This window comes from Ochotona curzoniae, unplaced genomic scaffold (genome assembly GCF_017591425.1).
Source record: "Ochotona curzoniae isolate NIBS_2020 unplaced genomic scaffold, NIBS_Ocur_1.0 contig_1, whole genome shotgun sequence".
NCBI classification, from domain to species: Eukaryota; Metazoa; Chordata; class Mammalia; order Lagomorpha; family Ochotonidae; genus Ochotona; species Ochotona curzoniae.
The window spans coordinates 42,365,968-42,435,144 of record NW_024464918.1 but is presented as its reverse complement, the minus strand read 5'-3'; the positions used below and the strand labels follow the sequence as shown (position 1 = coordinate 42,435,144).

At 53.5% G+C, this 69,177-nt stretch overlaps 2 protein-coding genes across 3 annotated transcripts; one reads left to right on the top strand and one right to left on the bottom strand.

The window, feature by feature from the left end:
- The first annotated feature begins 14,111 nt into the window (after positions 1–14,111).
- Positions 14,112–44,390, top strand: TCOF1 (treacle ribosome biogenesis factor 1). The gene is made up of 28 exons (XM_040972595.1): positions 14,112–14,239; positions 16,112–16,167; positions 19,053–19,192; positions 20,918–20,991; positions 21,627–21,816; positions 22,348–22,421; positions 22,734–22,952; positions 24,166–24,345; positions 24,506–24,727; positions 24,819–25,064; positions 25,232–25,438; positions 25,574–25,819; positions 25,907–26,098; positions 28,159–28,296; positions 28,416–28,571; positions 28,739–28,948; positions 29,092–29,232; positions 31,313–31,438; positions 35,507–35,690; positions 36,822–36,937; positions 37,885–37,998; positions 38,240–38,477; positions 38,928–39,007; positions 39,872–40,052; positions 41,556–42,083; positions 43,579–43,676; positions 44,066–44,139; positions 44,301–44,390. The coding sequence occupies exons 1-27, from the start codon at positions 14,132–14,134 to the stop codon at positions 44,096–44,098; spliced, it is 4,497 nt and encodes a 1,498-aa protein (XP_040828529.1). The 5' UTR covers positions 14,112–14,131; the 3' UTR covers positions 44,099–44,139; positions 44,301–44,390.
- Positions 44,391–45,717: 1,327 nt separating this feature from the next.
- Positions 45,718–53,668, bottom strand: CD74 (CD74 molecule). 2 transcript variants are annotated; one of them, XM_040972608.1, is made up of 9 exons: positions 53,504–53,668; positions 49,655–49,827; positions 49,453–49,532; positions 48,945–49,007; positions 48,247–48,342; positions 47,853–47,940; positions 46,825–47,016; positions 46,394–46,459; positions 45,718–46,176 (listed from the first exon to the last, which is right to left on the bottom strand). In XM_040972608.1, the coding sequence occupies exons 1-9, from the start codon at positions 53,578–53,580 to the stop codon at positions 46,169–46,171; spliced, it is 843 nt and encodes a 280-aa protein (XP_040828542.1). In that variant the 5' UTR covers positions 53,581–53,668; the 3' UTR covers positions 45,718–46,168. The 2 variants fall into 2 exon arrangements, with proteins under 2 accessions (XP_040828542.1, XP_040828550.1); XM_040972616.1 differs by lacking the exon at positions 46,825–47,016 and having other exon boundaries at positions 53,504–53,665.
- Between the last annotated feature and the right edge of the window lie 15,509 nt (positions 53,669–69,177).

Genomic DNA, 69,177 nt, shown 5'->3' with positions numbered 1-69,177 from the left:
ATGCCCTGTCACTCCAGCTCTTCATGCGACCCTTCAGCCTGTGCTTGAAAGAGACCAACCTAGGAAGCCCGATCTCCCTGTCCCCACTTCAGTGTGCCTCCATGCTCCCCCCAGTTCTATTTGGGAGGGTAGGATAGAGCCTTTTGATTTTCCTTTTATTCCTCCACCGGCTTCCAGGACACGTCTCGACCCTGAGCTGGACCAAAGAAAACGTGTGTAAATGCTTCCTCCTTTCCAGGTCCCACAATCTGATTGAACATCAAGTCTTACTCACTCAGCTGGGTTAAAAACAGGAGTTCCCAGTGTTGTGGCACAGCAAGGTGAGTCTCCACCTGCACTTCCAACATCCTTCATCAGAGCTCTGGTTCGAGTCCCGGATACTCCCTATCTGATTCAGCTCTCTACTCATGCCCCTGGGAAGGCAACAGAAGATGGCCTACGTGCTAGGGTTCCTACCATCCATGTAAGAGGCTTGGATGGAGCTCCAGCCTCCTAGGCTTGTCCTGGCCCAGTCCTGGCCATTACAGCCATTTGGGGAGTGAACCAGTGGATGGAAGATCTCTTTTTCTGTTTCTCCCTCCTCTCTGTTCTGTCTCTTTCAAATAAACAAATGAATCATTTAAAAACAAACACAGGAGCTTTGAAAACATGTTACCTGAATTTCATTCATAGCTCTGCTACTTACCAATTGAGACAGCTTGAGTAAATCACTAAAACTTACAAAGTCTCAGTTTCCTCACCTGTAAAATGGAGCCATAGTCCCTGCCTAAGAAGTCAGGGACTAAGAGGTCAACTGACAATGCTTGCAAAAATGCCTAGGCCAGCGTCTGACATGTTCAGCAAATGTGAACTGTGGCTATGATTCAACTCCATGTTTAATCTGACCCCAGCATGCCCTGTGTGCCCCCTCCTCCGCGTGACCACCAGCAACACAACTCCGCAAGACACATGTGCAGGTTCTCCTTCCTGCTGCTGATGAAGGTAAGGCCAGGAGTATAGAGGGAAGAGCTGAACACCCAAGCTTTGAACACTGTGATTGCCCTAGGCTACCGGGGCCTGAGGTTGGGTTCTCACTGTCCCCCAGGGCATGTGTGGGTCAAGTGTGTGGAGAGTTTGCTCCTTCTCTGCCTTTGCTGGAGCCTGGGACAAGCAGGAGATACACTGCAGGCCTCTGCTACCATTAGGCCAGCTGGCTTCATCTGCCCTCTGGACTCCAAAACCTTCTGAAGTTGGCTGCAAAGAATCCCCCACCTGCTGCGGGACTTAACGTTGACTTCCAGGAGTCCACTTGACCACTTAGCTGAACAGATTAAAGCTCTTCCTGGTGAGGCTTAGAAAGCCAAGTGCCTTGCTTAAGGCCACTCCTCTGTGTGAGGGTGTGACCAGGCTGAGGTCAGAACTAGGTCCCTGGCTCTCACCACTGACTCAGCTGCTGTCCAAGGCATTGGTTAAAATGGAGTATGAAGAAACCAGGCCTCCTCCCAGGCTTATCTAATTCAATATTATTGAGCATTTTCTAAATGCTAGCCATCGCATTAAGGATAAAATGTCAGGCCTTTGCCTCGGGTTTGTGTGGATGGATTTGTAAATGCAGTATCATTGAAATATAGCCAATACAAAAAGGTGCATAATTAATACATAGAAACCAGGTCCTTTGGAAGGAAGGAAGGAAGGAAGAAAGCAAGCTGAAGAGAGATTTTGCATTCACTGGCTCACTCCTCAGAGAGGCTGCATTGAGCAAGGCTAGCCCGGGCTGAAACAAGAAGCCTAGAATTCCATGGGAATGGCCGGGGCCCAAGGATTTGGGCCATCCTCCGTTGTTTTTCCAGGTGCATTAGCAGGGACCTGGACCAGAAGAGGGACAATCAAGACTAGGGATTCAGACTGGCACTCATTTGGGATGCTGGAGTCACAGGTTGAACAACTTAACCTGTCACAGTGACAGCCCCAAGACCCAGATCTAGACCCATAAATATATGAGAAGACCCCCAATCTTATTAAGACCAGTATGAGTGACAGGTCTTTGGTATAGCGGTTACGTCCCCACTGGCGTTCCTGGGTTCAAGTCCTGGCTTTGCTTCTCATTTCAGCTTCTTCCTAATACACACTCTGGGAGGCAGCAGGTGTGGCTCAGGTTCTTGGGTCTTTGACACCCATGTGGCTCCTGGCTTCAGCTTGGCCCAGTCCCCACTGAGACGAGCATCTGGAAAGTGAACCAGCAGTTGGAAAAATTGAAGATTTCACTCTCTCTCACTCGCCCTCTCTGTCTTTAAAATAAATATAAATAATGACAATACACATTTTTAGATTACATAAAAGATAAACATCGATGACAAGTGCTGAGCTGAGCGTGGGAGAGACGGCAGTGCCCGATGTAGCACCTACTCTTGGGAGTTCACAGCCTCCCTAGTTGCCTTATTTCCCAAAAGCGTACTCCGAAGCCTGAGGTTGACATGAAGCCACCCACACACCGGCTGCCTAGCCCTGAAGCCCCCGGGTGCTGGGTGCTTGCTGGGTGCCCCTGCTTCACCTCATGTGGACTCTAGAAGGCTCTGCTGGTACTCCCTGGAAAGCTGCACAGCTGTGGGAAATGCAAGGCGTGTGTTCACCTGTTTGCTTTCCTGAATTCCAGCTCCTTCCCAAATAAAAATAGGCTATGTTTTCCCAAACACTACCTGGCCCTACCTGAGCTCTTATTATTATCTTTTCTTGAATTAGAATCTCAGCAGCGCTGCTCGTGGCCTACATGCTGGGGGGCAGTGGTGGGCAGGCAGTCTGCCACTGTCAGGCTAGCTCCGCCAGGGACAACCAGCAGATCTCTGCAAGCCGCCTTTGCTTCCTTAAGACAACACAAGGGGTGAACATGGGTATAATAAGCACTGAGCTATCACATCCACTGTCTCCTTTGGGGTTCCTATGTCCTACAAGGACGGACAGCATATCCCTGTGCCGGTGATAGGGAGATTAAAGTTAAAGACAGAGGAGTTCAGGAGGCTCCTGACCCTCGCCTGGGTTTTTTGTCCTCACCAGGGTTTCTCAAACACCAGTTCCCACTGACCCTAAGAATACCATACCCATTGACTGCAGGCCAAACTGGAGAAACTTGCTTCATTTGTTCAGGAGAAAGCTTTTGGTTGATTCTGGGTGGGGGAGAACTGCTGATCAATCCAGTGCCGATGTCATCATCATAACCACAGACGCCGGCCAGGCGCCGGAGTCACATGTTAGATGATCCTCCACCACGGTGCTTAATTGCTCGGGATGATCACTGAAGTGAACATGAAAGTCCCAAAGAACTGGCAGGGGGGCCTACTCTGCCCAGCCTGAGATCCCATCACACTGCCTCCACACGGCCTGGAGCCCCTCCCGGCCCTAACAGTCTCTGAGTTTCCTTGGTAACCGTAGGCTGGTGGAAATGACAATTAAGCGGTTCAACTGCCTGATTCCCTTAGATACCCTGCTCCCTCGTTATAGCTTGGTTTCAGGGTCAGGAAGACCTAGGTTTACCATCGACACACACCTGCTAGGGAAGAGGGGACCTCAAGGGTCAGGGAGAAGGCCCGGGAGACCATGGCTCAGTCACCTGTCACTCCTGCAACCAGGTCCTCTCTTCTCCACTCACTCATCCATTCCTGTTACATGCTGGGTCCTGAATTTGGGGGAGGGAAAATGGGGTGGAAAAATGAAGCAAGCTTTACTGTAATGTGAATGGCACACTCCTACCCCTGTCTGTTTCAGGGAATAGGGCCTCCTCTAGGGGAGGGGCCTGGGGTGCCAGGGGCCAGGGGCAAGGAGCTTGGCTTTGCTCAGCTCCTTTTTGGACCTTCAGGTTTTTTGCAGTGTGCCTGTGCATCACCTACCCAAAAGCTGGGTTTCAGCTTTGGGCAGCATCCTCACCTCCATGCTTGGCCCCCAACAGGGGTGTTGGGAAAGGCATGATCTGGGATCAACAAGTGGGGTGAGGAAGGAGACATTTCTCAGCTCCATTGACCATGGTCTCTACACACCTTCCTCCACTCCCAACCTGTTCTTGCCCCAGCACTGCATGCAGTGGCCAGGAAGTACAAGGGACCGCCCTTGCATGGCCTCAAGAGACCATGCCTCCAGAGGATCTGAGCAGGGACTTCATGGTGGCTACATGGCAGGCCAAGCAAGAACTTTCCCTCTGGGTGACTTTTGAGTGGCAGCTTCCCCAGGGACTCTGCTCAGTGACATCCCCTCCCTTCCCTGGGGGCATCAGCATTGCCTGCTGACCCTGGCTCCTCCTTTCAGCCTCACAGCATCCCAGAGAACTTGGAGCTGTTGCTACCCTGACTTCATAAAGAAGCCAACACCCAGAGCCAAAATAAGTCACAAGTTACAAACTGGCCCCAATTTGCTGAGAATCCCTGCACCCTAAACTGTAGAAGAAGACAGGGGTATTTTATGTTGTATTTAAACCTAAAAGCCTATTAAATCACTTTTATATATTAAAAGATAACATGTGTATGGAGCAGTATGGAGCAGGCATGTGGCACAGTCGGTGAAGCTACCACTCGGGAGACCCACATCCAAATCAGAGTGCCTGGGATGGAGCCCTACATCTGCTTCTGATCCCACTTTCTGCTAACACCCATCCTGGGAGGCAGCAGAAGATGCCCAAGCCAACTGTCATCTGCGTGGGAGACTCGAATGGCGATCCAGGCTACTGGCCCCCGATATTGTGTCTATTTGGAAAACAAACCAGTGGGTCTGTTTCTCTCTCTCTGCTTTTTCGGATTAAAGTAAATAGATCATTTAAAAAAAAAAAAACTGTTTAAATAAGGTGAGAAGACCTGCCAGGCCTGGCAGAAGACAGTAGCCGAGATTATAGGACTGCGGTCAATGATGAAAACAGAGGCAATCCCACAGAGACACGGACGTGGGGCACAGGTACGAAAGGCCACTCCTGGGAGAGGAAATCAGAGCCACTTCCCCCGCTAAGAGCAGCAAGTGTCCCCACGTCTGAGGATCGTTGCCGTGTGTGGATGAGGAGAGAGGCAGGAACATCCTGCAGATGAGCCCAGCGGCGGCAGGGGAACCGCCAAGATGCTCGCAATGCCAGCAATTCCTCCCCCAGCACATGACAGACATGCACAAGGATGCCCGGGCAGTATGGAGTTCATGGTGGAAAGTGGGTAATCACTCCAATGCCCATCCACCAGAGAATGGATTAATAAATTGCAGAGCACGCCTAAAATGAAGCAGATTGAAAAGTGGAAGCCCTGGACATGAACGTGAATAAATTTCAGACACAACATGAACAAAAAGCAAGCAAGCAGCAGGAAGTCAATGTACAGTATTATGTCATTTACAACAAGTTGGAAAGCCTACCAGGCAATACTGTGTTTTATGAACATATATAGTTGGAGCATAAAAACATGTTCGGGAGTAATGCATGCCAACCTCGGGGATCGGGCTGGGAGCCTCATATTTCTGAACAGGAGAGCAGGGAAGGGACTCAGAATCTCTGATTCGTTGGTTATGCCTTTTCTCACATCCTAGATCACGGGAACCTGTCTCTTTCTGTCCCTGTATTTTTCATAGGTCAAATAGTGTACCATTTATCAACGGATAATTGATAAATTAACCAACTGGATAATTGCTGGAAGGTCAATTACCTCCCAGGTCACTGATCTGTGTTAGAAAGCTCCAGCTGGAAATTGTGCAAACTGTGGCATTCCCCTTAGCGTGACCCTATTGCTGTTCCTTAAGGACCCTCGCGTGAACCCACGCCATGGATGACTCAGATGCAAATGGACTCATGTCCTCAGCTGTCCTGCACCCACAGAGGCCACATCTCCCACCTCCCCTATCCTGTCCCATCAACAAACAGCAGCAACTACAGCATGTTCACTTCTGAAGAAGCTCCCCCTCCACCCTCCAAGGAACAGAGGCTCCAAGACATGCCAGCACACTTCCCTGTGGGGTCCTCTCTGCTCACTGTGGCTCACTCAATGCTGTGTGCTCGAGAGGAAGAACTGAGCTGGGCATCAGGGCAGCGTCTACTGACCCACCCACGACTGTCAGTGAGCAACACAATCTCACTGAGCCCCCAGGTCTAGAAGTACCAGAATTACTGGAGAAGACTGGTGGGGTGGCACACCGGTTTAAGCTGTGGCCTAGGACGCCAGCAGCCCTCGTTTGAGTACTGGGGTTTGAGAACTGGTTTGAGTCCCAGCTGCTTCACTCCCAATCTACTTCCTGCTAATGTACCTGGGAAAGCAGCGAGCATGGCCCACATGCTCAGGTCCCTAAAGCAGCGTGAGAGACTCGAAAGAAGCTCCTGGCTCCTGTCTTTGGGCTGGCCCAGCTCTGACCATTGCAGCAACCATTTGGGGGAGTACACCAGCAAATGATGACCTATTTCTCCCTGTCTCTAACTCTGACTTTCAAATAAAATGAATCTTTTTATAAATTAATTACTGAAAAAAAAACTTTTAAAAATGTAAGTGTGGAGCCCGGCGGCGTGGCCTAGCAGCTAAGGTCCTCACCTTAAACACACCAGCATCCCATATGGGTGCTGATTCTAATCCCAGCAGCTTCACTTCCCATCCAGTTCCCTGCTTGTGGCCTGGGAAAGCAGTCGAGGACAGCCCAATGCTTTGGGATCCTGCACCCGTGTGGGAGACCTGGAGGAAGTTCCTGGCTCCTGGCTCCGGATCGGCACAGCACTGGCTGTTGCACTCACTTGGGGAGTGAATTATCGGACGGAAGATCTTCTTTTCTATTTCTCCTCCTCTCTGTATATCTGACTTTGTAATAAAAATAAACAAACCTTTAAAAAATTGTAAGTGTGGGAGTAGGTATGTTACAGCAGGTTAAGCTGCTGCTTGAGACACCCGCATCCCGTATCATACGATTTCAAGACCCAGTTCCTCCCCTTCCCATCCAGCTGCCTGCTAATGCACCTGAGAGTGTAGCAAGTGCTTGGGTTCCAGCCACCCATGTGGGAGACTGGATGGAGTTCCAAAATCCTGGCATTTGCCTGGTTCGGCCAAAGAAATAAACAAGTTTTGCTTTGAATAAAGGCCAAAATCAAAGTTGTTGATGTGGGGCCTTAGAAGTGTGTTGCTCTGAACAGTCAGTTGAGGCCAGCACTCAATAAGCTTGGGAATGGCTGGGCGGTCATCTCAGACTGGACACAGATGCGCATGACAGAAACCTGTCCACAATGACCATCTTTTCTGTGCCCAGTGCCTTCCTGCCTCCTTGGCAATCGTTGCCCTGAATAGTTGATGTCAAGCAGGGTGTTGGGTGAGAATGAGGGAGCAGCAGAGCTCCCTCTCAGCCTCCTACTCCCTGGTAACTGTGGGGAAGCTAAGAAAGGCAGTGGGAGGGGCAGCCAGCTCTGGGATCCTCTGCAGGGGGAGGAAGGGTTGGGTTGGAGAGCCGTCTGCAGGCTTCCTGCCCCTCCAGCCCTGGGCCCAGCACCCCAGCCACAGGAGGCGGCTCCCTCTCCCTGCCTCCAGTCCTTTCCTAGGAGTCACAGCCGATCACAGCGTTGCAGAGCATCAGAGGCAGAGCACAGCTGCATTTTTCCCAGTGGCAGCCATTCACTGCTGACTTATTACCTGTACTATTACTTAATTGGCACTTTCCTTACTATTGATTCACTTTTTTTTTTACATGAATGCCAGTTTGAGCCTCATCCGCAATGATATCTGCAAAATAACAGGTTTGATGTAAGAGACTTTTTTGTCTAATACATACTAAAGCAAATACATAACTGTTTTCCATTTTAAAGTGTCCATCTGCTTTTCTCTTGAAGCCACTTAGTGCATCTCCATGCATTCAGAAATGCTGAACTGATCCAACCCTGCCTGTTTCAGAGACGCGCACCAAGGCCAGGGAGGGGCAGGACTTGCCAACAATCACTCCCTCTGCGGCTCCACTTATTTACGCAGGGGGCCACGGCCCTCACCAGGTCCCCGCAGCCCGGCGACCTTGACCTTCCAGGAGACCTTCCTTTGGTGGTGCACTGCCCCCTCCTGGCTGGGCCCTCTGTCATGCATTTTGTCCTTCTGAAAGGACAAGACAAAAGATGGGACCTTGTTGCACAACAGAAATGACTGCCCGAGGTGAAGAGCCTAGGCAGCCAGGGGAGGAAGTACGGAAGAGGGGCACTTGCACTTGTCTTTGGAAAGGAACAGGAACTTCAAAGCGGACAGAGGCACTTGTGTCTGAATGGTGGCAAGGGAGTGAAATGTTGCCAGGACAATGCATGCTCACGTGGGCAAAGTCAGGGACTTTTAAGTTCCCATTGGCACTCAATAGCCAGGGATTTTTTTCTCAAACTATTCAATCAGTGGATAGCATTCTGGTCAACTTAGGTGATGCACATTACAAATCATCCAATCAACTTAAGTGACACAAAAAGTATCCAGTCAACTTAAGTTTAAACCACAGTTTAAGCCAATCAGCTAGCAAGCGTGTTTGCAGAGGCAGACAGCTGCGTTAGCTATGCTTGAAACTTAGTCAAAGAATCAAAATGGAGTCACATCCGCCCCCTGCTATGGGGTGCTATCACCCGGCTACACACTGTCACAGGACAGCCTCTTAGAGGGTCTGCCTCTGCCTTGAAGCCTCTGGCGATCTCTCACGGGCCCTGTTCCCTTGGCAGGAGGAGAGAAGAACCAGACTAGATGCTCTCCAAGAGCCCTTCCAGCTCCGAGAAACAAAATCACCATACTAAGAAATTATGTTGATGAGTCTGGGAATTGCTGCACCTCTTTCAGCAGTTAATCTGGCTTTCGCAATGAATATAAAACGCATGCATTCCCTCTGGTCCACCTGGCTTGTTGTTTCACTTATTCATCCAAGAAGCAGAGACATGGAGACAGATACACAGAGAGAGCAGGCTCCCAGCTGCTGGCTCACTCCCCAGAGGCCTTGCCCGCAAGGGCTGAAGCTGGGAGCTGATAACTCATTTCAGGTTTCTCATGTGGATGGCAGGAGTCCAATTACCCGAGCCATCATCTCTGCCTCCCAGGATGCCCGTTAGCAGGAAGCTGGAGACAGGAGACAGAGGTGGATACTGAGCCCAGGTACTCTGTTCTCCACTGTCAAACACAAGCCTCTTTTTTCATGTTCATTCTCATCTACTTAAAAAGTAAAGCAGTAGGGAGAGATAGACAAACACATCTTCTATTTGTTGGTTTACTCCCCAAAAGGTCATAAAAGCCAGAATTCTGTCAAGCCAAAGTCAAGATCCTGGAACTCTGTCCAGGTCTCTCATGTGAGCAGCAGAGGCCTGAGGACTAGGGACCACCTTCTGCTACTTTCCCAAGTGTGTTAGCAGAAGCAGAGCAGCTGGGACTTGAACCAGCACTATCACGTGGGATGCGGGCATCCCAAGCAGTAGCTTAACCTTCTGCGGCACCATGCTGACCCTAACACCGGTATCTTAACCACTAGGCCAAATGCCCATCCATTTTCTCTGGCCCCACTTTTAATTCCATCCACTGAAATGAAAAGTTGAATCGGCTAGGATGTATTTACGAGGGTACAGCCAAAAACCTCTTGCATCACACCATCTCCCATTCCTGACACAGGCTCTGACCCCAGGGAGCTGCAGCTCACTGAATCACAGCATGGGGTGGGGTAGTTTGCAGGGTCTACTACAGACTGTGGGATGCCCCCCATGGAGTAGAGAAATGCTGTGGCGGGGGCAGGGGTCCAAGCAGGTCCCGGAGGCGGGTTGCAGACGGGAGGAGCCGGACCCAAGGGTAAGGGGACAGGTGACAGTATCTCTCAGCCCCGATGGACTGAGGTCAGCCTTGACATCTCTCTGAACTCCACGTTACTGCAGCAACACCAGGCCAACCTTTCAAACATCCCTGTGACACCGGAGGAAAAAAAAAATAATTTTCCTCTGAGAGAGAGGAGGAAGCTGTGAGAAATCTAATGTTCAAAGTGACTTAGTCCAGATGAAAAAAACAAGTTTAGTTACCCTGGCCAAAGGAGACCTGCTCTGGACCTGGTCTTCCCAGCTGGGCAACCTCTCTTGAGGGTACCAGTATTGTAAAGGCCTGTTGTCCAGGAACTTCATTGAACATAAGGTAATGCTGGGGTTCCAGAGAGGGTGAGAGGCCAGCCCAAATAGCTAGTGCCCTGCCTCCTGGCCCGGATCCTGTCCTGTGTGCCACATTGCCTCCCATCTCTTCAGGGCCCACCCACAGAGTCCTTTGCCTTTCTATAGCGTATCTGCCCCTCGCTCACTTCCCAAGTGCCCTCCCTGGGCATCCTGGGTGACTAAGGCATGCCATTTACCCAAGAGGCATTTGCAGTAGAGTGGTCCAGAAGCTTCTGCCTTCTAAGGCTAACAAAGACATCTTTTTCCAAACCGGTTGAGAAATTCTCTGCGGCTGATTTTTTTTTAATGCATTGTTTTGTTTGCTGCTGCCTTAATTGTTGCCATGTTATATTTTATCGGTTTAATGTTTTAATTTCAAGCTTGGTCCCCAAGGCAATGCAGCGAAGGGTATGATTTGGAAAATCAGGGAGATAAAGAAATTGTCCAGCCTCTCCGGAGCCGAGGACAAAGCGTCAAGCGCCAGCAATGAATTTTATTAGGAACAAAACAAAAACAGACAACCTGTTGCCAGATGGGAACTAATAGCAGGCCATCCTGGCTGGGTTCGGTGCTGGTTTTTTTAATTTAATACCAGTTCTCCATTTCTGCCCAGGTCAGCTGAGGATGCACAGCCCAGTTCTGTCTACACTGCCTGCTACAAGTTTTCTCCTTTCTGGCCAACAGGCCTCACTCCCAGGAAGACCTCTACCCTCTAAAACTTATTGATGAATTCACCAGCAGTGAGTAAGCATCTGCTGTGTGCAAACATGGTGTTGGAAGTGGAGGGGGGAAGAGTCATGCCATCAGTAAGACAGCATGCGAGTGCTTTCAGGGAGTTCCCATCCTACTGAATCATTGCATTCTCAACTGGGGACCACAGGTGCTCCCTGGGGGAGTTGTTGCAAAGTCTCAGGTCCTGCAGGGACATGCATGCTCGTGGCATGAGTTCTTCACCCATTCGAGCTCCTCAGCATCACCACCCATTTAAGCTGGCAGCCCCCTCTGATCTCAGGCATCTAGCTCCCAACTGCCTGGGTGCCCCCTTCTTTCTCCCTAGAAGCCAGCCACACCTATCTTGGCAATCCGCCCCTCCCCCCCCCCGCCCCGAGAAGCCCAGACCCAACAGAAATGCCATCCCTTTGCCTCCACATCAGACTTCCACCCACCCAGCTGATAGAGCCCCAGGCAGAAGCCCCAGCACAGCTGTCTGCAGCCCAGTGGGCAGGGCCTGAGGAGCGAGCAGACAGGCCCTGACACACAGCCCTCAGCAACCACTGACCTCCACTGGCCAGCCAGACTATGAGGACCTGAGGGATGCTGTGGGCTTGCTAGCTGAATCTCCACTCTGAATGCTCATGCCCGCCCCCTCCTGCAAATGCCTCTCCACCTTTTCCTCGCTCTCAGCAGACCTTGCCTCCCACTTGGCAGAAGAAAATAGCAGCTCAGGATGAAGTCTCCCGGAACACCCACTGCAAGCCTACACTTACCTTGGTACCACCCTCCCTTGGCTCCTGCTTTGGGGTTCTAGAGAAGTCAGCCCCTCACCCCCATCCTCACGCAGGCCCAACCCCTCCACCCACCCCCATGCCCGATCCCAGCCCTTCACACCTGCTGTTCCCCACTGCCTTGAGGAATCTACCCAGCTGGGATCTGCCTGCAGTTTGTAAACATACTCAGGTCCCTTGCACCTTGAAACACAGCTCTCCAGTCCTACGGTGTCTTAGTCTCTTTCTCCTCCACACAGAAAGTTCTCTGAAACTCCACTGCCTCCCTTGCCCTACCCGTGGCCCTCAGTGCCAATCTGATGGTCTTCAGCGCTCCATACCCATGGCACTACCTGAGGCCCTGCCCCTCATAACCTCACCTCCACCGCTGGCTGCCTTCCAGGAGCCCCCCTCTCTTGGGTGTCTCCCAAACTCTCTGTTCACTCTTCCCAGCCTGTGTAGGCAGATCCTGCTTTGCTCAGCGCCAGCACGTGAACCCCACACCTCAGGCCTCGGCCACCTCTGCTCTCCCTTGCCCTGGCAAGCCTGCTCTCACCCACAGCCTAGACCGTCACCCAGCTTCTGTCACGCGTCCACCTTTCTCTCCAGCCCAGACATTGACACTAACCCCCCAGCCAGCTACCCAAAAGCCCAGTCAACTCCTGTACTTGGTGTCTCAAAGGCATGCTGGGCTCAGTGCATCCATGATACATAGAACTTGGGCTTCTAACATCCTCTGCACATCCTCCCTCCCTCCCTCCCCTGGCGCCCATACCCCGGGTCCTCCTTCAGTTTCTGTCTCAGAAAGACACTGTCCACCTGTTGGTACAGAAACCTCAGAGTCCTCCCTGACATGCCAGCTCCAGCTGTTGTAACTACTTGAAAAATGAACCAGTGGATGGGAGAGCTCTCTTCCAACCTTTCCTTCTCTCTGTGTAAAGCCTGCCTTTCAAATAAAAATGAATAACTCTTAAAAGAAAAAAGCTCTTCCTAGCGCTCACTTCTTATGACAATCCCATTGGACAGAAATCATGCGTTTTACATGTTTTTCAAAAAAAAACGAAGGTACAGAGAAGTCACCGTATGCATCCGAGGTCATGTAGGTAATAAGCAGTAAAGCCGGAATTCGGACCCAGGCATGGGAGTCCAGCGTGGCTCTCAAACACCACACGAGTCCATAAGAAAACAATGTCCTCCTTCTGGAACATGCACCCTACTTGTAACAGGATAGCACATGACTGCTGTTTTAGCCTGTCATCTCCATCAGACTGTCAGCTCTACAGGAGTGGCGCTGGTTTCATCTGCGATAGTAGGTGCTCAATAAGCATTTGCTAACTGATTGCAAAGGGGTTGCTGTCTCTCTTCCTCACCAGTGACACAGCATTAACTACCCGGTCATGTGTTTCTTGCTGGGGGAAGGGTGCCCAGCTCTAGATTGAGTCTGTGACCCGAACTAGCATAGAAGATGTAATGTGTCCACACACAGCCTGCGTTTTCTAGAGCAAGGGCTGGGTGGCCCACGGCTGGCTGTGAAACAAAGAATGGCTGGTTCAGCCTCTCCTTCCGACAGACTCCCACCGCCTCCCTCCGCCTTCCTGCTCTCCACAAATCCACCCTCCTTGCTTCTCTCTCGAGATCTTTTGCAAACACAAGCTCAGGTCACACGCCTGTGTAAAACCAGTCTATTACCCTTGGAACAAAGCTCAAACTGTGAGCAGAATGGGGGGGCTGCAGGCTGTCTCCTCTGTCCTCCCACGCCCTCTTTGGTCCCTTCTTTCCTGCCAACCCCTGCCCAAGCCTTGGGCCCAGCAGCCTGACAGGCTCAGTTATGCTTAGGGTCTCCGGCCTGTGCCAGGGTGGCTTCTCACGCCGTGCCCTCTGCGTTCCGTGCCAGCCCTCAGCTCAGCTCAGATGCGGGGCACACGGAGTCTTCAGCTGCAGTTGCTTGGTTACCACCTGCCTCTCTTGACCCTGAGCGCTTCGAGGGCAGCTGCCATGTCTTAGTCATCTCTTCCTCTAGCTCCAAGATACAGAGCTCAAGTCAGAATCTGTACAACCAGAGCATGAATAACTACAATAGAAACAACACGAACCTAAATCATGGATTCCAAAATGCGTGGGTAACTACAAGTTCAGCTCTAGGGAGAGGTACAGATTAGGAGTGAAGAGCTAAGGGAAGGCAGTCGCACCAGCAAAGAATAGATGAGCACAACAAATCACTTCACCAAGAGTGAGCAGAAAGGATTGACATGTGGGTGGGGCTCTCCCACCCCGAGGCCGGTCTGAGGGCGGGGCTACGTCTGATCACGCCCCCACGTAAATGGGCGGCCGGTTCCCTCTGAGTCTCGGCTCCTTTCCCTCCCCGGGGCGGGGAGTTGGGACGAGGGGGGAAGTGGGGCCTCCCGCAGCCGGGGACTACATTTCCCGACGCGCCGCGCGGCCGGGGCGGACAGGGAGCCGGAAGTGGGGTGCGCGAGGTCTAAGGGCACGCGGGAAGTGGCGGGCGGGGACTGAGGGGGGCGTGCAGGTGAGCGGTCCGCCGCGGGTGGCCGGCATGGCGGAGGCCCGGAAGCGGCGGGAGCTGCTCCCGCTGATCTACCAGCATCTGCTGCAGGCGGGATACGTGCGTGCGGCGCGCGAAGTGAAGGAGCAGAGTGGCCAGGTAGGCGTTCAGGGGTCGTGGGTGAGGGCCGCGTGCAGGATCTCAAGAGCGATGGCCACGTCCTGCCCCTGGAGATGTGGATGCCGCCTGGAAGCGGTTCCCCCGGTGCTCCGGAGTGCGAGCCAGGGGTCCCGGAGAGACACCCGTGCCTCTACCTCCCCCGTGGGACTTTCAGCCCCATTGGACCTCTGTTGCCCCATCCGTCCAGTGGGCGGGCCGGAGCGCGGGACCTGACGCACAGGGCTTTGTAATTCCCGCGCCCCTTACACCTCCACCCTCTTCCGGGGAGCGGCGCTTTTAAGTTTCCCCAAGTGTGTGACCACGTGGCTCCACACGATCCCCTCTGGGGGAGGTGGCTGCTGTGGGGTCGAGGGTGGATCGGGATGATCCCCTTGGGATGGGGCGGGGGTGGAGGAAGACAGGAGCAGGGAGTGCCTGGGTGGTTCCTCCAGAGCTCAGACCTTCACCCTCGTGCCGAGTCGCAGTGCCTCAAGGTACCCCGCCGTGACACCGTCTTTTCTTACTTCCTTTCTGTTACTCAGGATAGTAGAGAGGCACCCCTCAACACCTCTAGCCCTGATGGAACTCTCCATCTGGCTGGGAAAGTGTGTGCCTGTAACACTGCTGTGAGGGCCCAGTGTGCAAGGCCAGGGCACAGCGGATGGCCTTTGCCAGGGGCACTGGGCTCTGCCACCCTGGGAAAGTGGCAGTTGATAGGAGATCTGGAGAAGAGAAGGGGCTTCTGTGTCCCACAGAGGTGCAACTGCCCTGGGATGCTTTTGTTAGCAGCCCCAACCTCCAGAAAGTCCACCATGGCAGAGGTGTGAGGGACTAAGACCTGCTGGGGTGGTCCAGCGGGCGGTGGGTCTGCACTGAGCAGATATGCAGACCCCAGTCCCCTGCCCTTGTAGCAGTAGCTGATGGATGACCATAATTAATAGTGTGGTGTGTTTATGGCTAGTAGATGCTGGCCATAAAACTAAGCAGGCTCGGGAGGTTGGAGTGTTCAGTTCTAAGTAGGGTGGCCAGAGAACATGATATTTGGGCCAAGTCCTACAGGAAATGTTGGGATGAGCTCCTGGTTAGTAGGCAAGAGAGCGTTCCGGACAGCGAGAGTCACAGAACAAGGTGGCGCAACATTGAAGGGACAGTGAGGTGGCTGGGGTGGAGCACAGGCATACTGACACAAGGTGTTTCTGGCTCAGGGGCCGGGCCCTGGGGTCTCCTTCAGACCTGCAAGGTGGCTCTGTTGTCATGCCCACGTGCTAGAGCAGTGTGAAGTTTGAAGAGGTCAAGCCAGCTGCTCTCCCAAGGCACACTACGCTGTCTGACTCCACAGGTGCTGTCGTGGCCACTTGGCCCAGTCCCCGGCCTCCTCTGCTCACACCCCATCACTCCTGCTCGCACTTGACACCCTGGCATCTCGACATCTGCCCCGTGGCTCTGTGTCCCATCGCCTTCCCCCTGCCACAGCCAAAAGGCTGGCATCATCGGTGTTTGGGGATCAGAGGGTTACCCTCAGGACACTTGGGTGCCTCGAATGTGTGAGCTCTAGTTACCGCTTGGAGTACAGCAACTGGTCAGACCTTTGAGAGTCTTGACCGAGGTCCTGGGTGCCCATGAGGTCAGACTGTGTTAGAGCTAGCTTAGAACATCCCAGCCTCTCAGGTGCTGCAGGCCAATGTGTTGGCAAGGATTTCCCCTGGAATGGTTTGTTCCTCCTGGCTCTGGGTTATTTGGGTGGCACTGGCAAGGCTACACAGCGTGACTTCCCAGAGCCAAAAGCCCTTTTCCAGACCACCTGGGCAGAGGGAGCTGCCTGGGAGGTACACCGGTTAGGAGCTAATGGTGGCTGTCTTGCCTTCTCCACAGAAAAGCTTCCTGGCTCAACCTGTCACCCTTCTGGACATCTACACTCACTGGCAACAGTAAGTCAGCAGCCCCTGAAGGCCCTGGGGAGGGGTACCGCAAGCAAGCAGCTTGGGCTACACAAGGGCGGTGATCTAAGCTAGACCTCTGCTCTTAGCCCCCTGTGGATATCATCACGTAATCAGAGGAGACGCTGGGAGCTGTGGCCCCTAAAGAAGCAAAGAATCTTACCTACCTGCTGCTCACTCCATCACTGTTCACTGGGTCCTTGCCAAGTGTTCAGCCCTGTTTGAATCGGGTAGCTGCCATCATAAATGAGACGGACATGGCTCCTCCTTTCCTGCAGCTGATAATGAGTCAAGGAGATAGCCATGATGAGTCATAGAAGGAAGCAAACAAATACAAGATCACAGTAGTAGGGGGGTTATCAAGGAGACGTACCTGGTGCCTCAGCATCCTCAGTCTGGTCATTTGGGGGTGTAGAGGAGGCCTCTTGAAGTGACTTCAACTTGAGAGTGCAAGAAGCCGGGCCGTGAGCTAGGTCCCCAGAGGCACACCGACTGGGCCTGGCAGTGGGAGCTGCTGGTGCTGAGGCCTGTGGCAGGAACGGTAAGGCAGGGCCCACCTCATGTACATTCTGCTGATCCATGGTATCAAATCGTGTCCACCCAAGAGCTATGGGAGCCATGGATATATGAAGCAGGGGGTTGAGGAGATCACTTTGATCCGTGGCAAGAGCTACTTGGGACAGGGATAAGAGAAGAGGTAGACAGTGGGTTCCTGTACTGTGGATGAAGGCAAGGTCTGTGGACGGCTTGGGGAAGCAGCCTCTAGTCGATGTCCACCTGGACAGAAGGCGGGTGCGTAGTCTGGACCCTGGGAGGGAAGGAGTTCAAGGGCAGTGTCGAATGTGGAATGCCTGCGAAGCCTGTGAGACCGAAATGCAGGAAACGATCCCAGGGTGTATGAGCAGAGGAATGCTTTGAGAAGGAAAGGGCTGTCAGTGTTCCCTCCAGGCACTGGCCTGGCCGTGCGCAGCCAGGAAAGCCAAGGCCCTGCAGGGCTGTCTAGTTGGCCAGGCTAAAAAAAAGAGGCAGCTGCACGGCAAGATGAGGGACTGCTATCTGCACTTGGTGGCTTTATTTGTTCTAGCATTGGGTCCTCTGCAGTTTTCTTTTTTGTTAGTTGAGGGGCAGAAAGAGAGAAAGACAAAATACGGCTGCTGTCCAACTAGTTAACTTCCCAAATGTCTGGAGTGGCTGGCAGTGGGCTGGGTGGAAGCCAGGAGCAGCCAGGAGCTGGGTGACAGGGACCCAGCTACTTGAGTCATCACCGTTACCTCCCAGGCCTGTGTCCCTGAGAAGCGAGATGCAGCTCAGAACCAGGCACCCGATGTGGGGTGCAGGCATCCCAACCCATGTCTTGGTTGCTAAGCCAAACGCCCACCCTTGTCTGCACATCTTTGAGGAAAAGGGCGGGGGGTGATGCGTTCTCTGATGCTCTGCAAAATAGGAATGGGCTTCATCTTCTGAATACACACACACACTTGATCATGGGAGCAATCCACAAGTAAGATGGGCTGCTTGTGGGGTGAGGGAGAGAGGGAAGGAACGCCCGGTCATCCCTGCTGGTAGGAGGAGTGGAGTGAACGGAAAAGGGGTCCCCGCCTCCACTGCAGAGCTCAGCACTCGGCCCTGCTCTGGTGCTAAGGTGAGCCCACAGCACCGGGCACCCTACACCTCTGCAGGTAGGACACCCTCCAGGGAGCTGTGTCATGAATGCAAGGTTACTGAGTGGGCCAAGGACCTGACATCCACTGAGCTCAATGCCAGCCACCAGCTCTGTGACCTTGAGTGAGTGCCTTGGCCTCATGGAGTCTGTCTTTATCTGGAAAACAAAAATAATAGTAATTATCTCTTTGCACGGGGAGGAGTGAGCATGGGAGTCTGCTGGAGGAGCCAAAGGGGGCTGGCTGGAGGCTGCTCTTCTGTGTCTCTGTATTTGTTGAGCACATATTATGTAGCAGGCACTATTCTGGGAACAAACCAGAGGGAAGAAAAAATCCCTGCTTTTGTAGATCTTATAGCCTGCTGGGAGGAAGAATAAAGAGTAAGTTGATACATGTTACATATGAAACCTGCTTTTAGCAGGAAATTCCTGACAATCTGAACAAGGGACCCCAGTAGCTCACTCTGGACTGGCATAGCTGTGCCAGCTGGAGAGTGGGAAGAGGGGGACATGGGCAGTGATTCCTTGAGGGAGGGTGGGAGGATGGGATCGAAGAGGCAGAACTTGAAGGTCCAGGGGACTTGGCCATTGTGTACCTGTTTGGCTCCCCAGCCACATTGGCCCTGGGCACATCACTTGGAATTAATTCCTTTGAGACGTTTGCCAGGGGCTGAGCATACAACAGTGAGCTGCCAGCCCTCCTCTCACCCTGCTGGGGCCTTTCTGTGTGGTGGAGGAGGCGGGCAGGAAGTAAGTAAAGTACCAGGAGATCTACAAAGGTGCTGGGAAGGAAATGAAAGCAGTACCAAGAGTTCCCCAGGGGAGGTGGTGATTACCCAGGGCGGGGGGCCTCTCTGCAGAGGCCAAGGTAGTGCTGAGGCGTAAGGCGAGGAACACCCAGGCTGGGGCACAGCACAGGCAGTTCTGGAGTTCTGGAGGAGGGTGCCTGGTGATCTTGAGAGGAACCTGCGGGGTCCATGAGCCACTGGTACCATCTGACATCTTCCCCCGCCAACAGTGTGATTATTTTAAAGACCAGTCAGCCATTGTAAAAATGTTCACTGAAATGAGTGGAAATACAAATCAGTGTGGTTTGGCCCTTTGCGCATATGTTCCTGTGGGAGCTGGCAGGACGTGGGGAGGGCCTGATCTTAGATCCCGCGGAGTTGCCCTGTTGTGCAATGGCTATCGCCCACTCCCCTCCTTTATCCTGCAGAACCTCAGAGCTTGGGCGGAAGAAGAAGGCAGAAGAAGATGCAGCACTGCAAGCCAAGAAGATGCGTGTGTCAGACCCTGTCAGCAGCTCTGAGAGCTCAGAGGAGGATGAGGAAGTGGAAGCCCTGGCCGCTAAAGCCAGTAAGAGCCTTGTGTGCTGGTGGCTGCTGGGATCCCTGGGCCTATAGTCAGGCCCCCGTCGTTGGTGCTGGTGGGGCCTGAGCCATCTGGGACAGCCTGGAGGAAATTGGGTTGTGCCAGGGAAGCCTTCCTCTTTGGAGAGCCTGGGAGGACCAGCATCTTCTGGGAAGGTTGAGTCTGTCACAGTGTTCACTTGAACCCCTCCTCTATGCCAGACATTGTGTCCCCACCCCTGTTCTGTCTCCCAGGGCTCACCAGCGAAACCAGATGCCCTTTTACTGTCATCTTGGGTGCATCTGTGGTCACCTTCTCCACGGTGCCCAGGAATTCTGGTGATGCTGATGGGTAGAAGAAGACTACATTTCCAGAAGTCATGGCCAAGAGCCCAGAGGGCAGCCGCTGGCTACCTCTTCAGTGCGGCCTGCGTGCTGCATCACGAGTGGCGATCTTCCATGACTGGTCTCTGCGCCAGCAGGGATGACCCAGTGAAGGCCTTGTGGCCTCTCCTCCAACCGTGTTCTGAGGCCCTGTGTTTTATGCATCCATGTCTCCAGTACATCATGATACTTTGTTTTTAGTTTACATGAAGGTGATTTCCTGATTTTTAAATGTATTTTCTGATTATAAAAGAAATGCAGGATTCATTACAGAGTATTCATCATTGGAAGTCACTTTGAAAAAAGGGGGAGAAGTTGCCCCATATTCTTGCCACCTATAATTTCACACATCTTTCTTCCATTTATTTTTCTGAGCCTACTTATAAAAATGTTTCAGGTCATAGTGGATCATATCTTTTATATTGTGCTAAATCTTCTTAAATTATAAATGCTGAATAGATTGACTTTGAACTACGCAAAAGCATATTGAAGGGAACTGACCGTTCTTGTTCTTTCCTTCCGTTCTTTAACTCACCTTCCCAAGGGGCCCCTTTCAAACTTCCTTTGCATCTACAGATGATGCATGCTTACATACAGATCCGTGTGCTGTTGAAAACAAAACGGTAAAATTTCATTTGGCTAGCAAGTCGCATTAATCAATTTTATAAGCTGTGAAAATGGAACCATAATTACACTTTTTGAAGAGTCTTCATTGGAAGACATCCTGAAGTGTTTGCGGACAGCATGCTAAGAAGTCTGGCATTTTCTTCAAAATAATCCCCGGTGGGGAGCTGCAGATGAAGTGAGATTGGCCAGGAGTTGGTAATGACTGGAGCGGGGTGGCCCAGTCCACATGATGTCTCCCTGTGAAGATGTGTGAAGTGCCCCATAATTACAGAAAGGGAGATGGCGCTAAGTGCAGGTACAGGTCAGATTGGACCATTCGTCTCCATCTCAAGTACCTTCTAACAAGACTGCAGTCTTCCCCTAAGATGTAAAAGCACCAACATCACACCTCCAGCTGGGCTCAGGTTGCCTGGCGCTCCTCGGAGCTGTCTGCTCTGTGGTAATGGGGGGAGCCAGTCCTGTGTGTCTCATACCCCCGGGGGAGCTGGGCGTCCATCAGAACATGGACACACAGCCTCTGTGGTGCCGTTCCCTTCTCTCGTGCTCCTGGTAGACCTTAGTAGGCACCCAAAGCTCTTCCCGTGGATCTGGGCTCAGCACCAGGTCCTGATGCCATCTCCAGGCAGCCAGTAGCAGGTGAACGGTTAGGTGAGAGGAAAGCTGTTTGCCACCCTCAGGCAAGAAAGCTCACCTGATTCATCCCACTGGTTGTGTCTCGCAGCCCCAAGGCCGACGGCTGTCAACTCCTCAGTCACAGGGGTGGATTTGCCAGCAAGCGTGAAAGAAAAGGCCAAGGTGAGTGGCGCCCCCTCCCCAGCCATTGCCTGTGGGAGTTGCAGTATGCGATAAGGGAATAGTCCCCAATGTGTGAAGGATAAGGTTGTGCGTAATTGCCACCTGGATTCGTGCTATAACCTAGCTATGGCATAGGTTCTTCTTCAGGAGAGGTGGAAGTAATGTCTGCTGCTGTGGACAATAGGCATGGTGGGCACAGGCTTGGGCGGTTTCCCTAGTGCATCCACCTGCCCAGTGCACTCAGAATTGCGCTGATCTCTGTTGTTCCTGCCACTGCCAGGCAGTAGAGACGCTGGAGTAAACCAAGTACCTGAGATTCTGAAATTCTTAATTGCATGTTCTAATCCAGAAGCTAGAAGCAGAGCTTCAGGCTGTGTCCCTGCAAGGGCCTACAGCATTTACTGTGTGTAAAAGGAATTACAAAAAGTGGAAAGCCACACCAGACTGTCACCTACCCCTACTTATTTTGTCCCAAAAACTGTAATTCAGTCTTATTAGGGGAGGGCCTGTATGAGTACCCCCAACCCCAAAAGATGAGCCTTGGGGGGTGACCCCCCAGTTGTCACAATGGGATGTTGCACTCTGTATCCTGTGTTTGCTGTTCTAACCCAGTGTTCCCCCTGACTTCCCTGCAGGTGCAGGCACAGACCAGGGCCGGCAAGGTAGTGAATTCTGTGCCACATTCCTCATCCAAGAAGGCCCTAACCCACCTGCTGACTGGGAAGTCAGCCCAGAAGTCAGCAGAACCCTCAACGAACATTGTCTTGGCCTCAGAAACTGAAGAGGAAGGTGGTGGCCCAGCCCCTGCACCTGCTGCCATGCCTGGTGAGCAGCCCCACCCCTCGGCTGACGAGGCAGGTGCTGACTCTGCTTTGTCAAGTTCTGGGTCATTCTGGAGCCCAGAGGTCTGACCATAGACAGTAACGGGCCTGCATCTAGGTAAGGGAGGGCAGCTCCAGCGAGTCAGTGTGGCCTGCATAGTGAGTTGGCATTTCTGGGGAGTTACAGGGCTCCCTGGCAGCTCAGATGTTTCTGAAGGGCCTGGGTTTGCCTCCTTTTCCATGTGAAACAGGCACGTGCCATGACTGCTTCAGTGCCTGTGACGGTAACTCGGAGAGTTTATAAACGCGGGTGTGAGTGCACAGTTGGGACCTACTCCAGGCTCCCCATCACCCCCCAGCTGCAGGTGTGTGGGAATATAGGAGTGAAGACCATGTACCTTCAGATGGGGGCTTTGAGGGCAGGCAGATTTGTAACTTGGTGCAGAGGAGGTGCCATTGCTCAACACTCAGCGTGGGAGAAGGTGTGGGTGGGTCTGGAAAGGGTCCCTTAGTCCCCACTGTGTCCATCTCTCAGGCTTGGTGTCAGCGGGCCAGGCCGACAGCTCCAGCGAGGACACCTCCAGCTCCAGTGATGAGACTGATATGGAGGTAAAGGGACCTGGCCTCAGGAGAGCTGCCCCTCCAGGCCTCCCACCCTCCCAGGAGCCTGGCCAGACTTCAGAGGCCAGGGCACTTAGATCTCTTGGCCTTGGCCCAGCTGCCTTGGGGCTGGCCAGTTGCCATGGAGGGGGCGGGTGGGAATCGGGGTAGAGGAGCCCAGTGGCCTTCCCTGGGCTGGGGAGAGGGCATTCCTAAAGGGAAAAGATGCTGGTGAGAATGAGCTTGCTCTGGGTGTTCTGGGCCACTTGTGAGTGCCAGCTAAGGGGAAGCAGACCACCTACTTAGAGCCTCTCGTTCCAGGTGAAACCCACCCAAGTCAAAGCCCCACTGCCAGCCCCTGCCCAGGAGTCCACAGTGAAGAAGACGACTCCAGCTCCCGGGAAGGTGGGGGCCAGGCCAACCCAGGCCCGAAGAGGTGCCCTGACCCCTGCAGCGGGGACCCAGAAAACACAAAAAGACTCAGAGAACACTGAGGAATCTGATAGTGAGGAGGAGCCCCCGACAGGGAGGCCCGGCCAGGTGAGAAGTCCCACAGGTGCCCAACACCCCAGCTGCCCGGGGCCCACCATAGCTGAAGGAGTAGCTGTGTGGTTAGCACCTCTGCTGGGGAAGAGCCCCCTTAGAGGAGGGAGAGAAGAGCCATATGCAGGTGGCAGAGCAGGGACTCTGGCCTCTGGAAAATACTCTGTGGTCCACGCACAGGCCTGGATGGGCTGTCCACTCCATCATCCCTGCCACCCTCATCCTTGCTGGTTCTGTGACCTCTGGCTTCTTAGGCCAGCACTGAGCAGGCACCTACCACTCACACCATGCCCCTAAAGGGAGTCCAACTACCTTCCCTTGCTAGGGATCTCAGCCCCTGAGGCTGTGGGGGCCTCCCAAGGGCAAGCCTGAGGGGCTGCAGAACTGTTGGAGTCAGAGTGTGGTGCAAGAAGGGTGGAGCAGTAGATAAATAAGATTGCCTTTGCTAGATGCCAGTGAAAGTTAGAGAAGGCAGGGTATGGGGGCAGTGAAGAATGGCGATTTGAAATATAGCGGTCAGGGCTGTCTTGGGAGAAGAGGACGCGTCCAGGAGTCTGCTCTGCTGCTCCCACAAGCTACCAGGTGTTGTATGGGTATCCATTTTTCTTTGTTTTTGTTTGTTTATTTTTATTTTTTGTGTGGGCATCCATTTTTTAGTATGGGGACTTTTCTAGAACCTTCTGAATACATGTTCATGCAGACATTTGAAAAGGAACAAGTCACACAGAGCTTGTCTGGAGTGACCTGCACCTCCTTCAGGGAAAGGTTCTTCAAAGATCAGAGCCGCTGATGTTGCAGGGTGACTGGCCCCAGGCCAAGTGGTTGTGGGGGCCTCACTGAGCACCCCCCAGACACTTTTCTTCTTGCCAAAGTCAGGCTTTCCCAGACTCACCAGGCCCCCAGCTATGACTTCCTCGTATGCTGGGCAGCCAAGCAGGCAGTCCGGGGCAGGGTGGGAAGAGTTGCCTGTTGCTGGGGTGTCTCCTGGAGACCCAGGAGTAGCTGGAAGGAGCAGAGCTGGCAATGCCCTAAAAATGCATGAAGTGAAGCTGGACGAAGCTTTGGGGACCCCAGCCAGGTGTGGGCCTGGGTCTGAGGTTGGGGTGCTTGAAGAAGGCCAGGATTGGATGATCGCCGTGAGGCTTCCAGGCCATATCCTGAAAGCATAGCAGAGGGTTGTTAGAGGCTGAGATCAGACTGTTCTTCCTAGGTCATGGACTCTGGGAAAGTTCTCCAGGCCGGATCGGCCTCAGCCTCTGCCAAGGGGACACTCGGGAAAGTGGCTACCCCAGCAGCCCCTGGGAAGTCAAGGAAGCCAGAGGAGGACTCCGACAGCAGCGAGACATCATCTGACAGCGAGGAGACCCCAGCTGCCGGGACCCCACTCCAGGTGAGGCTTGTTGGGGGACCCCTTGCAGCCTGGCACCGCCCCTGCTGGCCTTCAGGGGGCTGCTCTGCACGCTGTGCCAGACCTCAGGTGCCTCCTCTGTCCTGCCACTGTTGCTAGACCCTGTATCTGCACATGCCCATTCACCCTCCCCTCATTCTAGGTGAAGCCCTTGGGGAAGACTCCCCAGGCCAGAGCTGCCTTAGCCCCTGCCAAGGGATCCCCCAAGAAAGGGACCCCTCCGGTGGCCCCTGGCAAGATAAGCCCTGCAGCCGCCCAGGCCCAAGTGGGGAAGCGGAAGGAGGTCTCAGAGAGCAGCAGCGAGGAGTCAGATAGTGAGGAGGAGACGCCTGCAGCCGTGACCCTGACCGTGAACCCAGCTCAGGTGAGCTGTCAGACCCCCCAGAAGAGCTCCTATGGGCTTGTCCCTCCCCTCTCTGGACTCCCACCTTCATTTTGTCTTTTGGCCCTCCCAGCCGAAGCCTTTAGGGAAGAACTCTCAAGTCAGACCTGCACCTGCTGTGGGCGTGGGGCCCTCGGGGAAAGGCACTGGGCTGGTGCCCCCTGGGAAGGCAAGGCCTGTAGCCCCGTTGACCCAGGTGGCTAAGCCAAAGGAGGACTCAGACAGCAGCAGCAGTAGCAGCAGCAGCAGCAGCAGCAGCAGCAGCGAGGAAGAGTCTGACAGTGATGGGGAGGTGGCTCCAGCTGTGTCCGCGGCCCAGGTAAGGGCCCGTTCCCCAAAACCCTGCTGTCTGTCAGTGCTAGGAGCCCGCTGGGTCCTTCTGTTCACCGTTCAGGTCATCGTGTTTGAGTATGTTTTCATGTGTGTGTCTGTCCCCATAGACCCTTCTCCTGATCCCCTTCTCCTGATCCATGTGTCTCCCACCAGGTAAAGCCCCCAGGCAAAGGCCTTCAAGTCCCATCCTCGGCTCCCACCCAGGGGCCCTTAGGGAAAGTGGCAGCCCTGGTGCCCTCCCAGAAGCCTGGGCCTGGAACTCCTCAGGTCAAGGCTGCAAGGGCCGAGGAAGACTCAGAAAGCAGCGAGGAGTCGTCTGATAGCGAGGAGGAGGCACCCACAGCCCCACCTCCTACTCAGGTGAGGCTCAGCAGACCTAGGACTGCCCCCGTCAGCCAGCCCCATGGTGAGCTGGCCACTTCTCGGGAGGAACCTGGGCTCCGGCTGGTGCGGGCAACAGTGGGGCTCCAGCTTCTGCCCTCCATGTCCCCGTAGGCAAAACCAGCTCAGAAAACTCATCCCAAGACCTCCCCAGAGAAAGGTACCCCCGCTCCTGTGACCCCTACGTCTACCAAGGCTGCCGCCCTACAAGTGAGCACCCCATTCCCCTGGAAGGATATGACAGCGACTTCTGCCTGCTCTTCATCCCCTGCGGTGGCCCAGGGCGCCCAGCGGCCCATGGAGATCTCTTCTAGCAGTGAGGAGTCAGAGAGTGAAGAGGAGACAGCTCCTGCTGCAACAGTGAGGCCTGCGTGGGCTTGGCCGGCCCTGGGGCGGCTCTGAGCTCCTCTGGGCACCTGAGATGCACGCATCCACTTGTCCTTCCAGGCAAAGTCTGTGGGCAAATGCCCCCAGGCAAGAGCTAACCCGGCGACCACCACGGGACCTTCGGGACAAGGAACCACGCCCCTGCTCCCCGGAAAGACAGGGCCTGCCAGTGCCCAGCTCAAGGCCAAGACGCACAAAGAGAGCAGTGAAGAGGGATCGGACAGTGAGGGGGCCGCCTCCACTCCCGCGCAGGTGAGGCCTAGGCCTGGGCTGAGGATGGGCCCTGTCTGGGGCTGCCGTTGTCCCTGGACATGCCCACTTCTCCTGTTAGCTCTTCTGCCCGTCAGAGCTCTCCTGTCTCCCTTCATGGACTTTTAAACCCTCCTTGAGATTTCCTGTGTCTCCTACACAGTCCAAGTGCCCTCTCTGCGGGTGCTGTCAGTCTGGGCTGCTCTAGTCATGGCCCTCGGGGAGGTTCCATCCACGTGGAGCCATGGATGTGCACACAGGTTATTCCTGCGAGGGGTCGGGGGTGCTCCTCCACTAGTGGACCTGTTGGGTGGTAGCACCCAAGAGAGTGGTGTTCTAGGCAAAGAAAGCCTGTGCAAAGGCCCGGTGCTGGGAGAGTGTGTGTTTGGTCTGGGTGACTTAACAGTAGCAGGTTCAGGTGAGATCGTGCTGCAGCATGGCAGAAGCAAATGTCAGGGAGATAAACTGGCTGAGTTCAAACCCCAGCTCCACCTCCTAGCAGGTGATGTAGCCCTCTGGAGGCGCTGGTTCCTCTCTAAAGATCAGTCCTCCAGGGTGTGAGTGGGTTCTCACCTGCCGACAAGCTCCGCCCTCATCACCCAATCAGGCCTTTTTGACGGAGAGCAGGATCGGGACTCAGTTCTCACACTGTGGAAGAGCCAGGGCAAATGGAAGACGGCTTGTTCTCCCTGCTTACCACCCCACCGTTTATTGTTTAATTGTTGTTTTTTTATTATTTCCAGTGATAACTCCAAAATTAAAGTCATTTCTTTCTTCCTTCCCCCTGGGGTGGGAGCACACTTTTCAGTGGGTTTTTCCATCCTCCACACCCCCAACATAATGTAGGACATTCTCTGAGGTCTTGCTCAGTGAAGTCCCTGCCATGTGGGGCTCCCCTGACAGCCTGCAGACTGCAAGAGTGAGTCCCACACCCTGCACCCCGCCCAATCTCGCTGCACAGAGCTCTTAAATATTTGTCTTTCCATCTGAGCCTCCCACCTGCACTATGAGATGGGTGTTTTATTTTTATGCTTTGAACCAAGGTTATTTAGAAGCAGGTTGTTTCATTTCTAGATACCTGGGATTACCCAACTTGCTTTCTGTTGTTGACTTCTGGTTTAATTGTGTTGTGGCTGGGAAACCTGTTTTGTGTGATTTTGGTCTTTGTGTGAGCAGAGATGTGGCGGGCTGTATGAGTCTTTCTTCTGTCTTGCCCTCACGTCCTTGTGAAACACATCACTCCCCTCCAGGGGCCTTGCATGTGGGGCTGCCTGCTTGGCATGTCTGCACTTTGGAGAGCCTTCTCTGCGCTCCCGCTTGCTCTTCCTTTTCCTCGGTCTTTGGTGGGCACAGGGTGCCAGGAGGAGGGCTGTGTCTGAATGAGGCAGGGCCTTGGGGAGCTGGCCTGTTCCCCACTCTCCTGTCAGGACCTTGTGCTGGGCCATTTCCTCCTTGGTGGCTCTCGGCCCACTAGTTCTGTGTTTGCTGGAGAGCCTGGCCGGCTTTGCGGGGGCTCTATCAGTTAATGTAGGGAAAGCCCAAGAAAAGGTCAGAGGAGTACTGCTTTCCTGTCAGGTTCTGTCGGCTCAGCCTCATGGACTAGGTTGACTGCTTGAATTCCAGCTGTTAGCCTTGCATTCCAGCCAACCAGGGCAGAAGAACCAGGCTTCCTTGCTTCCATGCTGTCCAGAGGACAATCCTTCCCCCTCTCCAGCCCCTCACCTCCTGAGCTGAAAGGAAAACACTGCAGTCTAGGTGCTCCTGTGCATGGCCCACACTGCAAAGGGTGCTTACAGGCACAAGCTTATTTGCCTGTGTACTGTGTACCAGGCACAGAGGGCCCTGTTCAATCCCCCTGATAGCCCCAGAGATGGGGCTTATTGTCCTTGTCCCGCTGAGGTGGAGGCCCTGTGAGGTCACTCGACTCAAGTTCCTGGAACTGTTAGCTGGAGGAGCCAGGATCGAAGCTTAGGCCTCTGACTCCAGCGTTGGCAGTCTTGGCCCACCGTTCTCACCCCAACTCCTTTCTCGCCACCACTTGAGGTTCTCTTGTCTTCCTCCAGGTGAAGGCCTCTGCAAAAACCCCTCAGGCCAGAGCCAGCACAGCTTCTGCAAGAGCATCTGCAGCCCAAGGCGTCATGTCAACCCCTAGAAAAGTCATCACCTCCGCTGCCCAAGCCAAGCAGGGATCCCCAGCCAAGGCAAGTGGGGCCAGGGGCTAGCCAGAAGCAGGGCCCTGCTGTGCATGGCCAGGAGCTTAGCCTAAAGGGAGCTGTGGCAGCCACTTCCTACTCCAATGTCATGTTTCCTTGCAATTCAGGGGAAGCTTCCCATGAAGACTGCCCAGAACAGTGCTGTGGGTAAGGTGGCAACCACAGTGGCCCAGGCCAACAAGGTGCCCATGGGGAGGCCACAGGAGGATTCGGAGAGCAGTGAGGAATCCTCAGACAGTGAGGAGGAGGAGGCTCCAGCTCAGGTGAGGCCCAGCACCAAGGCAGGGAGGAGCCTGGTGCTCCCCTCTCTGTAGGGGGACCCTGTGGGTCCAGCTGCGTCTCGCACCCAACTGCACTGTCCCCTTGATCTCCTGTCGCCACACACATGCACACCCCCTGGACTCCTCTCATTAGCTTTCTCACCTTCCAGGTGAAACCTTTGGGAAAGACGCCCAAACTCAAAGCTCCCTTGGCCCCTGCCAAGGAGTCCCCCAGGAAAGGGACCCCTCTGGCACCCTGTGGCAAGGCAGGCCCTGTGCCTGCTCAGACCCAGCTGGGGAAGAAGGAGGAGGATTCGGAGAGCAGCAGCGAAGACTCAGACAGCGATGGGGAGACACCCATGGCCGTGTCCGCAGCCCAGGTAAGACCTGATGAGCCTCCAAGACCTCACCCGCCACTGCTGTCAGGATGTGGTTTAAGGGCCCCCATGGGGAAGGCAGAGGTGAAGGCTGCAAATCTAGTACCCCTCCTCTCCATGGACTCCTGTACTCCATGTCTCCCCAGGCAAAATCTGCTACACAACACCCCCAACTCAAGGCCTCACCAGTGAAAGGGGTCTTGGGCACCCCGGTGTCTGCCAAGGCCCCCACAGCTCAAGCAGACACACCAGCCCCGTGGAAGGCAAAGCAAACAAGTCCTACTGAGGTACATGAAGTCAGGGGCTTGGGTCATGGTGCAGGGGTCATGAGGGGTCCGAGATGTGATACAGGGGGTTCCAGGCCATGGCGCGGGGGTCACCAGGGGGTCCAGGCCGTGGCGCGGGGGTCACCAGGGGGTCCAGGCCGTGGTGCGGGGGTTGTGAGGCCCCAGGAAGAAGGTAACGTGGCTCTGCTTGGGAGAGCTTAGCGTGAAGCTTAGGCCCTGGGCAGTGGGAAGGGAAGGCGTGAGGTGGCATCTGTTGCCTGCACAGCTCTGCTGTGTCTGCATATTGGGGGCCAAAGTACTGCAGAAGCTCAGGGCAGCCAACTCCTGTGCTTCCAGGGCTTGGGCTTGCATCAAACTGAGGAACTTGGGCATGGTGAGTCACAGGTGGCAGCTGACAGTGAGTGAGGTGTCAGCAGGGACAGTAGGGAGTGGTGGCAGCAAGAAACCTCATCTAAAGGGACATTCTCTGTCCACTTAAGTCAGTGGTGGCCTAGTGGCATGAACAGGAATGGCCCAGGCCAAGCTCTGTCTCTTTTTATCTATTATCTATATAGATATAGATATGTAGTTATATCTATATATTTTTTTAAATTGGAAAGTCAAATTTACAGAGAAAGATCTTCCATCTTCCAAGTGGATGCAATGGCCAGACCTGGGCAAATCTGAAGCCAGGAGCCTCTTCCAGATCTGCCATGCGGCTGTCCTCCACTGCTTTTCCAGGCCACAAGCAGGAAACTGGATGGGAAGTAGAGCATTTAGGACACAAACTGGGCCCCAAGTTCCATCTCTTACTCTCAGGCATCTTCATGAGTAAAATGAGCAGTTGGAACCTGTGCCCTTGATATCCACACCTGTCCCATGGGGAGGAAGAACTTGAGCTTCCCTCAAGGAGCTTACAGTCTTCAGGGTGGGTCTGTGTTACCACAGGATTCTGTACTGTGTAGCAGAGCTGGGAGAACAGATCCCTGGAGCTCAGACAAGGTGGAGCTCAGTGGCATGCTGATCATCCCCAGGCACAGGTGGGGGCTGTGCACCCAGGTCAGAGCAGGTGGCCAGCAGTGCCAGCAGCCCTTTAGATGCCTGTTCCTAGTGATACTGAGAGGGGCTGGTGGCTGGACTATTTGGAGTTTTGTTTTAAGTTATCAGTGTGTTTCTTTGTCAGGATGAACTAAGCTCTAGGAGAAAGTCCAGTTGTGAAGAATTAAGGCAGTAGGGACTTGACTGTCAGCATGCGGGAGGTTCCAGGATCTGGCTGCCATCACTGGCTCGTTCTTCAGCTTGGCGGCACAGGTGCACAGGTGCTCCTGCCTCAGTGCTTCTCTGGCCTTATGTATACTACAGGCTACCAAGTCAGCCCGGAGGCTCTCCCTCCACATCCTGTCCAGGGCTCAAACTGGCTGAACCACCCTCTCACAGTCCATGATGAGCAGCCTGCAAGTGCCCTTGTCTGGCTGGTGGGAGGAGCTGTCGGAATTTGAGGCAGGGAGCCAGAGGCCAGGGCTGGCAGGAGGTGGCCTTCTTGCATGGCAGCAGTCTCAGTGGGAGAGTCAAAAGTGATGCGTGCAAGTCCTGATTTCACTTCTCTTAGCAAAGTGCAAGCTCCAACAGCTTCCACTCACCACTCACTTACCAGGTGGTAAGATGCTAGGCTGCTTCCTGTCCTCCACTGAGCTGAAGTGACCGTAGTTCCCACAGGGACGGCCCATTGAACTGTAGCCAGCAGAGTGCTTCTTAGCAGGAAGCGAGAAGGATGTTACAGTCAAGACAGGAGGTGTGTGGGGACCTCCGCTCACACCGGCAGCTTCGTCCCGGACTCCTTTCATGAGCCCCTGGGCTGGCAGCTCACAGCTCTGTGTTCAGCCGTTTCTGTGTTCTGTCTCCCTGTGATGTTCAGTGGGCAGCCGTGGAAGGAGGTTAAGCCAGGCAGAAGCGTGCATTTCCAGTTTGTAGGGCACTCCAAGCCAGGAAGGGGCCACCATGCCCTCCCCAGAGAGGCAGGTGCATGTGGGCATGGCTTGCTAACCACCTTTCCTGCTTAGCTAATGTCTCTCCCCCACACACACATTTTGTGCTTACTCAGGTCTTAACGTCTCGCAAGGACAGTAACGCCAAAATATCTAGAGGCAAGATCCTTACCCCAGCCCCTCCAGAGAAGAAGGCAGCAGAGTCCTCCGAGAGCAGTGACGAGGAGTTGCCATCAAGCCAGGTAGGCCATGCCTCCTTCCCTGCCGGCTGGGGCTGAGGCAGGAGTGGCAGAGCTCCCCACATTAGAGCAGCGCATGGCACTCACTGAAGTTCCTACCCCTGTGACACCTTCCGGGACCACATGAGGCAGGCAGCAGAGCAGTCAAGCCGCCAGGCTTCGGGGCTGAGAGAGCATTGGTGCCACCTGCCACTAGCTCCTAGCTGGGCATTGCCTCGTCCACCCTGTGGCTCAGCTGCGTTGGCTATAAAGTAGAGGCAGTGATGGGCCTCTCCTCAATCTGTGTGCTGTTAGAAGAACCTAAAGCCATGGCTCTGTCCCCCGTCCATCAGCAGGCCTGGCCATGTGGCCTCGTTGGGTATCAGGGCCATGAGAGTCGAAGGAATTTCCCCAAATGCTCATGATACCCAATAGGCTAAGCAAGGTGCAAGTGATGGTCCCTGGCTGCCTGTGCAAGGAAATCCCCAAGCATTACTCGCAGGGCTCTCAGAGTCCCGAGAGCCTCACAGAGATGGGCACCTCGCACCTGACACATCAGGTGCTCTGCTGCACCCACACACAAGGGTGGGGTCAGGCCCACCATCTCCCCCTAACTTCAGAGGCCTGCATCAGTCATGCCAGGTGCTCCATGCTTCTATGTATACACTAGCCTTTCTGGAGGCATCGACCAGGCCCCTTCCAAGGACCTAGCTAGAGGTACTGGATCCTGCAGCCCCCAGACCAGTGGGGTCTCCTTAACTATCTCCCCTTCTATTTCAATTCCATGTGCTTCTCAGGCCATCAATCAAATCTAGTGATGGGCCTGTTGCCTTTCTCTCCATAACAGTTCCATTACAAAATCTAAGATGGACAACTACACACAGATAATGCATTTGGCCACCTTTGTGCTAAGCCCCGAATTTGATCATCCTGTTGTGTTTGCACAGCAGCCATGAGAGAATATAATAGGTCCTTGAGTTATTTTTTATTTTAGGGAGGAGGCTCTGTGGCTTGGAGGAGTAGAATGAGGTGCCCCAGTGCCATGTGGCTGAGGCCCGGAAGGCAGACATGGTATTTGAACCCAGGCCGGCCGGGATTCCCTGGCAATACGTGACACTTCCCTGTTGCCAGCTCGGGCCTGGCCCCGAAGCTCTCCTGGAGCCTTTGTGAAACGGCCTCCTTCTGCGAGGCATCTGAACAGCTGGCAGGGAGGGGGCCCCTTTGAGTTTCTCTGTGGGGGCAGACTAACACAATTAAAATGAACATCATGCTTTTAAACTGAACCATTTAATTGGTATGTTAGTCCTGAAGATTCTACAGTCCCTATTAAAAAAAAAAAAGGCAGAAGGAAAGAAGCAGTTTGTGCCTTCCCCTGGGGGATTCAGGGAAGACAGCGTAGCCTGGGGAAGCTGGGAGATTGCAGCGCCTTAATCCCCAGCCCGCTAATTATGATTATTATAATTATGATGCATTTTATTGAGCACTTTTCTATGGACAAGTTGCACTATTGTTATTAATAGCCCATCTGCGGGGGAAAGGAGAGAATGCAGGGCTGTTGGGCAGGGCCCTGGGTTTGCAAGCGGAATGGGAGTGTGGCTGTGTCTGCAGGCCCTGTGCTGTTCCTTTGGGCCACCGCACAGTGACCCTCAGGCCAGGGTCTGTGCTGAGCCTGCAGTGGGTGACAGTCATGTGGAGATGGGGACCATGCGAGGCAGCACGTAGTTTAGCCACTCTGTGGAATATACACAGATCGCATCATACTTCATCCCATAATACACGCCACTTTCACTTAGCAATTCAAATTAATTTCTTTTAACTGCCACTTCTTCCATTACTTTACCAAAACAGTAAAAGACAGAGATCCCACTCTGGAAGTTTCTGGCTGAGCCTGAGAGAAGGAGGTCTGTGAGAAGCGGAGGGGTTTCGTTGAGGTTGCCTGTGATTAGAACTGCCTTCCAGTCCTGGCTTTGGTATCAGTGCGCTGATTCCCCCGAGCAGGGCCACATCCCTTGCTTCTCAGCCCTGGGGTGTACCCCCAGTGAGTGGGCTTCCTCAGCCCCTGGGGAGGGCCATCTGGGGTCTGTTAACAGGTCCCATGCAGTTCTGAGGGAGGCTCTTGCAGGCATGGTGCCTTTGTGACTGATCCCTTGTCAAGCTTAGCAGCCCAGGCCACAGCTCTGCTCCACTATGTCACACTTGCCAGCACAAGGGCCCTAAGCTCGGCTCTGACAGGTGGCAGGTTTGCTTCTACAGCCTCAGACCCCTGGTCAGCAAGGGAGCCCATGAATTCCTCCCATCTCCTTACTGCCCCACCCTGGCAGGGAGGCACAGCCAAGCGTTCAGGCCATGATGCTTTCACTGCTCCACCCCTCATGCACCTGCTGCTCTCTGTGACCCCAGAACATGCCTTCATGTTTGGTACTCTGCAAGGTGCAGAGTGCAGCAGGCAGGGAACCAGGCCGCCACGGTGCAGGGGAGATTAGGCCCCACTGTGGCACTGCCCACCTCACTGAACTCTTCAGGTTGGTCTTTGCATTCCTGCCACACACAGCACCAGGCTGTCGTCCCCCTCAAACTCCCTGACTCCCCCTTCCACCACAGCCAGGCCCCCTGCTCCACCTCCTTCCCACAGCCCAGGGGCCGGGGTGGGCTGGCGTGGGCAGGTGGAACCAGGAGGCGGCGTTTGCTGCTGAGCCACTTTTAATATCCCAAGATGCTATTGTTTGCCTCAGTGGGTTCGTTGCCTCTCTTGGTCCCCGACAATCTGTTCCTCTGTCTTCTCACATATATATAGCTCCCCTCCCTCAACTGTAAGCCTTCTCCCACTTTCCATCCTTCTCCTTCTCATCACGTGGGAAGGGAGGCTGTGGAAGTGGCAGATCAGAGCAGCCACGGGGGCGGCTGTTTGGCAGGGGTAGGGAGGGCCTGAGCCAGGCAGAACTTCCCCCCTCAGGCGGGCCCCTTCCTGCTCTCCTTCTGACCTTCCCTGTCTGCAGCAACCCAGGCTGCTGAGTCAGGCCTGAGAACTGAGCTGATGGTGGAGCAGCAGCCAGGTCCCAGGCCTGACTCTGCACACCCCTCAACCTCAGGCAGTTCCCTCCTCCTCCTGCCATGTGTGGAGTGGAGAGGGGTCATTCTATTCCCGTGCTCTCATTAGCTGGGGTTTTCCCCGGGCTCGGAGTACTGTTGTATGCAGCACTGCATGTCAGGAGAGCCATGGTGCCTAGCCCTGCTCGCCTCCAGAGCCCAGGCAGCCACTGCTGCCTGCTGGAGTGTGCTTTCATTTAGCGTTTTTTATTGGGGAATTGGAAGCATACCCAAAGATGAGAAATTCTATAAAGAACCCCCACAGGCCTTCCCCAGCCTTGGCAGTTACTGGCTCCTGAGCAGGCCCGGCTTGTGCAATCCCCCCACTCACTTCCCTGCCAGTTTCACACGTGGCATATCATCCACTGGGATTTAAGCACACAGTACATGGGCAGCCCTACAAAGGACTTATCCAGACAACACCCCCATCTGTCTGACTGTGCTCAATAAGGGTCTGAATAGAAGCCACCGGTTGTGGGGGGCTGTTAATGCCTTCATCAATCTGCAGTTGGTTCTGCCCCACTCACCGGCCCATTTCCACAAATGGTTTATTTGTTGAGAAATGAGGTGGGCGTCCCTGGGCAGCCACATCCTGGGCTGCATTAGTGTTTCCAGGGTGGGGCAGCTGGACTGTGAAGGCCTCCCCCAGACCGGGGGCGGAGGTGGTAAGGATCGTGTATCACAACCTAGCAGCTGTGGAAAATTCTGGAAAAGACAGCCAGAGTCAAGAAGGCTGAGTTGGTCATTCTATGCAGTTCCCTTGCTCTGTGGCCTTGAACTGCTGGCCTTGCTGCTCTAGACTTGTGACTTTCCTACCTGTACTACCCTGGCCCTTGGGGTCTGTGTGAGCTGGGAGGGGCTGAGCTGGAAGTACACGCCCAGTGGCCCAGCTGGCCACCCCCGAGCTCCTTGGACTCTGCCCTGTGGAACCCTCCCCTGCACTCTCATCCCTTCCCCTGACCAAGCCTTTAATCACTGGGGGGTGTTTTGTTTTTGTTTTTCAAGGTGATTAAACCCCCTCTGATTTTTGTCGACCCTAATCGCAGTCCAGCTGGCCCGGCTGCTACCCCGGCACAGGCCCAGACTGCAGCCGCCCAGAGGAAGACCCGGGTCTCGGAAAGCACAGCCAGGAGCTCCTCGGAGAGCGAGGATGACGACGTGATTCCTGCAACGCAGTCCTTGGCTCCTGGTGAGCACAGCCCCGTGGGGCGCTGGCTCTCACCAGCATCACCCCGCACAGAAAGACAGTGAGACAGTACCGTGGCCAAGATGCACAGCCAAGTGTTTTTCCACAGGGCTTGGGGCTGCATCTCCAGCTGCCAGGCATCCCACCTGCAGCCCTGGAAGAATAGTTGTCAAGACTTGCCTGTGCCAGTCCCTGGGGTAGCATCCAGAGCAGTGGCCAGAGACTGCGGGGACCGGTCCTTGTCTCCTGTGGAGTGTCAGGAAGGGCTGTGTACCAGCTGAATATAGAGTGGGTTGTCCGGATGGTAGTGAGCCTCCCATTTCTTAGATAACCCCTGCACAGAGACATTGCGGGGAGGGGTTCTGTTATTGGGAGACAGAGCCGCTTCTGGGGATTGGCTTTGGAGAGTGCAATTCTTGCAGTGATAGCAAGAAAACAGGCACCATCCCCATTGTTGCACTCTAGTGAGGAAGTAGTATCTAGTCACTGGTTAGATCATTAAATACAGATTGCCCCGGAAGAAGAGCGTAACCCCTGCAATCCTGCAGCCCAGTCACTGGTCATAGTTCCCAGCTGCTGACTTTGCAAAAACCCGAGACGCACATGTTCGTTCATCGTTTGAGGAAAGCCAGCTCAGCAGTTCTGAGGGGCCATCTTATGACACCATGGTGTCTTTGCCATCACATGCTCATAGCCATGGTTCCTCCCATCTGCCAAGCAGGGCCAGTTAGCCAGCCAGTACTACGGCAGAGCGAGCTGGGGCCTTGTTTGGGGCTGCTGGAACACACTGCATGGGCCGCGGGCAGCCGCACCCCTGCAAGTGCCAAGGCAGTTGTACAAGAGTGTGAACTGCAAGGACAGGCCATGGCCCAGCACCTGACCTCTCAGGAGTAGCAGCTGTTCTGCAGGGAGAGGAGAGGATGAGAAGGAACCCTAGAGTCAACGCCACTGCAACTCTCTGGGCTTCCTGCGCCTTGTGAGGGACACAGTGACAGCCCCACCGGGCAGCCTTGTCGGGGGGTTATGCAGCACCAGGGCCCTAGCAAGGGCTGGCTTGCAAATTGTGGTGTTGCTGCTGACGGGGGACCACGGAACTCCTCTTTACTTACTTGCTCCTATCCTGCCCCATTTCAGCCATCAGAACCAACGTGCTGGCCACTGGCCACCCAAGGACAGGCCTCAGGGCCAGCAGCAGCGAGGAATGCAGTCGGGCATCAGAAGACAAGAAACAAGAGGCACCAGCCACACAGGTACCTGTGCCGGCCAATGAGCTGAGGGGCTATTGTTGCTACCACACCTGTGTGCACACGCACCCCTGCAAGTAGCCACGACTGTTCTGGCCTTGCAGCCACAAGCCACCAAGTTTCCAAGCTGTCGGGAATATGACACCTGGGCACAGCTGACCCTGCTCCCAGGGTACCTGACCAGCTAAATGGTTGAACTTTTTTCTTCTTTGTGGTTTTAAAATGACCATGAACAAAAGTTGCTCCGTTTAAATGTCTGGGATAGTGACTTTACTGTCCTTCCTGTCACCATTGTGGGGCATTTTATGTGGTCCTTGCCTGGGGCAGGAGCAGAACAGGGAGGACCTCCTGACCTTGGGGCCTCCAAGACAGCAAGACAGCAGTCATTAAGCATAAAGTCCTCCTTGACCCGGAGGTGGCAAGAAGGAACCCAAACATGGCCTAGAGCACACTGGGGTGACCTGCTTTAGGAAGCTAGGTAAAGAAGGCTTTCCCAGAAGGTGGCCTAGATACAGGGCAAGCAGCCAGCCACAGGCTGCACTAGAGGCAGGCCACTGGAGCCGAGGGGACTGAGCATGGGGGCCGTGGACGGGGGCTTTCCCCAAGTGCTAGTAGCTGCAGGAAGTAGGGTGGCAGCAGAGAGACCAGGAGGCGTGAGGTGTGTCTCTGAGGAGAGCCCAGACCAAGTGCGGGGCTTCCTATGGTGCCTGAACCGCTGCCCTCCCCTGGCCTGGAAGTAAACTCTGCACTCTTTAAGAACTGACCAGCCCAGCTCCATAACCTAAAGCCCAATACCCCTTCTGCCTAGAGAATGACAGTACCCTTTGGACTGTTCCTCAGTCCTTCTGAATCCTCCAGGCTGGGTTGCTTCCCACCCTAGCCAAATGCCAGTCCGATCTGGGCATGGCCTCAGTGACATCGCAAGGCTCAGGGCTACCCTTTGCTGTTCACAGATAACAAAGAGGAACCCGGCCTCCCTCCCACTGACCCAGGCTGCCCTGAAGGTCCTGGCCCAAAAAGCCAACCAGGCCCAGTCTCCTCATGCTGGAACCCAGTCTTCAAGTGGGGTGAGTTTTGAGGGCCAGAGGGGCCCACACCCTTCAGCTCTGCTTCAGAGGTGAGGCCCCTGAGTGCAGATGGGAGGGTACCCCAGTGCTTGTCTATAATCCTGGGCCTCAGCAGGCTGATCTGTGAGAAGGGATTGCAGTGCCCACCATCAGCAGTGTTGGGAGGCAGCACAGCGCCCTAGCCCTGTTGAGGTTTTCAGGCAATGCCAGGTTTTAACCCAGATTCTTCTTCCCTAATTAGGTTGACGGTGCTGCAGGAACAGTCCCTGTGACAGGCCTACAGAGTACCCCTCTCCAGGCCAGAGTGGCCAACAAGCTTGGAAAAGCCAAGGGCCAGCAGGCCACTGTCCCTCCCTCGGGACACCCTAAAGCCAAAGCCCCCAGGAGCTCCAAACACAGCGAAGACAGGAGCAGCAGCTCCTCAGGGAGCGAGGAGGGTGCTGAGGGGCCCCCGCTGGCCAAGTCGGCCCCCAAGCCAGGTACAGGAAGAGGAGGGAAAGGGAACACACAGAAGCCAAGGGCAGGAGCTGCAAGCTCTGGTCTCTGGCTCTGCTGCTTCTGTGGCCTCAGCCAGACCATGCTACAGCAACCACAGGAACCCAGTGCAAAAGATTTCAAAAACCTGGTCACGGCTGGCTTTTTGGAATTAGGCTTCCTTTCTTTAATGGCCCAGTCCCTAAAATTCCAGGTTCATGCTACCCCACCAGAGAAGACAGGGAATCATGAGAGGGACCCCAGGAATTAGAAAGCAAGGCCTGGATGTTCAGGCATCTCAGCTGGATTGCTGTGGGTGGAGAGCCATGGGAAGCCCCGGGCAGGTGGGTAAGGGCCACAGTCCAAGACCAGAGTGTCCTCAGGCCCTCCTGCAGGGCCCTGCCCTACCCAGCTGGCAGGGCCTTCCCAACAGGATTCTTATGCTTCTCCAGCAGGTGCAGTCCCTGCTGGGAAGGAGATCTTGGTGGAAGAGACTTCCGAGTCCAGTGACGACGAGGTGGTGGCACCTTCCCAGGTAACCGCAAGGGGCCTGGATGGTGGCTTCATGGGTCTTACTGCAATTCCCGGGCCAAGTCCTGTCTGCCTATGGGCCACCCAGTGGGACCCACACAACAGGACACACCAAGCTATCCCCTGCCCTGAGGTTCCACTTAACTGGAGCCGCAGGTCGACTGCCTCCAGGAATATTGCAGGGATTCCCTCGTATTCAGGGTAGTGCCAGACAGCAATGCTCCTGCTTGGAGGCTGTCCTCTGTTCCTGGCACGGGCTGCTGACTGATGGCTTTGGTGCTGGTGTTGCTTTGGGCTTTTTTGTTGTTCTTGTTGTTTTATTTGAAAGGCAGTAAGACTGAGACAGAAGTCTCATCCCCTGATTCACTCACCAAGTGGGCTAGCTCAGCAGCCTGAGCTGGGCCAGACCAAAACCAAGGCTCCATCTGGCTCTCCTGCGAGAGGAGGGACTCAAGGACTTGAGCCATCACCTGCTGCTTCCCAGGGTGTACCTGAGCCGGAAGCTACAATGGAGAACACAGCTGAAACTTGAACCCTGGGCACTCCCATATGGGCTGTGGGCGGCTCACACAGCCACTTAACCACCATACCAAATGCCAACCCGCCATTTGTATTTATAATAGGAAATTTCCTTTTTCAATGTGTCTGTCTAGAGAGTGCATTAATTAAAATAGTTGAGGAGGTGCACGCTCAAGTCCTGCTCTGGGCTGCAGTGCCCACCCACTGCACTGACAGAGCTGGCCTGGTCCTGGGGAGTCTTGGGGATGCTGGGGTCTGGCTTCTTGTTTCAGGCTTCCTGTGGGAGGGCAGACTGGGCTAGGCTGGGCTAGGCTGGGTTGGCAGCCTCTCTCACACTGGCCTTCCACAGTCTCTCCTCTCAGGTTATGTGACCCCTGGGCTGACGCCAGCCAATTCCCAGGTTTCAAAGGCAACTCCCAGGCCAGACCCCAAACCGTTAGTGTTCTCAACTCCAACTACCAAAGACAACCCGAATGGCAAGCAGGAGGCAGAGCCCCCACGAGGAGTGGACACCACGTCCCCTAAAAAAGGTGAGTGTACAGCCACAGCTGAGTGTGGGGAGCCGGGGCTGTGGGCCCTTCTTGTCCTAGCAACAGTCCCAGCAGAACAGTTATGGTGGCCACGAGGACCCGTCCAAGTGCAGCCTCGTGGTCATGGTGTAGACCTCCGGGTGCAGGAGTGTCTGTAGTCTGGCCCTGTGAAGTGGGCCTTGTTTCTCTGTAACCTTCCGGCTGACTTGTCTTCCCAGCAAGTGGGCTTGTGGCCTGGGTTATAGAGCGCCTAAGGACGGCTCTGGTCAAAGGCTGGGGCCATATTTGGAAGAGACACAGAGGAGACCGGTAAGACATGCCCTCACACAGGGCCTTGGCCACATGAGTCAGGGGGCAGTGAAGCATGACCGCCCATGGAACATAGCTGCATGGTATTTGAATGGACAGAGTACTCTGGTCACCTGACCTGGAGTGCTTTGTCACCTCGGACATTGCGGAAAGACAGGTGTCTCAGATGGACACAGCAAGGACAGCTCAGGGAGTCCCTGCATGTTCAGGCCTCTATGGGTGAGCAGAGAGGTGGGCTCTGGAGGAGAGGCTGCCTGGGCAGGCTGTATACTCTGCATCCTTTTCCAGGTGGTCCTTGCCATGAGTCCCCAAAAGCCTGGGTCAGACTCCTGCCTCTCCTTGCAGTGAGCCCCCTCAGGTGCTGATAGGACAGAGCTTTGTGCCACACAACCCTGGGGGGTCATGGCGACCATGGGGCCCAGGCCTCAAGCCTCTGTGCAGCTCGCCCTATTCTGGGTCAGAAGCAGAGCCGTTGCTCATTTTTTTCCCCAGCGTTCTCTTTGTAGGAGGCGGGTGCGACAAGGAGACATTTTAGAGGGGGCTGTTGAAGGTTTTTTTAACACGTGTAGTCAGCACACAATTATCAAAGGCAAGCAGAGGCGTGGAAAATTCTAAACAAAGGCTGCACCAGAAGTTGCTCTGGCAGGCGGTAAACCTGCTTAGTCAGCCCCCACGTGTGTGTACACAGGACCTCTGGCCGGGAGGCGATTGCCCCACTATGTGCAGTGGTCAGAGTTGAGCACCTACATGGCATTCACTGCCACCAGGGGTGTGCCAGGCATGAAGGGAACCTTGCTGTTAGTCCAGCTCCTCAGTTTGCAAACAGAAACCAAGACCCCAGGAGGAGCAGAACAAGTGGGTGGCAGCGGGTGGTCCAGAACCTGGGTTTCCCACCCCTAGCTCTGGACTCACGACATAGCACCCTCTCCTGGACCCACTGTTCCCATCCCAGTCATTTTCTAACTAACCACAGGCTGAACTTGTCCAAGCGGAGGCTGGAGTGTGAGACGATCTAAGTCAGAAATGAGATCAGGACGTGAGGCTGGGAGAGAGGTGTGGGCTCAGGAGCTGGGTTAGGGCCGCGCTTTCCTCTTCTGCACCATTGGCAGAGGAAGCAGGCTCTCCCCCTGTTCCCCTGTACCCTCCACACACCAGCTTCCGCAGGTCTGTGACCTCACATTCTTGTCTGCACAGGTAGAAAAGAAGCCGCTTCCGGCACCACACCCCAGAAGCCTCGGAAGCCCAAGAAGGGGACCCTGGGTGCCCAGGCCTCGGTCCTGCAGAGCAGCATCACCCAGCGCCTCCTGAATGAGCACTGGCCCCTGAGCGAGGCCCAGGTGCAGGCCTCGGTGGTGAAGGTGCTAACCGAGCTGTTGGAGCAGGAAAAGAAGAAGGCCATGGACGCCACCAAGGAAACCAGCAAAAAGGGCCACAAGCGGAAGCTGCTGGGCGAACAGCCAGCCACCAAGGGCAAGAAGAAGAAGCTGCTGGAGGCTGGGGCGAGTGGGGAGGGTGCCGTTTCCCCTGAAAAGGCCTCTAGGACTTCTAAGGGGAAGACCAAGAAAGACAAAGCAAGCGGTGACAGCAAGAAGAAGGGGAAGGGGCCTTCTGGCTCCCAAGGGGCCAAGGACAAGCCAGAGGAGGAATTGGGGACTGTGAAGGCCGAGGGAGAAGACCAAAGCAACTCCAAGAGCAAGAAGGAGAAGAAAAAGTCAGACAAGAGTAAGTGATTTGGCTTCTCCTGTGGCCGTGCCAAGGGCTGCCAGGGACTGCCAGGGAGCCACAGGGTGGGAGGGTCAGCTCTGTTCTCTCTCCTATGGAGGGCATTGTGGCATGCTGGGAGGTGGTTTGTCCAGGTTTGTGTGGGAAGCTAGTAGCCAAGGCAGAAGGAGATTCCAAAGCAGGAGAGCCCTAGGGGCAGCTTGCTTCCACATCACAAAGTGCATCCAGCTGCCTCCAGCAGTCACAGGCACCTGCTTCCAGCTCCAGCTCCAACCCCACCATGGCAGGCCGTGATGTTTCTCCCTGCCATCCCAAAACAACAGACCTGAGAGGCATGTACTTCTCCAGCCAGCTCCTCTGGTGCCAGGTGGACCCGGAATCAGCACTAGCTCCGCCCTCAACATGTCTGAGCTCTGTGCTCAGCTGCAAGCTCAGGGGGCTTCTCCTTGTCCTAAGGACAGCCCCAAACAGTAGAGACACCTCATTGCTGGTTTCTGTGTAGACTGTCTTGGCTTGGAGAAGCAGGAAAGTGTCTAAGGATCCCAGAATCACCAGGAGGACCCATTCCTCCTGAGTGATGGGAAAGAGTGAGGGTACATGGGCAGCCCCCAAAGGATACTGTCCCACGGCACTCAGAAAAGCGCTCAGAACTGCTCTAGGTTCCCATGTGCAATTTACTTTTAAAAAAGTACATAGGAGTTCAATTGCAGTGAGGTCATGCGTCTTAGGGGTGCACATTTGGTGTAGTAGTTCAGGTACCACTTGGGATTCCATAAACCCTATCTGAGAACCTGGCTTCAAGTCCCACCTCCACTTCTGATTCCAGCTTACTGCTAATTGTGCACCCTGGGAGGTAGCCGGTCGTGGCTCAAGTATGTGGGTTCCTGCTACGCACTCAGGGAAAGTCAGATTGAGGCTTCTGGCTTTTGGTCTGGCTCAGTCCCAGCCAAGGGAGGCACTGGGGAGAACCAGCAGATGAAGATCTGTCTCTGGATCTCCAACTCTCTGCCTTTCAAATGAATAAAATAAAGAATTTTAAGGATTACTTTTTGAAAGGCAGCAAGACCAAAACAGACCTTCCACCCTCTCTGCTCTACTTCTTGGGTGCCTGCAAGGCTGGGACTGGGCCAGGAACTCCACCATGTGGGTGGCCGGAACTCAAGTACTTCAGCCATCATCTTCTGCCTCCCAGGCACTTTAGGAGAAGGCTAGAGGGGAAACAGTAGCAGCTGAGACCCAAACCAGCATTCCAGTATGTGATGTGGGCACTGCAGGCAGCAGTGTAACCCTTGTGCCACAGTAACTGCCCCTGAGAAATAAAGTGCTGTGATATATCACACAGAGTCGCCAAGGCCAGGTGGCCCACAGAACTTGAGGCTGACCCACTGGCTCCTGTGCTGTGAGGAGAGCTGGGTGCCCGGCCCTGCCCCTCAACACTGACCCCAGCACTCAGGATTCACTGGTGGTGTTCAGGAAACTTACTTTGTTCCCTCAGGAAAAAAAGACAAAGAAAAAAAGGAAAAGAAGAAGAAAGCGAAAAAGGCCTCAGCCAAAGATCCTGAGTCACCGTTTCAGAAGAAAAAAAAGAAAAAGGTAGAGTTCGAAGGAGCCTCTGGCAGGAGAGAGGGCACAGCCCTGGCCCCATCCCATACCCGACCTGTCCCCACCCCTTCCCGCTGGGGGAGGTGTGCCCCAGGAGCCTGTCCTGTGAGGCAGGAGGCCTGACCCGCATGGCAGCCCTCTTGGGCCCTCTGCCTTCTGGGTACCAAGACCGATTCTATGTGGGATGACCTGGATTCTCACGGTGGCCAGCATCACGGCTCAGAAAGCTGAGCTGCTGTTGGCATAGAGCCTTGACCTGCCCTGTAGGACACAGAGTCCCTGGCCCCAGGTATCCCTGCAGCCCCCATGAAGGAGGAGGTGGGCAGTGGAAGGTAGGAGAGACTGCGGGTACAACCACCCTCTCACTTCCCTCTTTACAGAAGAAGGCGGCCGAGCAGGTGCAGGCGGTGTGAGGGGCCAGCAGAAGGTGCAGTTACACTTCCTGACCAGCCAGGTGGGAGGACAGGGCCTGCTTCTGATGGTGGAGGGTGGTTGGAGCTGGGGTGGCAGCCATCCTCACCCACGTGCCATGGTTGGCACATGTCCCTCCCACGTGTTGGAGATGCCAGGTAGAGAAGGGTCAGGAAATCTTACATCTGGGTATTTCCTTTCTAGGGATCTCTTCTTTGCTGAGTGGTGATGACCCCCATGCCTCTGACCTCTGCCTGCCATGGGCTGAAACTGAATTTTAACTTTCCTCCCTCGTAGCAGAAGCTATCCAACCCTGGGGTTCCACCCTGGCCAAGCCAGTGAGTCCACAGGAAGGCTGGCCCAAGAAGGAAGTGGGCCCATCTTTCACGGCCTGAGATGCCTTCACTAGATGTGTACAGAATATATATATTTTTAAGGGACCTGTTTCTTGCTGTTTGAAGCCAACCTACCCAAAGGCCTCAGGACTCCCACCAGCCAGCCCGCTCCAACCCCAGGAGCCCCAGCTTGTCCTGAGGTCTTGTCCTTCTTTTGCCAGTTTTTCCAGTTGTGGTTTGATTTGGTTTTTTAAAAACTCAAAAAAATAAAAGACCTACAGGAAACTGTGTGTTCCCAGTGCCTCTGGGGCACTTTGCCCCGCCCACCCCCAGGCCAAGAGGGACAGGGGACCAGCAGTGGGGTCTCAGGGAAGCTGAAGTGGTGGGGAAGGCTTCAGGTGGCCACAGCAGGTGTCTGGATGCCAGAGATCATGGGCATGCCAGTGGTGAGGAATAGAAGGGACATCCCACCCCAGTGTTCCAAGGCAGAGGATAGCTGGACAGGGACAGAAAAATTACATGCCCAGGAAATGGCGGTTTCATGGTGGTGAAGGTAAGGGGCCGAGCTCTAGACCTGGGTATGACTGTGGAGAGGACACCTATAGCTCCAGCCCAGACACAGAGGCCTTTCACCACCACCACCACCACCACCCCAGAGCACTGTGGGACCATAGTGATGCTGGAGTGCTCTCCATGGCTTCCGCCTCCCGTCAGGCAGCCAGGGACAGTTCAAGAAAGGGCTGCCAGCCTGGAGGGTCAAGGGCTGTGCCCCCAGCCCGGCTGGTTGTGTGTGAGTCGGGGCAAAGGCCGCAGCAAGCTTCTGCAGGTTTTGCCGACCTGCAGCCAGGCTGCCTTCTAGAATGCGATGGTTTCACTGAAGCTCTGGATTGGTAGCTCTTGAAAAGCTGCGAATCTGGCAGCAGGACTATACCCCTGTGGGCAACAACTGGCTAGAGCCAATCTCAGCCCCTCCTGTCAGGCCCACCACCCCCAGCCCCAGGTGCTTCTGTCTTCATACACATGCTGGTCTAAGCAGACATTAGTCGGGGGTATGAGGAAGTGAACGTGGGACTAAGAACTTGCACTTAGAACATGGGGCAAGACCTGTTTCCCTTTGAAAGAAATCTTCATGTGTGTTGGCAGCCACATGTGTGTCCGCAGAACACAGGTGCCCTGGACCCCAGGCCTCTGGGCTACAGCCCCACCACCAGGATGATTGGGCTTAGGGTCTTCAGAGACCTTGTGATAAAGAGCTGGACCCCAACAGAAGAACCAGAGCCCGAGTATCCTACCTCCTACTGTTTATTCTGTAAGCCATGCCCTGGGGGCTGTTAACAGGGGTGGAATGGGGTGGGCAGGGAGTGAGACTGGAGAAGGGAACAAGTGGGTGGTTATTCCCCAGGTGAACGGGCCAAGAAGCTGAGGCCAAAGCTGGTAGGGTAGGAACACTGATGTGTCCATCCTGGATTTAGGAACAGGGTGTCCCTCTTCCTGTGCCTTCCCACCTCTTCCGTGACCTGGATCCTAGAGGCAGTGATGGGAATCTGCCTAGCGTTTGCTCAAGTTAGAGGCAGTGGCCTTTGAGCACTGCTGTCCATGCTGTTGTGACAGAGTCAGGCACCAGAGTCTTCACAGGATAAGATTCAGGGTGGGAGATGGAAGGGACTGGGGGTGGAGGGGAGCAGGAAGCAATGGCATGCAGAGCTGGCTGGCTGCTGGAGGCGGCCACTGCGGTTCTCAGATATCTAGGAGAGAAACGCTGCAGGTTGGTGTTGGTCAAGGTCACTTGTTGGTTGTCTGTCCCCCTTCCCTATCCCAGGACCACCAAAGACTTTGCACCCTCCACTAACCCCTGCCCAGGCTGCATTCAGGCTGTGCCAGCCCCTGGCCTGCATCCCCATTGTGAAGCACTCGCCCCTGGGAGGCTGCTGGCAATGAGACTCCCCTGCGCAGGGCCCTCACCTGCACTCAGATCCGGCTTGCCCATCATGCCCAGCCCCGAAGAGGAGTATTCGCCTTCCATCGGCTCTGCAAAGCAGCAGCAGATATGCTGGTTACGTTCAGTCCCTCCCATCCCTGCCACCAGCACAGTGTCCTGGAGTACTTAAAGGGACTGCAGCCCTAGTGTGTGGCAGAGCAGGTGCCTAGGAGGAAGTGTGGGAAGAGCTTGAAGATCAAAGGGCAAGGTCAACATGATGCGTCTGTGGGACACCTGGGTGCTGGAGACCAGTGCATGGATGGCTGTGGGTGCTGAGCGTGCATGTAAGAGGAGCGAAGTGACAAGGACAGTGGGATGCAGAGAGGGCTGGGCATGGAACTGCCTGCAGCTGCCATCCCCGGTGTCCTGGCCCCGGGAGGGAGCTCAGGCCTCAGCCTTCCTGGCCACTGCTTACCACTGCAGTTATGGCGCCCGCGGCTCCTGGTGTGGGGCACCTCGGTGCCGTTGGGGAAGACGCACCAGCAGTAGCCGATGCTGCCAAAGCACTGGAGCGGCATGTAATTGCCGTCCTCGTCGCACTGGGGTTTGAACTTGCCCGGGTGGACATCGGGGATGCGGCTGACCTCTTCCTGGCACTTGCCTGGTGCTGAAGCGACAGGCATGGTTGAAGACATGGTGAGACCCACACTCCATGGCTGCAGGTCTCATGCCTTCTGCCCAAGCAATGCTACTCCCACCACCCATCATACAGACGAGCAAACTGAGGCCTAACAAGATCAGAAGGGGAAGTGAAGGGCTGTGTGGCTAATTGACTCCAGAACTTGATGATTCCTTCTTCAAGTCCTTAAATGTTTGGAATCCCAAGTGTGATTGTGACTTGCAGAGAACAGCTATGGGCCACCTTGGTAGGGCTAAGCTGCCTGTTTCTGGGGCTGCCCAGCTACAAAAAAGGGGAACCCTATGCCGGCAACGAGGCAGAAGGCATCTGGAGATAACTGGCTGTTGGGCACAGTAGCTTATAAGGCCCTTCCTGTGAACCTGGTGGGGGTACTCTTGACCTTTCACCTCAGGACCCTGAAAGCTCAGAGGGAAGACCCGCCTGAAGCAGCACAACAAATAGCAAGCACCTTGAAGGGTCTCCAGCTATGTCATCCCAGGGCCGGGTGACCTGGGCTTCTTCCCCAGAATTGCGGGCAGCACCACTCAGGCAGTCGGCATGAGGACTCTGGCCTGGTGTGTCATGGGTAGGCTTGGCTGCAGGCCCCTCTACCCAGTGCTGTCCTCCACAAGGGAGGTCCCCACAGGAAGGCAGGCCTCAGTCCCCTGTGGGCCATCACCATGTGAAAGAGCAGCAGTGCACACAGGCTGCCTGAGCCCAGAGAAACAGGCAGGAGACAGAGGTGGGAAGGCGGCTTCTGGGGCATTTTGCCTGACGGCTCCACAAGGCCCTCCCCTGTCCCCCAAAACTCCCCCGCCCTGAACCTTTGGTTGGAGCTGGGGTGAGCTTCTCCTCCAGTGAGTTCTTGCTCAGCTCAAACAGGAGCCACTGGTGCAGCCAGCTCTCAAAGATCTAGTCAGGGAAGAGGCAGGGAAATGGGGTCAGTAGCCATCTCCAAACCCCAACCTGCCTTACTCTGCCCCTGGCAATAGAAACGTGGCGGACCAGATGGATCCTCAGCACCAGCAATCCAGCTGTGGCTTGGTTCCCTGTCGAAACCCACACGGCTTAGCCAGATGGTTCCTCAACCCAACCCCCCATCAACCTTGCAGGTTTGGTATGTGCTGCTGAGGCCCCCTCTGCTCCCACCCCACCTAGCATCCTGATAATGTCCCTCTGCCCAAGACACAGGGTCAGGGCACAGGGAGACATGCCCACCTTCCAGTTCAAGCCGTCCATGTTGTTCTTAAGCTGTTTCAGGTTCTCCTGGAAGGTCCCCTGCAGCTGTGGGTACACCTTCAGGGGATCAGACCTCTGCAGAGTGGCAGGGTAGGAGGGAGGTTAAACAGAGTTCCCTGGCAAGTGGAGTGAAGCATGCAAGTTGCGTTCCTTTGCCTCCCATCCCGAGTGGGCCTGAGCCGGGCCTCAGCCAAGGTGGGAAAGCAGAGGATAAGGGCAGTCTGGATGCACAAATTCCAGGGCTAGCTCTACCCATAAGCCCCGTCCTCTTGCAGCAGACACTCATCTCCAGGAACACTCCATGACTGCCCCCAGCTAGGCTGGCTCTTGTGCCTCACAAATCCTCCTCTTCCTGGTCACTTGTCCCCTACCCTACCTGAGGTCTCTGTGGCCTCAGCACGTGGGTCCAGACTCCCCTCTGTGAGCCAGAACCTTGCACAGTGTCCAGCACAGAGTAGACAAGAGTGGAAATAGAGGAGAGTAGGATGGGGGTCCATAAGCTTTTGGCCTCATTTCCTCCAGCTTAGAAATAGAGGCCGGACAGCATAGGACATGGAATGACCATCCTTAGGGTCCTTCAGGAATCTAGCAAGCATGCACTGTTGAGGTTCACAGTGATGCAGGCATGGGGCAGTTTGTGGGGTAGACAGGCCCCTCAGCAGCTGCCTTGCACTCACCAGAAGCAGGTGCATCACGTAATCCTGTGTGGTGTTGCCGTACTTGGTGGCATTCTGCTTGGGCTATGGGAGTAAGGAACAGAGTTGGTGATGGGCCCTGCAGGGGGGCAAGCAGCCCAGGCATCTCAGCCACCACTAAAGAGCTGGTGTTAATCGCTTGCTGCCTCCATTTCTTCATGGTTGAATAGGCATAAACTTTTTTGCCCAGGGCTTCGTCAGTAGCTCATGGTTGTGTATAGAAATATCCATACAGGCTACTCAGGGTCTGAGACAAAGGGACCTGTAGATGCTGTGGGCATGAGGAGTACTTCAGAAAGTTGGGGGGTTGGAATCAGACACTCCTTCCATGGACTGCTCCCAGAGGCTCCTCTACAACACACTTGCCAAGCCCTCTTCTTCATCCCTCCCCAGCACTCAGATACCCTTGGCTTTTCCTGGGTCAGCAGTCTTCCTGTGCCCCATCCAAACTAGCTACTTTCCTTCCCCCCAACCCAAGAGCTACCCTTACCCCCTGGGACAGGCTCTCCATGGGCAGCGCCTGCATCAGCATGGGAGTGGCCATCCGCATCTGGCTCAAAGGCTTGGCCGCTGTGGAACAGGGAATATGGCATGTGTGTGGTCCCAGCACCAGGAGGGGGTTTCAGAGCAGTGCAGGGAGAGGATGGTGGGACAGCAGGGGGTGAGCCGCAGGAGGAAGGTAGGGCACGCACATTTTGGAAGTTTCATGCGCAGGCTCTCCAGCTGCAGCTTCTGTGAGGTGACTGTCAACTTGTCCAGCCGGTCCTGCTGCTGGTACAGGAAGTAAGCAGTGGTGGCCTGGCCTGCCAGGAGCAGAGCCACCAGAACAGAAAAGCCTGTATACAGGGCTCCACGGCTGCATTTCCTGTGGGGAGAAGGGGGTGGATCAGGGAATCCACAGGGGGGGGGTGACTGTCCCAGTGGTGGGCTGGGTAGGGGATATGCACCCCTGTCTCTATCGACCGATGAGCCACCCCTGCTAAACCTGTCCTTTAGACACAGGAACTGGCTGGTTACTGGGGTGCAGCTTGCTGGCATTTTCCATCTATCCATGCCCCCAAAGTCTTCCCAAGGAGAAATCTTGCAGCTTCTCCTGGGGCAAGGTTCAGAGGGGATGAGCCAAGGTCCCTGTCCTGTCTGGGCCTTGGTGCCATGGCAAGCAGGGATGAAGAGTCAAGGCTGCCTATAAGGGAAGGAAAAGGTTTGAGCATTTTGTTTTGTTATTTAAAGATTAATCTATTTGAAAGTCAGAGCTACAGAGAGAAGAGCCAGCTGCTTTATCCACTGGTTCACTCCCTAGATGAACCACAAAGGCCAGGGAAAATCTAGAAATTTCACTGGAATCTCCCACATGGGTGGCAGTTTCCAAGCACTGGGACCATCTCGTGCTGTTTATTTCAGGCACATTAGTGGGGAGCGAAAATAGAAGTGGAGCAGTTGGGACACAAACCAGCACACATATAGGATGCTATATGCTGTTAACTTTACCCACTACACCATGGCTCTGCCCCCCCTTTGTTTTCCAATTGTCAAAAAAGGATGTGTGCATTTACTTTGTAAGGGGAAGGCCCCGCTCCCACAATGAAGTCATTTAAGGAGAAAAGGGAAGGAAATGGGACTGGGATGCAGAGGATAGGGCAAACGCAGAAAGGAGAAGCAGGACTGGCATGTTAGGAGTGGGGTGGGAGACTTGGGCTACAGCACTTCCCACATGGTCCCTGTGTCCTGAAGTAAGTTCCCACCAGCTGGAGCAGCACTCCCACCCTCCGTCACACTCCTGTTCCCCACCTCTGTGACTAGGGTATGGTGCGAGCCAGGTCTGACTGTGACCAAGAAGCATCTCAGCCTGAGTGACCTGGGTGGATTTATCGCACTTGGGGTGGCCAGTGACCAGCCCCTCAAGAGCTCAGGGATGCCTCATGGCCATGGAGCTTGGGTGTAGCCTGGCGGGCACTGGCACAGCTGGCAATGTGGGGATGTGAGGCTCTTGTTGCATGTTCTCCATCCACCTGCCCTACGGGTGGTATCTCCACCACACACATCAGGGGCAAGGTGTTGGGAGGTGACTGCATCACCAGGATGGCTCCCCTAGGAGTGTGATGAGGTTCCCTGGTCAAAGGGCTTGGCACAGGGAGTCCATTGTCACCAGATGCCTGCATCTTGACGTTGGAATTCCCAGCCTCCTGAAGGCAAAAATTTCTGCTTGTTGTAAATCACCATCTGTGGTATTCTGTCCAAATGAATTAAGACACAGCCCTCTGGAAACCATCAGGATGGGACTGCCCCTGGCTTCCTGCAAGATAGTTTAGGGAACTCCAGGAGACCCTTCTCCCTAGCAACTGATGACGTCACAGACAAAGCTCATTTACACTGGCTGTCTTTGCCAGCTCTGTACTTTCCAGGCCAAGTGAGAGCTTCTAGAAGGAAAAAAAAAAAAAAAAAAAAAAAGCAAAAACCCTGGGGAAAAGGGAGGCAAAAATATTTCTGTGCTTTGTCTCCCTGAGGAACACAGGGACTTGTTCCCTGACCCCTAAGGCTGAGAGGAAATCTTTCTTGCCTGGGTCCCAGCTCCCAGCCTGCCCCCCCCCGCCACACCCCCCCTCCCCCCCGATTCTGGCCTCTTGGGAATTCCTTCCTTTCCCTGATGCTCAGTCTCTCAGGAGGCCTAAGGCTCTAGACATTCCTACTGAACATGAAGTCTCAAATCCTGGGTTGGAGTCTGGCTCAGCCATGGGTGTTGCTCTGGAACTGTGGGTGGGATTAGGGAAGAAAGTCTGAGGGGCTAGCTTATGGCACTGTGGGTAAGCTGCCACCCACAACACCAGCATTGTGCTGCTCCGCTTCCAACTCAGCCTCTGCCCAGCACTTCTGGAAAAGTCAGAAGATGGCCAAGATACTTATACCTTTGCCATCCACGTGAGAAACCCAGAAGGGCTTTCTCATGGCAAAGGCCCAATCATTGTGACCTCTGGAGAGTGAACCAGCTAATGGAAGACCAGCATCAGTATCTATCTTTGTAACTCTGCCTTTCAAATAAATCTTTAAGATATCTGCTGAAAGGAGGGTTTATCCCTTGAATAAGAACAGTTAGTGCTCTATAAAACAACCCACAAGTACTATTCTCAGAGAGTAAATAGTTAACTTCAGCATCAGACTTCCTTCCTCTTTGTGCATCGCAAGCAGTTGTCCCCTGATTCTGGCAGGGTTCCAACTCCTATCACCTGCTTCTGAAAGAAATAACAACTGGCCAAGTCAGGAGCCAACCAGAATCGGCATGACTCATGACGCAAATGTTGCCGGGCAGAAGTGGTTGCGAAGGGTGCTCTCAGACAGGCTCCAGGGGGCAAGGGCCTAAGCACATAAGGCCAGTCCAGTTTTAAAAGCAGTAACTGATGGCAATTTAAAAATCAGAGACCTGAAGAGGTGACAGGGTGGGGGGTGAATACCTTCTCTGCACCCTTAGCCCACCTGGGTCTGCAGCTCATCAGGTACCCCCTCCCACCTCCCTTCTCTGCAAACTGTACCTGTGTGGTGACAGAACAGAGGAGTGAACCCCCCCTTAGCAGTCAGGGGAGTCTGGGTTCATGCTCTGCCTCCCACACTTGCTGGCGGCTAGTAATGACCTTGGTCAATCTCCACACTGAGCCTTAGCCTCCCCTCTGTAAACCTAAGGTGATACTGCCTGATAGGGTCACAAAAACACGAATGGTGCCTGAGGGCTGCTGACAGTCCACATGCAGTTGGGAACAGAGAGAAGCAGCAAGTTTTCCTAGATTCTGGCCCTAGCAGAACCTGGGCCAGACCACAATGCTCCCCAGGGAGTCCGCCCCCCCATCCTTGGAGTCCCTAGACTTTGAGGATGCCGTCCTCATGACCTCTTGAGGCAGGGTGCCTTGTCCCCTCGGACACCTCAGATCGTCTCTCCCAAACCTTCCTCTGCCTGGCAACAGGTGACATTATAGCTCACTGCAAGTTCCCATAGACCAGAAATTACTTTTTGGAGATAAGGTAAGGGGATGAGGGTGACACTGCCAATGAGGGAACTACATTCTAGCTGTTTTGGGGAGTTACACCACATGGGTGAGGCAGACAGGGAGACAGACCCCAGAAGTCTTCTGGCTACTTGCATGGGAGGGGGAATAGCCACACCCACCCTGAGCCCCTTAATCCCCTTCCTGACATTGCTGGATCCTCCATGTGGACAAACACCTGCCCCCACTCAGTCACTGGCAGGAGGCCATTTCCCCACCTAGACGAGAATATTTTCAAGTCTGGCCCACAGTTTCTAACCCAAGCTTCAAGGGGCGTTCAAAGTCCCTAACACTGTGTAAAAATCTGGAGAGAATCTGGAACTCTCTTCTGGCTTTCATAGTGAGGGGGTGTACCTTGTTAAAAAGGGCAGGACCCCCTGCTCTAAGGAACTGAACTCCAAGCAGGCCACAGAGTGCTCAGAATCGAGAGCCCTGGTGTGCGGAGTTGAGGTCAGCCTCCCATGACTCTGGGCAGCCCAGGATCTGCACTCTCCTGGGGCTCACACATACCTCTCCTGGGCCCCAGGGCGCTGGCCCAGCATGGGCATCTGTTCATGGTTGGAGATGAGATCGCGCTGATCATCCATGCTTCTGGCCTCACTGGTCTTCTCGCCCTGTGGCACCTGCTGCTGCTGCTGCTGGTGTGTCTGGAACCCTGAACCCCTTGTCACCTCTTGAAGTTTGTGCTGACAAAGAATCTGATTCGTCTATACCAGGTCACCACGCCCCCTGGCAGATGTGGAAGTGAAAGCCACCAAGTTGGAAATACCCCGCTTAGGCATAGCTGCCTTTAATGGTTCAGAGTAAGGAAGGGGAGTCCCCCGCAAGCAGGTAGAAAAGGCCAGCCTGATCTCATTGGCTGCCCAGGGCCCTCGTCACTTGTTTCCAGGCAAACCTTTGGATTCACAAGGCTTTTTGAATGTTGTGGCCAACAGGCCAGGAAATCACTGTGAAGCAGAAAATGTCTTTATCTCATCCACACAGGTGAGCAGGTACAGATAAAGCTGTGCACTTATGTGAGCTTGGGCAAGTACCCTTCTCCCTGGCCTCCCTTTGCATCATCCTCAAAATGGGGAACTCCAAGTTCCCTGCATTCCCATCTAATTCAAGCAGGTATTGAGCCTAAGGGTCCTTGACTTTCTGGCTCTGGCCCTACGCCTCGCCACTGCTCCCTATGCCTCCCGGGGGCCAGGCACCATGCCAGTCATTTCATTTGGCTTGTGTCCTGCCACTTATTTAGTGACCCCTTTGGGACTGTGCTGTCACTGCCATCTTCCAACAGGGAGCCTAGAATTCTGGAAGGCTGTGTCCTTGCCTGGGGATTTGAACAGCCAGGAAATGGGAATGGGGCCCACGTTATCCTCCTCCTGCTCTTCTGCTCAGGTGGCATGATTCCGAGGCACATGATTCTGAGGCAAAGGAGTGGGGAACCTCTATTGGGAGGACAGAGGGAGTGCCCAGCTGGGGCAGTTTCATCTGTGTTGCTCTCTGGGGTTTGAGAACTGTAACATTAACAAGAAAAAAAAAATGCAACCTTTGCCCCTAAGGCTCCCAGAACCTCTGGGGTGCAGAATGTTCAATGGTGACGTGACTGGCTGCCTGAGGACTCACATACCTTCAGAATGGGGCCAATATCAGAGAGAGAAACCCAGGGCTTGGACAACCAGGGCTTTTAGACCTGAAACCCACTCAGCTCAGAGAGGAGAGTGGAGAAAAAGAAGACACCATCAAGTCAAGTCTATACCACAGAACCTCCACAGAGTTAGAGGCAACAACCATGGAGCTGTATGCCAGGAGTGGGGCACCCCCAGGCTCACAGGGACACAGTGCCTGCACTCCTGGTCCAGGTCTTAAGTGCCTCATCATCTTCATCCTTTGTGAACAGCCAGCAGTGGCACACTTGTTAACTCCCCTCCCTGAGACAGGCCTGGAGACTCACTCCCCATATCCAGCAGGGAGGCTGAGTAACCTGCCTTCACCCCCACAAAGTCCCCTGAGCTACAGGAGATGGGGATGGGGGCACACTGAACTTCTGACCCTGTGGGAACCGTTGGGTGGGTAAGGCAGACTCCCTGTGCACAGCTGCCCTTAGGGTTTTAAACCACCTAAGTTCGCGGTGCACTAAAGAGAACCTTTGCCACAATAGGGGCTGAAAGAAACAGAAGGGAGACAGCACGGCTGGCCACCCACAAGATGTGAGGGGTGGGAGGCTGATGCCAGAAAGGGGTCCATGCCAGAGGAGCACAAGACAGCCCCTGGGCACTGAAGATGGGAGGGTGGCCCTACAGCAGCCAGGGCTCCAGTGATCAAATGCTGCTTTTTTCAACCTTCCCCTGGAGTCGCCCACAGAGATAAAGAAGAAAATTGAGAGCAAGGATAGGAGAATGAAAGGCCGGTCCTGGAGACCTAACCGCCAACTCTCCAAGTTCCAGAAATAGAGAAGAGAGAGAAACCTGGGGGAAATAAGCTGTTTGTGAGATAATTCAGCACAGTTCCCAGAACTTGGGACATGGTAATGTCCAGAGAGGGCCCAAAGAGCAAAGACCAAGGTGTTCATGGCACTGTGTGATTTTAGAAAATAGTCTGAAGATTAAAAAAATAAATAAACAGATAAGGGGTCAGTAATCAGAACGACTTTAGACTATATGACAGGAACCTGAAACCAGAGTTAATCACCCAATACCTTCAAAATCCTATGGGAGTATGATTTTCACCCCAGACTCAAAGTACTGAATGGATATGGAAGAATAATTAAGACATTTTCACGGAAGGCATTTGGCATAGCATTCAGATGCCACCTGGAATACCCACCTCCCATGTTGGAGGGCCTGGATTTAAGTCTCAACACCACTTCTGATTCCAGCTTCCTGCCTGCGCACACCCTGGGAGGCAGCAAGCAACAGCTCAAGTATTTGAGTGCCTCTGATGTCCCCACTGAGTTCTGAGCTCCTGGTGAGACCAAATTCCAATAATGTAAATAGAGGTAACATTTGAACTGTCCCCCTTAGTCCAAGGTGTCCTTGACTGTCCCTCACCAAAAAAAATTCACTGGGCCTAGCGTGGTAGTCTAGCAACTAAAGTCCTCACCTTGAACGCACTGGGATCCTATGTAGGTACCAGTTCTAGTCCCAGTGGCCCCACTTCCCATCCAGCTCCCTACTTAGTGGTCTGGGAAAGCAGTTAAGGACGGCCCAAAGCCTTGGGACCCTGCACCTGCATGGGAGATCTGGAAGAGGCTCCTGGCTTCAGATTGGTGCAGCTCCAGTCATTGCAACTGCTTGGGGAGTGAATCAACAGGTGGAAGATTTTCCTCTCTATGTCTCCTCTTCACTGTATATCTAACTTTCCAATAAAGATAAATCTTATGGCCCGGCCCGGCGGCATGGCCTAGCAGCTAAAGTCTTCACCTTGAACACACCGGGATCCCATATGGGCGCCAGTTTTGATCCCGACAGCTCCACTTCCCATACAGCTCCCAGCTTCTGGCCTGGGAAAGCACTCGAGGACGGCCCAATGCTTTGGGACCCTGCACCCGCATGGGAGACCTGAAGGAAGTTCCTGACTCATGGCTCCTGGCTCCGGATCGGCACAGCACTGGCTGTTGTGCTCACTTGGGGTGTGAATCATCGGACGAAGATCCTCCTTCTCTATCTCTCCTCCTCCATATATCTGACTTTGTAATAAAAATAAATAAATAAATCTTAAAAAAAAAAAGGAAATTCACTGAACTGAGGGAATTATATGGCTGGCCCTAAGGGATTCTAATTTTACTGACTCAAGTCATTTACTTCGTCAATAGGTAAAACCTTGATGGCCAGGGCATTGGCTCAACTGGCTAATCCTTCACCTCTTAGCGCTGGCATCCCATAGGAGCTCCAGTTCTTGTCCTAACTGTTCCACTTCCCATCCAGCTCCCTGCTTATAGCCTGGGAAAGGAGATGGCCTAAGCCTTGGGACCCTGCACCTGTGTGGGAGACCTGGAAAAAGTGGCCATTTGGGGAGTGAGCCAGATTATGGAAGATCTTCATCTCCTCTTCTCTGTAAATCTGCATTTCCTGGGGCCTGGAGCGATAGTGTAATGGTTAAGGTCCTTGCCTTGAATGCACCGGGATCCCATATGGGCACTGGTTCTAATCTTGGCGGCCCCACTTCCCATCCACCTTTCTGCTTGTGGCCTGGGAAAGCAGTCGCGGATGGCCCAAAGCCTTGGGTTCCTGCACCTGCATGGGAAACCCGGAAAGAAGTTCCTGGCTCCTGGCTTCGGACTGGCGCAGCACCGGCCATTCCGGCCGCTTGGGGAGTGAATCATCGGATGGGAGATCCTCCTCTGTTTCTTCTCATCTCTGTACATCTGCTTTTCCAATAAAATAAATCTCTTAAAAAAATCTGCATTTCCAATAAAAATAAATCTCAAAAAAAGAAAGCCTTGATGGCCAGTGTCCGGAGGACACTCCAGATCTAGGGGACTTCCAGACCTAGGCAGGGAAATTCTAGGTCTGGGGCAGAAAGTAACTGCCACCCACATGTAACCCTCAGACACCTGAGTCCAATCTAGCCACCATAAATTCCCTAAAGAACACAGCACCACAGACCAATCAGAGCAAGGTCACAAGCTCTACTGACCCAACACGAACTTGAACATGAGCGGGACACACACCTCAGCCCCGATTTCAATCTATAAGAACTTTCACCTCCTTAACCCCACAGGCAGCCCAGGAATTAAGCAATAGCTGCTGGTTCTCTGCTCTGATTTTTGCAATGAACATCCACTTTATTCCACCATCTGACATCAGCAACTGACTGCTTTCTGTGTGTCGGGTGAGCAGAACCAGGTTTGGGGGTCCCAAAGCAACACCTCAGTCTAGTTTGGGGTGATTTGGGGGCAGCACCGGCTCAGACCTGGCCTGACCCCAGGGGGCTGTGGCAAGCATCTGGGGAGTGAACTAACAAATGGCAGTGTTGTCTCCCCACCTTTCAAATAAAGTAAAATTTTAAACATGTTTTCGTCATCCAGCACAAAAAAAGCTTTCTTCTCTAATGCCATTCTTCCCAAAAGCTCTAAAATAGGCACACTTCATCTAAATAAAGGGGGTGGTGCTTCACTGGGGGAAAAGAAAAAGGCACAGGCTACAAGGAAGTGAAATTCAACCCACAAGAGGGAAGCTGGAACCCCAGGACACTGCTAAGAGCAGCAACAGGCCCAGCCCTGGTCAGCGGAAGCCTTGGAAATATTCTTCAAGCAGCTTGACAAACATCCTGAACATGCCTGTGGGCTGTGTAGATAGTTTCCGAGTACAGGGTTGAATTATGACATCAAAGAAAGTCAAATGAGAATCCAAGACCTCTACTAACTCTTGAAGAAACTGATTTTGTGGGGAACAAGTAGAAAGCCTCATACACAAGACAGTTCAGCTCTGAACAGCAGTTATGTCATCACCTGACTGGAAACGCTGGCCACCGCTGCACCACTGGACAGAGGCTTTCGGGAGAAAGAGGGAGTGTGCCAACTTGCCCTACTCAGTGAGAGCCCTCCAGTGCTATCCACATGCAAAAACCAGGAAGCAGCAATACATTCAGAGATGCAAAGGGATGAATCAGAAGCTAGAAAGTTTGGGAGTGAAAAGGGTGAAGACCTACTACATTTTACAAACAAGCCTTGTACCACGATTATTATTCCTTATACTGGGTGAATTTGTAACTGCTACAAAGTATCTTGGCCAGTGCATCAATGAATCAGGGTTTGAAGAAACCTGTGATAAGAGACAGAAGTTTTTGAAAGTAGCAAGTTCCTCCTAGAGAAAAGAAGGAACAATTCAGATTCTGGCCCGGATGGCCTATACCCATTTGGGGAACCACATTACCTATCAACTTGATTCACCTGTGAAACTTTTGTTAACTGTCTAATCACTGCCCCAGCCAGGAGTCCTCAGGTGGATCATCACAGGTGCAGAGAGGAGGAGGCAGAGCCCGTGCTGCCCTGGGGCTCTGGTCCCACCAACCATGGACCTTGTCTACAGCGTCTCTCATGGCTTCCATCTAATCTCGGACAGATGGCGCTGGTCTGGCTGACTACTGCAGAACACCTAGCAGAGTTTTGTTCCTGTCTGCTGCATCTTCCCTCCCTCCCCTTTTATTTCTCTAAATGACTAAGGAAAATCTTATTGCTCTTGTTGAGCAAACTGTCTATTAGTTTATCCAACTCCTTACATTCCCTCTCCCAGAATATACCCCAATCGCTGCCAGAGAAATGGGGGCCATGGCCCTTCCGGCTGCTTCCTGCTGAGAGGGGCTGTGGCTGGAGGACAGAGGCAGGGTATTTTAGGAGGCTTGTTTCAGCAGCTCCTATGAGAGCGTGTTCTCGGGGTGCAGCCTCATCTAGTCTCAGACAGCACAAGGCATGAAGTAAGTCATTATAACCTCTCCCAGCTGAGAGCCTTATCTGGGGAGAGTTCCAGTGACCCAGCTGAAAGCTCCTATGTCAAAGCCTCAGCTTTTAGAATTTTAGATATTGAAAAGTTAAAGGTTTAAGCCATTTGGTCAGAGTAAAAATTAGACATGAACATTTTACCGAAAGCTATGGAAAGCAATTAAATTATTTCAGTAACAGGAAACTTTCGAGATGCAAAAAAACTTTGTTGCCTAGGCCAGTTACAAAAAAGATTAACTCCTGATTTTTCCTACCTACTGGCTCCTTTAATTTACATTACAAACAACCCTGACAGCCTCTAAATAGAGAAAAATCTTTCAGAATACCACACAGAATTTTACCTTCAAGCTACTTTTAAGATAGTTTTGAATTACGAAAGGTGTTTAAAGTTTTTGGATCCAGGTAGGGAACGAATTACTTTTACTTTCTCAAACTATTGCAACCTCAGAGTGTCAGGGAAATGTTTGGAAGACAGGACATTTAAGAATAGTACCAGTCATGCTTTGTTAAAGACATAAATTGAGAATCACATTGTGGCTGGTAAAAGGTTTTCTTAGGAACTACACCAAGATTTTGTACATCTTTCTGTACTACAGGACAGTAGCAAACAGAGCTCCATAGCTTATCAAGGCTCATGTTGACAAATTCAGAGCCCAGAGACCTCTATAGACAAGGAGCTTATCAAGTTTTTCTTTTATTTTTCTGCGATATTGAATATCTTTAAGTAGCTGCTTCAAGTTAATCGTTCCTTTTCCTTTCCTTCCTCTTCAAGGGTCCCTAGTAACCAAGTTTCACAAGGGATTGAGGAATAATGAGATGCAGTCACCTGATTCCTATACCTTGCTGGCTGCTTACATAATTTTGTATTCTGTCCATGATCCTAACAAAGCTCTCTAAACTAGTGGTGGTCCCAACCACAGGATATTTTGTGCTTCGACAGCCGCCCGATTCCTCAGTCTTGGTTCCCTGTAGCTGTGGCAATCCTGACTTGGCCAGGGTCCCTATTCTAGCCCCATATGCTGCAACCCCCACACCGTAAGTCAGGGTTTGAAGACTGAGTAGCACACACAGAGAAAAGGTATGAGAAGAGGTTTACGAAAGTTGGCAGGCAAAGGAATTCTTACTCCATGTGAGTGGCCAGTCCAATGCCAGTCCCATCTGGGTGGCTCTTAATGATAGGAAAGAGTTGAGAAAATTTTTGAAAGCGGCAGGCTAGAAGGCTCCTCTCAGAGAAAGAGTCCAGGCCTGTCCCGGAGACGGCTTTTATCCATCCGGGAACCACGTGTCCTAACAACTTCATTCACCTGTGTGGGGCTTGGTTCTGACGCCTCACCGCCCCAGCCAGGAGTCCTCAGGTGGATCATCACATGCCCAGAGAGGAGAGCAGGGCACGTGGCCAATTACTTTAGGAACATGTGCTGCCTGGGGTGCTGGCTCCCGCCAACCACCACCAACGCTGTGTACACAGTATACAACACACACTCCCACACCTTTCATTCCCAGGCAGCTAACGCTGGTCTGTCTGCTCTAGCTGCTGAGGAATGCCTAACAACCTCCGCTATAGCTTAAGACTACCACTTACCCTGGCGGCCTTGGCTTTGGGCTGACTGCTGCCCTACCTGCAAAAGGCCTCAGCAGAATGCTGTTCTCAAAGCACTCAGTGTCTGCTAGTGGCACAAAGCAAATCTAAATTTACAATAAAGAAAAAATACATCAAAGGCCACCAATTCTAAGGTGGCTATGATGAAATGGTTGTCTGAAGCCCTTTTCCTGTGCAGTAACTTTAGGATCAAGCTGAGGGTCATCTCAAGGTCACCCTGTCCTTGCCCTTAGGAGGCTAAAGCCTGAGCCAGCTGGAAGGGCTGAGCCACCCTGAGTGGGCTGGAGCACAGCTCCTGGTCTCTCCTAACAGGGGAAGAGCGACCACTTCTCAGCTGTTCCACAAGTCCCGGGGGCCCCTGTCCCATGCACCCATGCCTCAAAGAGAGAATGACAGAAGCATGTGAATTTAGGGTAAAAGGGAAGCCAGATGACCGAGTGTTCTCACAGGGGACACAGGACTGGCCCAGGGTCACACAGCAAGGTCAGCAAGGTCTCCGGAGCCAGGACTGAGCCCTGCAGGGCAGCTGTTAAAACAGCCAGTGTGATGATTCACCTGCAAGCACTGGCACTCCATATGAGTGCAAATTCTTGTTCCAGATGTTCCATTTCCCTTCCAGCTCTCTGCTTGTGGCCTGGGAAAGCAGTAGAGAATGGCCTAAAGCCATGGGACCCTGCAGTCACACGGGAGATCAAGACGCTCTTGGCTTTTGGTTTTGGTTTGACTCAGCTACATTTGGGGAGTGAACCAGTCAATGGAAGATCTTTTTTTTTTTTTTTTTAAGATTTATTTATTCTTATTACAAAGTCAGATGTACAGAGAGGAAGAGAGACAGAAAGGAAGATCTTCCGTCCAATGATTCACTCCCCAAGCGACCGCAATGGCCAGTGCTGCGCCAGTCCGAAGCCAGGAGCCAGGAAATTCTTCCAGGTCTCCCATGCAGGTGCAGGAACCCAAGGCTTTGGGCCATCCGCGACTGCTTTCTCAGGCCACAAGCAGGAAGGTGGATGGGAAGTGGGGCCGCCAGGATTAGAACCAGTGCCCATATGGGATCCCAGCATGTGCAAGGCAAGTATTTTAGCTGCTAGGCTACCATGCTGGGCTCAGAAATCGAAAAATTTTGAACATGGACTGAATATCAGGTGGTATTTGAGAATTGTTACTGTTCTTCCTAGTTATGGCAATGGAATTTTAATACTACATGAGATTCTTTTTTAAAAAATTGTTCATTTCAAAGGCAGAAAGAGGGAAGTGAGTCACAAAAGGAGAACTCTCCCATTCACTGGTTCACTCCCTGAGTGCCCATATGGCTGGGATTGGTCAAGAAAAGGTAAGGAACTAAAAACACAGTCCAGGGCTCCCATATGGGTGGAGGGACCCAATTATCCAAGCTACCATGTCTGTCTTTCAGACTCCAGATTAGCAGGAAGCTGGAACTTGGAGCCTGAAGGGACTTTAAACCCAGGAACTTCAAAATAGGATGTGGACATCTTTTTCTGTAGTTATTTTTTTTATCTGCCTCAAAAAAAGCATGTGTCGGTTCCATCTGGTGGTTCACTCCCCAAATGCCTTTAAGAGCTGAGGCTGGGATAGGTGCCAGCTGGGAGCAAAGACCCTGGACTGCCTGAGCCACCACCTGCTGCCTGCCAGAGTGTACCTCAGCAGGAAGCTGGAATCAGGAGCAGAGCCAGGACTTGGACCGAGGCATTCTGACATGGGATGCAGGTATACCAAGTGACGTCATAACCACTGCACCAAACACGCACCTCAGATGTGTGATTTTAAGCAAGTCCTTCAACCGCACTGTACGGGTTCCTCACCCTAACAAGCAGGCCTGCTAACAGAATCTGTCAAATCAGGTTATTGAACTGAGCGGACACACACTCGCCTGTCACAGAAAAAGTGTGCAGTCAGTAGGAGCCAACTCAGAGATCCAGCTTTTTCTGCAAGCGTGTTGAGTCTGATCTGGGAGCATGAGTGCATGCAGACAGTGCTAGCTGCTCAGCAGGGCCAGAGGCACTTCACCCTCCCTTGGGGGAACCTTGGGAGTCTCACCCTCTGAGCTAGCCTAGGTGATCACCCAAGAGGACAGAGTTCTGGTCAGTTCACCCAGGAGCCTCTCTGCACTCCTTGTTGGTCCCCAAGAGTCCCTGAGGAGCTGCCCTCAAGTGACAGGCAGTGTACCCCCAGGCACAGTCCACCATCCTCCCTGTGTGGGGCGTCCTTGGCTCCCTCCAGAGAGGAGGGAGGTGCCATCCCTCCTGTCCTACCCTAGGTACGTGCCCATTACTGCTTTGTTCTGGGTTATGGAGGCTCAGGATACAGGAATGACCAAAGCAAGGAAGCAGTCCTTGGGGAGCTCACGTCTTGTGGTAGGAGATGGTGTGGCCAAATGCGAAGCTGGAGGCGGAGAGCCTGTCAGGAGGCCGCAGTGAGGCTACAGAGGCAGCACATGGAGGAAAGGGAACAGGGAGCCAGAAGGGCCAGTCTGGGGCCAAGTGGTGCGACAAGACCCTGCTGAGCCATCACGTGGCAGGCGCAGTGGCAAAGATCCTGGTGTTCGTAAAATGGGAAGCGCTTATCACACTGAGGAACAGAAAGTCACAGTGCATCTGAGCACAGGCAGAGAGGAGGGGCCGAGCCAGGGCCGGACCTCTGACTGCACCCTGACTTCAGCAGAAGCTGGGGCTTTCCAGGTGCTTGCGTCCCGGCTCCTGACCAAAACAAGTCGCATATGCTCCAGCGACAGTGGGCGTGGAGCAGGTATGCAGGGCTGGCCCAGTGTGGCATGTGGACCTAAGGGAGAAGGAAGATGAGCCAAGAAGGAGGAAAGACAGTACTTCATTCTTGTTTTGTTCTTAAATATATATATATATACACACACATACACACACGTCTACATAATAAGAAAAACATATCTTTTTGAAAGGCAGATTTATAGAAGAGAGACAAAAGATTCTTAATCCTCTGGCTTACTCTCCAAGTGGCCGCAACAGCTGGAGCCAAGCCAATCTGATCCAGAGCCAGGAGCCTACTTGGGTATCCTATTAGGGTGCAGGGTCCCAAGGCCCTGGGCATCCTCTGTCACCCTCCCAGGTCACAAGCAGGAGACTGGAAGGGAACTGGAGCATCTAAGTCACAAATTGGCAACCACATGGGATCCTGACGCCTGCAGGGAAAGGACCAGCCAACTGAGTCACTGCGCTGGGCCAGGTGCTCCCTTCCTTCTGCAGAAGCTGCCCTTCCACAGGAACAGAGCAGGGCAGGAGGGGTGGCTCTCCAGCAGTCAAACCAGCCCTGCCTCCCTAGCCTGGCAGCCCCTTTGTCCACTGCTGCTCTTCACACCCCACTCACTGGGCCTGGGGGAAGGACATCTCCTTAGTCACACAAAGACCCCACACTTCTGAGTTTCACCATTCCTGTGGGGAGCCCAGGATTACTTCCCATACCACTGTTCACTCTCCACATGGCCACCATGGCCAGGACTAGGCCAGGAGCTCCATCAGCATCTCCCACATGGGTGGCAGAAAGCTCAGCACTTGGGCCATCATCCAGTGCCTTTCCAGGTATTCGTGGGAAACCCGATTAGATGCACAGTCATGATATGGAACACTCCAAAAGCAAGCAGCACCTCAACCCAGTGTGCTAAAGCTCCAGCCCCAGCTAAGCCTTTCTCCCAATTTATCACTTTCTGGGAGTCCTGCAAGGATTAACGCTGCTGCCCACGCACCAGCCAAGTCCTCATAATCTGCAAACCTGTAAGCTGTGTGCAGAGCCCATGTTTATTCATCTGATCCTGCTGCCTCCTGCAGGCCCCTTGCACATTTTGATCAGGCCTAATTAAGGCCAAGGCTCCAAACCTCCAGCAGTCCTCCTCAGGAGGACAGACCGGAAAAACAGATGGTAGGGGCCGGTGTTGTGGGTGTATCATATTAAGCCACTGCCTACATCCCATAAGAAGCAACAGTTTGAGTCTCATTTGTTCCACTTCCAATCAAGCTTCATGCCGATAGCCCACATACTTGGGCCTGTTACCCAGGCTGAAAACCTAGGAGCTGCTGGTTTGGATCTGGTCTAGCCATGGATGTTACAGCCACAGAATAAATTGACTGCTTTGCAAAAAAAATTTTAATTTTAAAAAATTATTTTTGGGCTCAGCACGGTAGCCTAGTGGCTAAAGTCCTCACCTTCCACATGCTGGGATCCCATATGGGCACTAGTTCTAATCCCAGTGGCCCCGCTTCCCTTCCAGCTCCCTGCCTGTGGCCCGGGGAAGCAGTCAAGGACAGCCCAAAGCTTTGGGACCCTGCACCCGCGTGGGAGACCCAGAGGAGGCTCCTGGCTTCGGATCGGCATAGCATCGGCCGTTGTGCTCACTTGGGGAGTGAATCATCGGGCAGAGGATCTTCCTCTGTCTCTTCTCTCTGTATATCTGCCTTTCCAATAAAAATAAGTCTTTAAAAAAAAAAAAAAAAAACACCTTTTTTTGAGGGCCTAGCACAATAGCCTAGTGCCTAAAGTCCTCACCTTGCATGTGCTAAGACCCTCTATGGGAGCCAGCTTGTGTCCTGGCAGCCCTGCTTCCTAACCAGCTCCCTGCTTACAACCTGAGAAGGAAGTTGAGGACAGCCCAAAGCCTTGGGACCCTGCACCCAAATGGGAGAACTGAAGAAGCTCCTGGCTTTGAACTCTGCAGCCACTTAGAGAGTGAATCATCAGATGATCTTTCTGTATCTCTTTCTCTCTGTATATCTGGCTTTCCAATAAAAATAAGTCTTTAAAAAAAAAAGACTATCTGAATATATTGAGTCAAATACTAAGCTAGTATCAACTTGTTGGTTTTATATATTACTAGAAGATTTCAAATTATGTCTCACTTTTGTGGTTGCATTACATTCCTTTTGATGCTAATTTTTTTTTTTTTTTTTTTGGAGCGGAGAGTTTTCTTCTCCGGACTGGACCTGGTTCTTTTACACACCATCTGAGCCACGAAAGGCTCTTGTGAGATCACAGAAGCTCCTCTGGTGAAGATGAAGTAATTGAGGCGTCAGGAAAGGGTAGGGCTAGCAGACCTGGGACGGGAAGGAAGGCACCCGTGCAGCAAATCCTCCCCACCGGAGCCATGCTGCCACCTGGTGGTCCCCATGTGGTTCTACCTAACCTATGATACACTTGAAGTGCTCCATTATCTGTGATGTTCTCTAGAGAAATTTTGCTTTTGCTTCAAACTCAGGGATAGTGCTGCCTGGGCCCACATCAGTAGTTTGGCTTAATTATTTTTTTTTATTAAAGATTTATTTTATTATTTTCTTATTGGAAAGGCAGATATACAGAGAGGAGAGAGAGGAAGATCTTCCGTCCAATGATTCACTCCCCAAGTGAGCCGCAACGGGCCGATACTATACCGATCCAAAGCCAGGAGCCTCTTCCGGGTCTCCCACGCGGGTGCAGGGTCCCAAAGCTTTGGGCCGTCCTCGACTGCTTTCCCGGGCCACAGGCAGGGAGCTGGAAGCAAAGCGGGGGCTGCCGGGATAGAACTGGCACCCATATGGGATCCCGGGCGAGCAAGGCGAGGACCTTAACCACTGCACCATCGCGCCGGGCCCCTCCTAAGCTCTTGATTGGCTTTACTGGTGTACAGCCCAGAAGTGCATGGGCTTTCATCTATCCAGGACCTAGAAAAGCCCACCACACTTCACAGATGGGGCTGGGTGCTGGGCTAGAGAACCCCTCATGACAGTGCCTCAGAGTTTACAATGGGAGAAGGCTCTTCCCAGTGACCAATGGGACCATGCCAGAATGGAGGGGCACCTTCAGAGCCACTGGGCCCGAGACATGGGCAGAGGATGGTGAGTCTGAGCTGGGCCGAATGTAAGCACATGCAGGTGGAGGGCTGAAGGCATGGAGAGCAGCAGCCATCAGGACCATCTCTAGGGGCTTTGTGGGCCCAGTGTTCCTGCTGTACTGCACAGTCAGAGATAGAGAGGAGGAGATGAAGAGCTTTTGTCCGATGACTCATTCCCCAAGTAACTGCAATGGCCAGTGCTGCGCCGATCTGAAGGCAGGAGCCAGGACCACCCTCCAGATCTCCCAAATGGGTGCAAGGTCCCAAGACTTTGGGCCGTCCTCAACTGCTCTCCCAGGCCACAAGCAGGGAGCTAGATTGGAAGTGAAGCTGCCAGGATTAAAACTGGCACCCGCCCACATGAGATCCCTGCGCATTTAAGGTGAGGACTTTAGCCACTAGGACACGGCGGTGGGCCCCTTGCTGCCAGTTTTACATGCACCTGCCAAGGTTGGGCTCCTGTGGTCTGGAGACTCCCACCCTGCTCACTTCAGCAGTCTGCTACATTTCATGCAGAGTTCTCCTTGAGGACCGAAAACCCTGAAAGAAACTGCTTTCAGTCTGTGGCATCCCTGGTTACTAGCAAACAGCAAGACAAGACACAAAGTTCCACCACAGAAAATAGGCTTCGGCAACTGCCAGCACTTTCCATCCGGTTCTTTCTATGCCATTCCGCATAGAACTGAGCAGGAATGAGGGTAAGCAGCATCTTCTCAGTGTTGGGGACCAGATCCCAGCACCTTCACCAAGCGATGTCCCAGGAGGCAACTGGCACCCTAGAAGCCTATACTCGACCACCCAGAGGCTGCAGTACCCAAGGTGGCACACTGCCACTGTGGAACCCACATTCTCACACAGCCTCTGGTCTCAGAATCCACCTGAGGACACCCTTCTTCATCACTTGAATTCGGAGTAACTTGAAACAGCATTCCTGTGCATCACTGAGTCTCCTGTTAACCTTCGTTTGATAAAACTAGTGTGTGGCGCGCTCACTCCTAGAGACACCTACTTCTAATTGGTGAAGTTCTCGTCTCAGCAATATCTGTACCTTCCCCTAGTTTACCACAACCACTCTATCAGGATGCACTCACATTTAAACTTCAGGTTTAATTTGACCCCTCACTATGAAGACAAAACTTTACAGTGTTCAACACCACAGGGATGAATCGTGGCAGACACGGTGAGACCAGTCCCCAGAGAGCCTCCATCAGATGGGAAATTATTCACCAATAAGCAGAAGGCAGTAGTGGCATGCATTACAGCTTCACTAACACAAAAGCATCGATTCCTATCACATGACACAGCAAGTGGGGACTCGGGGATGTGATGCTGCCACTACCCCAAAATGGTTTGTGGCAACTGTTGCACAGCTATACACACACATACTCCACACCACACACTGGCCATGCATATGGCATGCGAATTTCCAAACTGCTATTTTGGGACCAGCAGGGTAACTAAATTGGCTAATTCTCTACTTGCAAAACTCTACTTCCCACCCATGCTTGTGGCCTTCGAAGGCAATGGGGGAGGGTCCAAAGCCTTGGGACCCTGCAGCTCCGTGGGAGACCCAAAACTGGCCATCTGGGGAATGAACCAGCAGATAAATCTGTAAATCTGTCTTTGCAATAATTCTTTAAAACGAAAAGCCTTGGGCCCAGCAGCTAAAGTCCTTGCTTTGCACATGCCAGGATCCCATACGGGTGCCGGTTTGTAACCCAGCAGTCCTGCTTCCCATCCAGCTCCCTACTTGTGGCCTGGATAGGTAGTTGAGGACAGCTCAAAGCCTTAAGATCCTACATCCTAGTGGGAGACCTGGAAAAAGGTCCTGGATTCAGATTGGCTCAACTCAGGCCATCGCAGCTGCTTGGGGAGTGAATCTTTGGATGGAAAATCTTCCTCTGTATGACTTTCCAGTAAAAGTAAAATTTTTAAAAAACAAAAACCCCTGCTATTTTTTAAGATCTACAGGCCAGATCTTGGCCAACTGACATCCCAGGCTGGTTTTGCTAGCCGTCCAAGGGTTATCAGCAATACCACCTCAACAGGGTAACATCCCCCCTACCCTAACTCAGGACCTTTCCTTACTCCCTCTGCTGGGCATAACCACTCAGTTCCACCAGCAGAGCTGCCCCAACCTCCTGCCTGCCACTCTGTTCCTACCAAAGGCCACATCCCAGCCTCAGTGTCTTTGCCTGTCCACCCCCACCACAGCAGTCACAGGGCACCATAGCATTCCTTTGCAGAACACTGCGGTACCATCTGGTGCCGAGTCCTTGGAGCTGGCTCCAAGCTTCCGGAAGGCAAGAACT

Bases quoted from the DNA above. Each gene is read 5' to 3' on its own strand.
- TCOF1 (XM_040972595.1), top strand. From the start codon at position 14,132: ATGGCGGAGGCCCGGAAGCGGCGGGAGCTGCTCCCGCTGATCTACCAG. The intron at 21,817-22,347 runs GTGAGCAGCCCC...TCCATCTCTCAG, and splicing joins TGCACCTGCTGCCATGCCTG to GCTTGGTGTCAGCGGGCCAG. The intron at 39,008-39,871 runs GTAACCGCAAGG...GGCCTTCCACAG, and splicing joins AGGTGGTGGCACCTTCCCAG to TCTCTCCTCTCAGGTTATGT.
- CD74 (XM_040972608.1), bottom strand. From the start codon at position 53,580: ATGGATGATCAGCGCGATCTCATCTCCAACCATGAACAGATGCCCATG. The intron at 49,828-53,503 runs GTATGTGTGAGC...TTCTCCCCACAG, and splicing joins CGCCCTGGGGCCCAGGAGAG to GAAATGCAGCCGTGGAGCCC. The intron at 49,008-49,452 runs GTAAGGGTAGCT...TTACTCCCATAG, and splicing joins TGGAGAGCCTGTCCCAGGGG to CCCAAGCAGAATGCCACCAA.